This window comes from Eumetopias jubatus, unplaced genomic scaffold (genome assembly GCF_037043125.1).
Source record: "Eumetopias jubatus isolate StellerSeaLion01/CBP00866 unplaced genomic scaffold, mEumJub1_p1.0 scaffold_2, whole genome shotgun sequence".
NCBI classification, from domain to species: Eukaryota; Metazoa; Chordata; class Mammalia; order Carnivora; family Otariidae; genus Eumetopias; species Eumetopias jubatus.
The window spans coordinates 199,349,798-199,419,937 of NW_028274808.1; the positions used below are offsets into that span (position 1 = coordinate 199,349,798).

The window sequence follows — 70,140 nt, forward strand, 5'->3', positions numbered from 1 at the left end:
CACACCCACACAGCGCAACACTCACACGATGCGCGCACACATACACAGGTGCACACATGAACGCACGCACACTCATGCCTATGTGGACGCGCATACACACGCACACACGAGCGCACGCACGTGCACATTGCTCTAAAATAACTATGAGCATCTCTACCCTCCATATGTATCTATGCAGAGAAAGGCAACCAGTAAAGAAAAAAATCACCCAGTGTCCCACCAGCCAGGCACACCTCTTGGAGAATTTCCTTCCAGAACTTGATAGAAGGGACAGGCAGGCATCTATCCTTTCTAATTTTTACAGCCATCCTACAGCCCTCCGGGTGGTAACCTCTCCACCCCAGGAGGCCCTGGGACACCTTTCGTGTAGACTGCGGAGGAGGCTCCGCGCCCCGAGGGACGCTGCTTCCTCAGACAACTACCCCGGGCGGCATGCAAAGCATCCGGATTGCTCCACATCCTGAAAGCACCGTGGGAAGTGTCCATGGCTAAACATTTGTGTGAAACCTTGACTCTTTCCTCAGGATAAGCTCCTGGGAGCTGTGGGGCCACTGGTGAGCTGCCTGTCTTTGCAGGAGAATCTGTCCCTGTCTGTCTGTCTGTCCTGCTCTCCCTGCCGCTGCCCCGAAAGGTGCCCAGCACAGGGGCACACCCCAGAGCCGGCCATGGCCAGGGGTGAGCAGGCAGGGACCTTCCCTGAAGCCTCATGTGGTTTGGTTCAAGAGATCACATGGCTCTCCTTGCACGGTGCCCACACTGAGCCACTGCACATGACTCTCCTCGCATGGTGCCCACCCTGAACCACCACCACTTGTGTTTGAGGCAGGTGCAGGGCCCCAGGGTGTGAAGGGTGCTCTGCTGGGGAGCAGCCCCTGAGGGCTGTGTTCATGGAAACATGGGCTTACAGCTTCTTCCATCCAGTGGACTCTGGCTGCAGATGAACACAGAACATAGAACACAGCTCTGGGTGCCTGACAAAGTTGAGACCCTCCTGGTGTCACCCCTCCCAAGGAACACGTGAGGACATGGGGAGAACATGGTTGTCTACACACGAAGGAGGGAGGTCTCAGGAGAACCAACCTGCCCGCACCTGGATCCCAGACTTGCAGCCTCCAGAATGTGGGAGAAGAAATGTCTGACATTGAAGACTTGCCTGTGATCGCAGAGTCTGAGGCCCCTCTGCGGTCCGTGGGCTTCCTGTCTTCCCCGTCTACACTGCCTCCCTGGGCAGCTTCTGCCAGTCCCATGGATTCAAACACCACCACTGCGCCCGGGATTCCTCGTGGCATGCCCTGCTCCAAAATGTCCCCAACCCCAGACCCACCTGCCGCCTGGGTGACTCGGCTCCTCCACCTGGATGCGCACAGGCTTCTGGAGCCGGACTCCTGAGCTTCGCACCTGAGCCCCAACGCGGCCCCTGCAGTCTCTCTCAGGAACGGCTGCTCGAGGCTTCCGGCGTTTGGGCACAGAATCTCGTGGTCAGCCTGGGCCCCGTGCATTCTCTGTCACCCCATGGCTTCAGAGCAGACCCAGAGCCCTACCACCTGTCAGACCCCGGGCCACTTCCACCTGCCCAAGCCCTGCCCCCTCTCTCCTGTGTTAGTGCGACCACCCTTACCTGGCCTCCTGGCCTCTGCCTCGACCTCCCTCCTACATAAAATGTCAGTCCCCTGCTCAGATCCCTCGGGGGCCCCCTGCTCCCACATGGCCCTGAGGCCCCTCTGACCCCACCACCTTCCTTCTCCCATCTCATTCCAATAGCTGTCCCCTCGATTGCTGGGTTCCAGAGCACCCCAAACAACCCCCTGCCTCAGGGCCTTTGCACATGTTCTTCCTGCTGCCTGGCACCCTTCTCTTCACAAACCCACAGGACCCCCCTCCTTCACTTCCTTCAATTAGGGCTGAATGTCCCCATCCCAGCGAGGCCTTCCTGGCTGCCTCAACATCCCGCTCAGCTGGCTCATGCCCCCCAGCGCCGTCAGAGCGCCAGACACCTGTTATGCTAACTCCTTCGTTCTTGGCCTCTTCCATTTGATGCCAACCCCACAGAGCAGGGACCTCGCTCTGCCCACTGCAGGTCTGCGATGTTTATTATTTATTGAACAAATAAATTGTATACCTTTGCCCTTAGAAATAATGTTGACACTCGTGATTTTGTAAGCAATGCATAATTACTTAGCCCGACTCTGTGATTGACCACCTTCACATCTGCCTGTCCTCCATACCACAACCTCCTGATGGTTCAACAGATGATGTGAATCCCCTTTGTTCATCTCTAAGGGGTCTTTCTCAGGGAGAGTAGAGGGGAACACATTTTCTGAGCTCCCGACGATCTAAAAACACCTGCACACTTCTTTCACAAACCAAGAGAAGCTTGATTGGAATGAAATTCTTGGGGGAGGCGATGCTTTTCCTTCAAAATTCTACACGTTGTCCTGTTGCCTGCCAAGATTTGGAACCACAGAGTCCCGGCCTACAGAGCCCTGGCCAAGCCTCACAGAGCAGGTCAGAGAAGATGACTGCAGAACCCTGGTGTGCAGAACCCCAGTGTGCAGAGCCCTGTGTGCAGAGCTTCCAACTGCGAAGTCCTGGCCCAGCCTCACAGAGCAGGTTAGGGAAGGTGACTGCAGAACCCTGGTGTGCAGAACCCCAGTGTACAGAGCCCTGTGTGCAGAGCCTCCAACTGTGAAGTCCTGGCCCAGCCTCATGGAGCAGGTTAGGGAAGGTGACTGCAGAAGCCCGGTGTGCAGAACCCCAGTGTGCAGAGCCCTGTGTGCAGAGCCTCCGACTGCGAAGTCCTGGCCCAGCCCCACAGAGGAGGTCAGAGAAAGTGACTGCAAAACTCCTGTGTGCAGAGCCCCAGTGTGTAGTGACCCACCTGCAAAGCCCTGGCCCAGCCTCACAGAGCAGGTCAGAGAAGGTGTGTGCACAGCAGAGAATTATTTACCAAGCAGCATATGCCACGCTTTTGGCTGCTGGGCATCTGTGCACATTCGAGCTTCCTATGAAAACAAACCCCTGTGTTTCCACCTGACAAGATGACATGAAGAGGAAAATGTGAAAGCCGTCCCCAAAATGAAAGGTAGCCTACGGAGTGGAAGAAGATATTTTCCAACCACTTATCTGGTAAGACTTTATATCCAACAAAGAAAAGGAACTCATACAACTTCCAAAGAAGACATAAAAATGACCAAATGGGCACGTGAAAAGATGCTCAACATCATTCTTCATCAGGAAGTACAAGTCAGAACCACACTGAGCTCTGACCTCACACCTGTCAGAATGGCTCCTATCAAAGACAAGAAGCAGCAGGTGCTGGGAGGATGCGGAGGGAAGCGCCCCTCGAGCCCCGTGGGCGGGAATGCAAGCTGGCGCGGCCACTCTGGAGAACAGGATGGGGGCTCCTCAGAAAACGAAAACTAGAGCTGCTCTACGATCCCAGTCCTGGGTATAGATGCAAAGGGCGGGCAAACAGGATCCGGAGGAATCGCGTGTGCCCCTTATGTTCACGGCAGCGTCTTCTCAACAGCCGACACATGGACACACCCCAAGTGCCCACCAAGGGAGGGGTGGCCGAAGAAGATGAGGTGCGTGCAGACAGCGGGTATTCTTCAGCCGTGAGAAAGAACAAAATCCTGCCACTCGCAACAACACGGATGGGCCTGGGGGGCGTCAGGCAGACTGAAGTGAGTCAGACACTGACGAAAACTGCGTGCTCTCACTCCCATGCGGGATCTGAAACAGCCGAGCTCCCAGAAACAGACACCAGAGCAGAGGTGGCCGGGGCTGGAGGGGGGGGGTGTGGAGATGCTGGTTGGAGGACAGGGACCTTGGCTAGGAGATGAATGGTGGCTAAGGGTGACAGCACAGTCCCACACATGTGCAAGCTCCAGAGGGCAGATCGGAAACGTCCTCACCACAAAAACATGAAAGGAGCAGTGACTCTGCGGCATGAGGGAGGCGGGAGTCCCCACCCGCTCCTCCTGCACGTCCTCACCTCTGGGACAGCCACCCACTCCCCCAGGAGCGAGGAGACACAGACCCTGCGCCCTGGGCTTCGGTCTCGGCTTGGTCCTGTGGCCTCAGGGGAGATAGGTGGCAGGGCGTGAGTCCCCAGGCCTCCAGACACATCCTCCGAGTTAGCTTCAGCAAAATACGGATTCGGGTTCACTGACCGTGGGCCAGTTTTTGGGCCCTGCTGCGGCAGCCGGGAAAATGCAGGTGATGTTGCCACCCTTCTGCAAAGAAGAGCGGAAAGTGCGTCCTAGGGGGACAGTTGCAAGAGCGAGGCCTGGAGACAGGAGGAGACGGAAATGTCTGTGCAGGGAGCCCGTTGAGGCTGGGAATAGAGACGGGGGTGGTGGGGGGAGCCTCGCACAGGCCCACCGGCAGGGGTGCATCAGGGGTGCGTCAGGGGACGTGTCCCAGGGGTGAGGTCACCGAGGCTGGCTGTCGGGGGGGAGGGCAGGGGTGGAAGTGCCGCATCTGCACAAAGCCACAGCTGGGCTGGGGGGGGCACACGGCCGGGCGACCTGGGGCAGGGAACCGAGGCAGCCGGCGGCTGAACCCTCCTGCCCTCAGTGCAGGATAATTACAGGGCCGCTGCCGCACGCTGGCTGAGAACATGCCACGGGCTCCTTCCTTCACGGGCCGCCTCCTGTGACATGCCTGGAGGGGTTTTCAAGGAGCACATCCACGTGGGAGGAGTGGAGGCTGAAGGGGCATCGTGCCGGCAACCCCAAGGGCCACAGAGGCTCTGCGCCCACGGTGGACACTGTCCTCTCCCGGTTCCGGCCTCCCCATCCCTTACCCACAGCCAGTGCCAAGCTTATGGACACACAGCTCGCTCGCCAGCCCCACGGTGGCCCCATCACACTTAGAATCAAATCCAAGCCCCCCACCAGGGCCTGGCATCCTTGGTCTGAGCCCACCCACTTTTCCCTGCGTGTCTCCCGCCTACACTCCAGCCACAGAGTCACCCTCGGCTGCTCCCTCCTGGCCAGTCCCTAAGTCCCCATTCCCAGGGGTGGGACATTCCAGATACTCTGAGGGCTGGCAGCTGGAGCAGTGCACTCTGGCTGGGCCTGGGAAGAGAACCCCACTCTGTACCTACATCCCGTCCAGGGCAGCACCTCTCTCCGTCTCTGTAAGCCTCGAATGCAGAGCGGATGGTGAGCCAGCCTCCTCTGTGGTGGCCACAGCCGCAGAAAGGCCGGACGTTTCCTGGTCTCCTAGCTCCTTCCTGGGCTGGGTTCCAGCCTGACCTCAGGCTCTCAGGCCAGGCACTCAATTTGTCTCACCCCATCTTGCTTGGGTTCCCCTGAAGCAGAGCTGAGTCTGACTTTGGTCATTGTGCTGTGAATCTGTAAGGGGACATGCCTGCCAAGGAATTTAGGAGTAAAGGCACAATGTGTCTACAACTCACCCTCAAACAGTTCAGAAGAAAATGTGCGTGAGGGAGAGAGGCAGAAACACTGGGGGAATCTGGGGCAGGTGTATGGTATTCTTGGGATTATTCTTACAACTTTTCTTCAAGTCTATAATAATCTCCAAATAAGAACCTCATACACGTGGAAGAAGGTGGCATCACCGGGGAGAAATGCAGTGGGAAAAGGGTCTTGGCTCGGAGCTGGGGACCCCTGCTTGGTGGTTGGGGTGAGGGGGGGACGTCCCCAGGCAGGTGAGTACAGCAAGACCCCTACCTCACGCCACACACAGAAATGACCCAGAAGGGGTCACAGACCCAAAAGGAAGAGCTAAAGCCAAAAGCTCTCAGGGGAAAATGCAGGAGTAAGTCTTTATGACCTTGGGTTAGACGAGGCCTTCTCAAATATGACACCAAAAAGCACAGGCAACAAACACAGAAACAGACACATTGGACTTCATCAAAATTAGACTCTTGTGCTTCAAAGGACACCAGTTAACAGACTGCCCTAAGAATGGGAGAAAAATATTTGCAAATCATATATTTGCTGAAGGGGCTTTTATCCAGAATATACCAGTAACTCTTGCAACTCAATATTTTTAAAAAGACAACCCAACTGAAGGATGGGCAAAGGATTGGAACAGATGTTTCTCCAAGGAAGACATGCAAATGGCCAAAGAGCACATGGAAACATGTTCCATGTCATTGGTCATCAGGGAAATGCAAATCGAAGCCACAAAGAGTTGCCACTTCATATGTATTAGAACGACTGTATTAACTTTTTTAAGGGTGGAAATAACAAGAGTTGGCAAGGATGCAGAGAAACGGGAGTCTCATACGTCCGCTGCTGGTGGGAAGGTAAGACTCTGCAGTCACCTCGGCTGACAGTATATCGGTTCCTCCGACGGTTGAACTCAGAGGCACCACGTGGCCCAGCAATTCCGCTCCTAGGTCTGTGCTCCGGAGAACTGTGAGCCTACATCCACATACAGCTTGTACATACGTGTTCCTAGCATTTTTCATAATAGCTGAAAAATGGAAACCACCCAAACGTTCACCAATGGACGGTTGGGTAAACGGCGTGGTGCGTCTGTGCAGTGGGATGTTACTCAGCTGTAGAAAGAGACAAAGCACTGACAGGTGCCACCGTGTGGATGAGCCTTGAAAACATCACACTGAGTGGAAGAACCAGTCACAGAAGGCCACCTCTGTAGGATTCCATTTGCACGAAATGTCTGGATTGGGCAGATGTATACAGACAGAAAGCACATTATTGGTTTCTGGGGCTGGGAGAAGGGGGAAAGGAGGGTGACTGCTAACGGGTATAGGGTTTGCTTGGGGGCGACACAAAACGTTCTAAAATGAATTGTGGTGATGGTCGCACATCTCTGTGAATTTACTAAAAACCACGGAATCATATGCTTTGTCGGGTGGATTGTATGGCATGTGAATTATATGTCAGTGAAGCTGTTAATCGTTTTCAGAACTGAGTGGGGGGTCAGTTGTTGCAGACTGAGATTTTGGAAGTGCAGTCCTTTCTGGGGATGCCAGCACCGGACGTGGAGCCAGAACCAAGGAGGGATGGAGAAGGAAGTCCCTGCAGTGAGGGTCCTGAGGACAGGGACCCCGGATGTGCGGGCCAGGACTTGCGCGGGCAGGGACGTGGGTCAGGGATGGATGAGAGCCAAAGGGCGAGCGGATGGGGGAAGGGCAGAGACCATCTTCCAGGAAGGTGGGCGGAGTGGGGTGCATCTGCCCTCAGGAGGGCAGCACTCAGGCTGAGAGCGGTAGGGGGCCTCGGTTCTCTACCGCCTGGTCAGCTGGTCCCCTGTCAGCTGCCGGGAGAGGAGCAGGGCACAAGAGGGTGGGAGCCAAGTGTGTCCCCCTTAAGGAGGAGAGACTGGGCTCTGATAGTCACACGGCAAGATGTGGCAGAGCCTGAGCACTCGGGGTCACGGAGCTGGCTCATGGTGATGTCGTGTGCTCCCCCCGAGCACCAGGCATCAGCCATGCCCAGGCTTCCCACCTGCAGCCAGATGCTCCCCGGTTCCAGATGTCCAGGGAGGCCAGGCTCTGGGCTCCAGGCACAGGTGCAGCGCCGGGGAGGGGCTGCCTGGAGAAAGGAACCCCACAGGCTCTGTGTGAAACACACCGGCGTTCAAATCCCAGCCCTGGGAGAGCCACTTCACTGCTCTTAGCCTCAGGTCCTCACCTGTAAAGTGGGGACCTTGTGTGGGCATAAAGGACACAGTGCCCAGCACGTTACGGGCGCTCTATAAACAGTAGGTGCATAATCCCCACCCCTAGGCTGAGCGCTCCTCATCTATGTTTACTGTCGGGGTCTGGCTGAGCATGGCCTCTGTACAACAATCTAAGCTGCAGGTAACCACAGGAAACCCAACCCTGCTGCTCTCAACATCATAGGAGTTTACTGGCTTAATCCACTAAGAACAGAGTACAGCTTCAGGCATGGCATGATCCAGGCTCCAGACCTGCTTGTTTTCTCTCCTTCTCTCAGTTCCACTTTTCGTGTGGCTTCATTGCAAGGCAGACACACCCCTCAAGGTCATCAGACGCTCCTGATTCTTGCACCCAAGGAAAGAAAAAGACTGGGCTGGAGGAAAAAAATGTCTCTTCCCCATAGCGCCAGCAAACGAGTCCTTACATGGAATTGACTCTCATTGGTTATAGGACCCACCCCTGAACCAATCACCGTGGAAGGGGGCGGGACATGCCGATGGGCTGGGCCTATCAGAGCGTACCCTCAAATGTTGCTCGGTTCAGTTCCACCTGAGCTTCAAGATGAAGGCCGTGAAACTTGGTGCCTGTTGATTGGAAAAATGGGGGTCAGTTCCAGGAAGACAGCGGGATCTGTGTCCAGAGCCTGACACCGATGCAGGGTGGGCACTGGGAGGTCTGCCCAGGGTCCAGCCTGAGAGGCCCGGGGTCGCTGTGGGAGCCGAGCCTGGCAGGGGCCGCGTGGGGTATGGGGTGCTGCCGACAGAGGGGATGCTGGAGGAACGAAGCAGGTGGGCTGTGCTGGTGGGTGTGGGAGAGGGGCTCCCCTCCCCGAAGGTGTGCAAGCCCATTGGGACCACACCTGGTGGGCTTCTAGCTCTGGCTTCTTGTGACCGTGTGACCCCAGCCTCCAACTGGACACCATCACGTTCCCAGCCCACACCACCCCCAAACCAAGGCCCGCTGTGTGACATTGGGCGAGTCACTTCACCTCTCTGAACCTCAGTGTTCCTCCCTGTGATGTGGGGGTGGTAAGAGATCCTCCATAGGGACACATGAGGACTAAAACTACAGGGCACACGCTAGGTGCCCAGACAGGGCTTGGCGCTGGGACCGTTGGGGGAGGGCAGGCCTGGGGACACCTGTGTCGCGTCACAGCGTGAAGGCTTTGAGGGGCGCCCCCGATGGCCGTCAGCGCCCTCCTCACCCTCAGATCTGAGGCACAGCAGGTCCCTGGGACCCTGAGGACACAGCTCAGGGGACCCGAAGAGCAGCTTGGCCCAGGGGCAAGGAGAAAGGGGCTCCAGACCCCTGCCCACCATTCCTGACAAGCTGGCCCATGCTTAACACCTCTGGATGGCCAGAGCGATGTTTTGGGGGCATCGACCAGCCCCCCAGCTCCTATGAGGATGAGGCCTCAGGGACTGAAGGACCGGCCTCTCCTCTGAGCTGTGCCACCAGCTGAGTGGGTGGGGCTGGCCATCCCGAGACGGAGCAGACAGCACATGCCCTCCCAGGAGAGGGGTGAGGTCCAACTCCTCCCATCGGGGATAGGGTGGGGTGTGGCGATTTCCAAGAAGAGCCCAGGCTGCAAACAGTCAAAGCTGAGAATTGTTGTCTTAAAAAAGAGACCAAGCCCCTGCTGTCCAGGCAGTCCTGAGCTCAAAATTTCAATCAGCCAGACCCCTCCGCTGCCCGCCTTGTGTCTGCTCTCCTGACTGAGCCTCCCCATCAGCTAGTCCCAAACCAGCTTTTGCATAGGAGGCACAAGTCCCGCTGCCTGGGTTCTAATCCTGATTCTGTGGCTCGCTTGCTGTGTGACCTTGGGCAAGTCACTGACCCTCTCTGTGCCCTGCTTTCTAAATGTGTGAAATGGGCATGTCAGTAATAGCAGCTTCTTTGGAGGATCCGGTCAGGGTTTGTGCTGTCACGTGGTAGAGGCTCAGTCAAGGTGACCTTTTGTCCATGAGCCTGGTTGTCTTAGCAACCCATCTGCCCTTCCTGGGTCTCGGTTATGTAGTGCTGAGAACAGAACATGGACTTTGGGGTCAGATCCAACTGTTTTCTAGTCCTGAGTCCATCCAGTGGCTTAGGGGCCTTGGGAAAGCCACTCAAACTTTCCTAGCTCAGTTCCCTGCATCCACGAAATGGGTATAACCAGCACCCCTTCTGGCGTTGTTCCCAGAATTTAAGGAAACGCCCCGAGAGAGGGCAGAGCTGGGTGAGCCACTCAACCACCCCGGCTGCAGTGGGGCCCCTCCCCTTCTCCAGGCCTCATCCCCACCCTTGCTGGGCCATGGCCCTACCTCCCCCGACTCACTCCCCGTGCCCTTAGGTTACCCCACGCTCCCTCAGCCCTCATCCCGTGTTGATTTTCTGTGCCGTGTCACAAATGGTCACAAACCCAGTGGCTTAAAACAACACCCATTTAGTGTCTCACTGTCTCCTTGGGTCAAGGGGTAGCACATTTTGGCCAGTCCTCATGCAGAGTGTCACAGGGGGCCAGCCAGTGGCACCCCTGACTGGAGGTTCAGTGAAGGAGTTGTCTTCAGGTCCTTTGGGGTGTTGGCAGAATTCACTTCCTTGTGGGTGTAGGACTGAGGTTCCTATTTCCTTGCTGACTGTCAGCTGGGGGCTGCTCAGCTCTGAGACGTCGCCCTGGATGCTTGTATCACAGCCCCCTTCATGCGCCCCTCACACTTCCATGCTCTGTACACTTCAAGTCTCTGACTTCAGGAAGGGACTAGTCTTTTTTAAGGGCTCACCTGATTAAGTCAGGCCCACCCACACTCAAGGGGAAAGGAATTATGTGTGGTGTGCATACCGGGGGGGGCAGGAATCTTGGGGGACATCCTAGCACCCTGCCTGCCTCCTCCTTTGGCCCTTGGGAGCCCCAGGAGGAAGGCTCCTCCTTCTCACCCTCCAGTAGATAGGAAACTGGGGCCCCAGGTCACACAGCAAATGCCTAGAGAAGAAACAACTGGGGGCCGGCCTCAGATGTGTACAGCCTTCTTCTGTAGATGAGGGGACTGATGTATTCTCTATAGCCTTCTGGGGTCTAGCAGAGTCCAAACGTGAGAGTTACAGAAGCAGAATTTAACTCAAAGGAAGAACATTCTAGCAACTGAAGGGATTAAGTTGATGGGCAGTGAGCTCCCTGTCATCAGAGGTCTATGAGCAGAGGCCGGCTAGCCCGTCAGGAAGCCTGTGAAGAGGATGCCCAGGTCTGCTGGTGCCATTCACTGTGTGGCTTCTTCCAGCTCAGTCTCTGAGACACACCTTCCTGCCATATCGTCCTGCTGGAAAATGCGGAGCCCAGTAGGTGATCAGTGCTAGCCAGGAGGCAGCTCCCGACTCCGTTGGCTCCGTGACTGGGTCTGGGATGGACGTGAGAGCCACCAGGGCCAATAAGATGTGCTGAGACTTTTGCCAGACTGCTGGAGAAAGCCGCCCTAAAGGGGGGCGCCTGGTTCTGCTCTGTCCAAGGTCACACTGGGAGCACAGTCCACACAGGCCGGAGGACGTCGGGAGTCCCTGGATCAGGCCACACCTGATGCTAGCTCACTGTGCACCAGTCAGGAAGGTAAGCTCCCTGTTGCTGAGGCCGGTTTGAGCTGGGCTTTCTGTCACTTGCCCCGAAGGACCTGGCCCTGAGGCACCGTCTTGCATCTGGATACCTACAGCAGCCCCTAGGGGTCCCCCGCCTTCTGTGCACCCCCTTCCAGCCAGCCCAAGCCTTCGTGTAGTCAGCACGAGCTGTCTTCAGAACAGTTGACCACGTCTGCTGGAGAGAAGTCTGCCCTCCTTCACCTGGCTGGGCCCGTTTGCACCCCCGCACCATGTCCCTGGGCTCTCTCACTTCTGCTCTGCCCGGCAAACCCTTCTCTAGCTGTCAGAGCACCTCTAGAACGCCACCCACGCGGGAAGGCGCTCTGTTCCCCTGAGCCCTGGAGCGGCCCCTGCCGGGAGCCTGGGCTCCCTTCTGTCCCAGCATCATACAGGTGTTGTGGTGTGGCCCCAGGCATGTGCTCTGGAGCCAGCCTGGGTCCAAATCTTGGCTCTTCCTCAGGCAGGCTGTGTGACCTTGACCACGGTACCCCACCTCTCTGTGCCCTGGCTGCTGCACCTGCCAAAGGGGATCCTAATGGCGCCAATGTCACAGGGTCCCCAGGGGCAGTAATGAGTGCCGGCCGCTGCTGCCCTTGCCCCCTCCCCCATCGAGGCCAGGGGGCCCCGCGTGGCACAGGAAGAGGAAGGAAGCTGGGCAAGGGTGAGGAGGGAAGTCTCCCCCTCAGAGGGACTCATGGCCTCCAAGTGTGGTGAATGCCAAGGGGAGGGGCCTGCAGACAGATATGGCCCGCGTCACTGCCCCTCACACCCCACCCTCTGAGTCACCCACTGATGTGGGCTGATGAGTCTTATCGCAGGCCAAGGTGTGGCCAGGGATGGTCTTTGAGGTCCCCAAGTGACATCAGCCATGACCTCATCCGATGGGAAGCCCAGGGCCTGGACAAGGGTCAGGTGACAAGGTAGAGGCTGCCAGGAGTTCGGACAGCTCGGCCTGAGGACCAGGGCCCAGCGCCGCCATCCGGCTCCCTGCAGAGGTGGAGGTGCGGGATGGCGGTGCCCAGGGAGAGGCAGCCCAAGTCCGGCCCGGGTGCACTCAATTCCATTCTGATCAGTGTAGGTAACATTGTCCGACGCCCAGCGTGCACCAGCCCTGGGGAAATGAGACCCTGTCCCCTCTCGGCAAGGGGCTGCCATCTGGAGCTGGATCAGACATGACCTAGATGGTGGTCGGATAATAACCCGGAGCAAGGGCACCGTTCACAGCCAGAGACCCCACCCACAGGCACAGGACCTGGAGCCCCACAGAAAGTATCCCTTTGCCCCAGAGTGTCAGGGTGTCCCCCAGCAGGCGCTCCTCATGAGCGCACAGATGAGGCAGGGTATGGGATAGGATGCCCTCTGCTGTGGCCGTGCCGGGTCCCCTCCCTCACCCATGCTGACATGGGCTACGTTTTGTTAGAGGCTGCCACGGCAGTTACACGGTTCTGAGGGCCTTCAGTCCCCACAGATCCTCTCCCCTCTTCTAGAACCTTCTGGCCCTGCTGTGTTGTATGCCCCATGTCACGTGGGCTGAGCCCAGCCCATTCACCGAACAAAGGTTCATGGAGCTCTTCCCCTGTGATTGTGTTTTCTGGGGAGGCCCAGCGTGAGGCAGGCGTGCTCATGAGTGAGCGGCTGAGGCGGCTCTCACCCACTCCAGCATCTCAGCCCCTGCTCCCGAATTAGCTTCCGGGACTTTCTGCCAAGCTCGGGCACTACAGCCGAAGCAGTCGCCTCCCCACCCACAACCCCACCGGGAAATCCAGTTCACAGCTGCTGACTGATGGAACTTCTTGTGGAAGCCCCAGGCCATCTTGTCCCTGGTCCCACCAAGGAGTATTTTATGGGGAATCCCATAGGGCTCACTGCCAGGACACTGGCCACATCTTCTTTCTGAGGCTCTCTGGGGAACCCTTCTCCCCTCCCGATGGTGAGAAAAGAGAGGCTGCTTGTTCTCATCACACGGACATCATGTTTCCCTCTTTGCCCTGGTGACTAGGAAGCTCAGAGCCACGTTTATGGGCACGGGCTAAAAAATATCATCTCATGGTAAGAGTTTGTATATCAACTTCACCTCTGGCTTTCCATTACTTTTCCACCCCTCTTTTTTGTTTTGTTTTGTTTTGCTCTGTTCTCCTTTTTATCTGTTCTTGTTTGTAAAGAGCCTTAAACATGGGGGTGGGGGTAAGGGGGAGTAAATATACATGACTGAATGATAAATTTATGAAGACAAAATAGCCTCCCAGCACTCGGGGGAGATGTCGGAGGCGGGGGCGGCCAGAGCATAGCAGAGAGGGCCCGGTGGGGTGCCCCGGGGCGCCAGCCCAGAAGCCTGGACTGAGGACAAGGTGCCTCCCATCCCGCGTAGGTCCTGATGGCAGCAGAGCCTCCGCCCCTCGCCAAAGCGCCCCCCTTCAAGGAACGCACACCCACAGGTGAGCAGGGCTCCGGGAGAGATTCAGATCCCGGGAAGGGGTTCCAACGCCGTCGGATGCTCGTGGGGGTGTCCCCGTCTGCGGAGCGGGAGGCAGGAAGGAGCAGGAGCGGCAGGGGGCGCTGCTCCCACGGTCTCCCCAGCAGCTGCCCCTGACGTCAGGAAATGGACATCCCTGTGAGCCCGCAGAGCACTCTGCCCGCCCCCCCCGCCCCGGCCCTGCTCACTGCAGCCTCCCGGAGCCCAGCCACGTCAGGGGAGAACAGAGACGACCCCAGGGGCCACACCCCGGCTTCCAAGCACGGGAGGGAAGCTTGTATGCGTCCTTTCGCTCTGGGCCTCAGTTTCCCCATCCGTACAAGGAATGGATATCCCCTTAGCCAGGCGGTTGTAGAGGTCATAGGTGGCCATTGGGGGCAGTGTGGTCTCGAGGGAAGAGCTTGGACCTGACTGGCAGAAAGGCCCAGAGCTGAGTCCCAGCCTGCCTGCCACACGCTGTGACCTTCCCCTTCTGCAGCCTCCCCATAAGGATCCTAATAGCCGCGTCCTCGGCGCCATGAATATTGAGTCAAATGATGTATGCAGGGCCCCCCGGGGCCCAGAAGCAACAGTCGCTGTCACTCATAAGTGACAGAGGAGTGACAGAGGCTCGTATGGCTCCCGTCTGCAGCAGCTGCCAGCCCTGGAGCCTCTCTGGAGACTCAGTTTCCCCATCTGTAGACAAAGGGGTGAGAAGAAATGAGCTCCTGGCCCTGCCTGTGGTCTCTGTTCTTCTGGGCACCATAGCATCCAGGCACGCAGAAGCACTGCCCTGAGGGGTGACAGCACATTTCCAGGCCACCCTAGCCGCTGCGGGCCCCCCAAGTATCCCTTCTGCTCAGCACCGCCTGGAAGTCTTGGCTGGTGCCCCTGCCACTGGCCAGATGTTACTTAACATGCTCACCAAGAAGCCCGTGTGTATCATGGACTGATTTGTTGTTCTATACCTTTAATGCCCGTATTCCAGTAGCCCTTCTAACGCTGTGCAACAGACTTGTTTTATGCATTTAAAAAAAGCATCATGAAGCGAGCCAGCCTTCCCAGACTTCACAGGGTGAGGATCCGCAGGGCCAGCGTTTGCACACGTGCGTTTTCTCCTGTCCAGTGAGTCGCCACTCTGATTTGCTTCTGCTTCCGCAGCCTCTGACCAGGCGGTGACCAGCTCCTGGTGTGTCCTCTGCCAGACCCCAGTCCCATTGCTGCATAGCCCACCCCTTCCCTGGGGTCCTCCCACCAATCCTGGGAGGGAGCAAAGTGCTCTTCATTGCCCTTCTGGGCAGGGGGAAACTGAGGCACAGAGCCGTAGCCAACTCCCAGGGTCACAGAGCAGGGAGAGCTGGGACTGGAAGCCCAGACAGAACTGTCAGACACGGCAGACAGACTGTCACATCCTCCAAGCTGTAAAGAGTGAGAAGTCAGGCACAAGGCGGGCGCTTCCTGAAGGTCTGTCCCAGGTGGAGGTGGGGAGCCAGGAGGGGTGACATCTGCCCTTCCAGCGCTGGAGCTGGGGGAGGGGGCGTGCTGGGGAGGAGGAGCCGGGAGATCTGACCTGTCCATGTCCCCGGGGACAGGAGGAGCTCAGGTCCTTGGAACCCGGGGCACGGACAGGACTGGCACAGGGGCTCTGGGAGGGCCCGAGGCCTGTGCCTAGCGGACCCCTCCGCCCCGCGGACCCCTCGGCCCCGCCCCTCGGGCCCCACCAGCTGACCCATACCCCGCCTTTCCCAGACCAGGCAGGCCGGGGGCCTGGTGGGTCCAGGCCCGGAAGGCCGGGCGGGGGCCGGCGGGGGCCGGCGGGGGCCGGGGCGGGGCTGGCCCAGGGGCCGGACCGCCCCTTCCAGCGAGGGCGGGCCGCGCGCGCGCGCGCCTTTAAATGCGGCGGGGCTCCCAGGCGCGCCGAGTGTCGGCCCAGAAGGAGCTGGCTCCTCTCCGGTCCGCGCGCCCCGCCCGGCGTGCCCCTGTGGCCCCGCGGCCCGCCCGCCTGAGCCGCCGGCGCATGTGGCCGCGCGCCCGTCCCCGTCCCCTCCGCAGGCGGCCGCCGCCCGGCCCCGGCACGGCCTCGGCGTCCCCGCTGGTCCCCGGCCGGTCCCCCGCGCTGCCGCCCGGCCCCGGCCCCGCCGCTATGCCGGCGCGCGCTCTGCTCCTGGCCGCGCTGGCCGCGCTGACGCTGGCCCGAGAGCCCCCGGCGGCGCCGTGTCCCGCGCGCTGCGACGTGTCGCGGTGCCCGAGCCCCCGCTGCCCCGGCGGCTACGTGCCCGACCTCTGCAACTGCTGCCTGGTGTGCGCCGCCAGCGAGGGCGAGCCGTGCGGCCGCCCCCTCGACTCGCCGTGCGGGGAGAGCCTGGAGTGCGCGCGCGGCGTGTGCCGCTGCCGCTGGGAGCACGCTGTGTGCGGCACCGACGGGCACACCTACGCCAACGTGTGCGCGCTGCAGGCGGCCAGCCGGCGCGCGCTGGAGCTCTCGGGGACACCCGTGCGCCAGCTGCAGAAGGGCGCCTGCCCATCGGGTAAGCGCTCGGCCCGGGCGACGGGCGCGGGGTGTGAGGGAAGGCGCCTCCGGGGGAAACTGAGGCGCAGAGCTGGGGAGGAGCCTCGAGGTCCGCACTGGTTGGGCACAATGGGCAGAAACCATCTAATCCGACCCCTGGCCTTCCGGGTGGGGAAATCGAGGCCCAAAGTCACAGAAGTAGTTAAGAGTGAAACCCTGTGCCCTCCTGACCACCCTAGGGGTTTGGTCTGGCTCTCTGCTTCCCTGTCTCTCTCTGACCTCATCAGAACGTACCTTTCCTGTGTATCATTTCTGCTGGTCCCATATTCTTGCTCTGTGCGGGTGCTGGGTGGAGAGCGGTCTTTCCTGGCCTTAAATCTAACCCAGAGCGGATGTTCTCTTGAGCGACATCCAGTGTTTCCTTTCTTTTTAGCTGCACTTAGAGTTCACGTCTCTAGAGGGCTGTTTGGGAATGGTGAGCCAGCATGTGGGGTCTCTGAGTGGCTTGGGGCCTCCTGGGACAGGCTGCTGAATCAGGGACCTCCTTTGTCCCTTCCAACCCTAGGACAGCCTCCCCCCACCCGGAGCTGGCCCAGAACTGCTTCTTGCCACACAGCTTGACCCTGTGCATGGAAGAAAATGCTAGAAAACCCTGCCGCCCCTTTATCTGTTTAGGGCACCTCTTAGGAAGTTGGTTCAGTAGGTACTTGTGGTTGCCATGTGCTTGGGGCTGAGCCCCAAGTTCGCAGAGATGAGTCGAGCCCTGTGTATGCCCTCAGTTTCCAGCTGCTGGGGGGAGACGCTGACCACCGGGCCCGGCTTTGCGGGCCCTGGGAGCACCGTGGGGCGTCCAGCTGCCTGGGGTGCCAAGAAGCCTTCAGGAATAAGGAGGGTCTCAACTGAATCCCTCGGATGAGGGGGGACAGGTTCTCCAGGTAGTGGTAGGGAGCGGTTCTTTGGGAAGAGGGGAGAGCATGAGCCATCACGTGGAGGGCACGGAGCCAGGAGCAGCTGGTGGGGAGTGGGATGCATGGGGTGGGGGGTGCAGCACCCGCGGCTGGGCAGGCTGGTGGGGATGGGGGACGAGTGGCCATAAGCGTCCTGCCATTGGCTTAGATTTCATCCTGCAGGCCAGACTTCCCCCAGTTGTGTCTGGTATTCTGAAAATAAGTGTCTCATGGCCCAAAAAGTTTGGGAACATAAACACTGTCCGTGCAGTGGTGATTCACACTACCTTGGAGTCTATCAGAAGTTCTGAGAGAACCTACAGTGAGAAAAAAAACAAACAAACACACACACACAAAATCATAAAACCCAGGGTTTTCCAAGAGAATTTCAGCAGAGAGCTCTTCTTTCCTGGCAGAACACGTATGCGCTCCTCCTGGCACCCTGGGGTTCTGGGGAGCCCAGTCTGGGAAGATTGTGTAGGATTAAATATTATTTGGGGGGGGCAGTGAAGGGCTCTAAGGGAGGCGAGGGCCAGAGTGTCAGACTTGTGTTTAGATCATGCCCAGGAGAGTGAGGGATGAGGGCGCTGGGCCCTGCGGAGCGTCTGAGATGGGCGTTGGCATTGAATGAGCCACCACGGCTACACCTCCCAGGTGGCCCTCTGCCCCAGGGCTCGGCCCTGGGGGGCCACCTCGGGCCGTGTCGGTGGCTCCAAGAGACCGCGGGCTCAGGGCGAGGCGCGCCTGCCCACTACAGCTTGGTTGTGTCCATGGGGCCCTCCAACCCTGACTCCCCCATGTGGGGGATCCTATTAGAATAAGTTTCCAGGACCGGGGGGGGGGGGTCCTAAGCATTTCGAAACCCTCATTTCTTGAGGACGGAGTCCACATTTGTAAAGTACCTTGTCTGTGTGTCCAGCTGGCCCAGGGCTGGCGACAAGGGAACCATGATGGTCATTCCCCGTCTGTGCCCTGGAGAAACTCGACAGCTGGGGAGACACGTGGGAGGGTGAGAAGACAGGAGGAGCCTGACCCCAGACAGGTGCAGAGGTCACTCCGCAGGCAGGAAGGGCATGATGGGAGGAGGGGCTGCCAGTGTGGAGGTCACGGGCTGGGGCTCTAAGGCTACTGACCCTCATTTCCTCTTCTGTAACGTGGGTAGGGCTGGCAGGGACCGATGAGCCAGGGTGTGTGGGCACGTGCCCCCTACTGAGCCCTCGGTAGACCACTTATTAGTTCACAGGTGACTGTCCCTGTTAGGACCACCACCGTGTCTGGTTTATGTGGCCAGGTCAGCTTCTGTGCTGAGCTGTGGAAGGTGAGTTGGAGCTCTCCCTGCAAGAGATGGGCCGAACAGGAGGGACCGGAGCAAAGCAGAGGCAGAAGGAGCGACCTCACAGGCCCAGAAGGCCACGGGCCTGACCCAGCCAGAGCCGCAGGGGCAAGGAACCCGTGAGGGAGCCGGGGCTTTAAACAGGGGGGTGGGGAGGCCTCAGTGCTGCTGGGAGGGCGCTCGGGGCTGGGGTCGGTGCCCACTGTGCACGTTATGGTCTGTGTGGCCCCGCCCTCGCTCCTGGGCCCTGTGCCATCAGCGTCGCCCCATGCACAGGGACCGTGGACATCCAGGTTTCTGCCAGTTACACTTGCTAAACCCAGTCCTTACAGAATACTTGCTGCGCTGGGTGGGGTCTCTTGCTCGCGCTGTTTATCTGCCTCTGCCAATCTGGCCCTTTGTACAGCCCAGATGCGCTCAGGGAGGCAGGGGGCAGTCAAGTGATTGGTCTGAGGTCACTTGGCCAGGAAGTGACCGAGCCAGGCCAGGACCCCCGCTCTGGCTGGCTTTAAAAGCGGCACTGTCATGGGGCGCAGACTTTCTTCTGCCGGTGGGGGACAGCAGGGTCCCCGAGGTCTGGAGTCCGGGTCCGGCTGGGGTGTCCGGCTCCACGGGGCTCAGCCTTCATTGAGTGTCACTGACAGCGTCCACTCCACCCCCGCCCTCCCGAGGGCCCGTCCCGAGGTCACTGGGTGATGTCCACTTGTAGCGGCCGGCAAGGTGCCGCCCATCCTGGGCTTCTCCGCACAGAATTCCCGCCGGCTCCACCCTCAACTGGGCCTGCCTTCAGATGTCCAGGCGCTGATGACTCGGGTCCAGTCCCCAGTGCCCGGTTTGTCCTCTGCTGGCCTGGTCCTCAGCCACACATGTTTGTCATGTCACCTTCCCCTGGCTCCTTACTGCCACCCACAGGCAAGTGTCCTCAGCTCCACCTGGGACCCGCCCCCGAGCCTCCCTTGATCCTCCTTGCCCCAGCACCGCTGGCCTGCACGGCCCCACCTCCCTCATCTCCCTCCCGTCACTTCTCCACGCAGCGACCACGAGAACCTGGATGAACCCATTCTGCCCATCCCCAGCAGGAACCCCTGAGCAGCTCCCCAGCACTGATTGACCCACGAGGCCATGTGCCGTCTGGCCCCGCCCGCCCCGCAGTGCCACCTCATCCTCTGTGCTCCTGCCTGCCCTTCTGCTCCCCACCTCAGGGCCCTTGCACATGCTGGGCCTGCAGCCCCAGGTGCCCGTTCCCTCACCTTCACGGAGCCACGTCCTCCTCTGTCTGGGCCTAGATGTCCCACCACCCCTGAGCCACCTTCCCTGACCACCACACCCAGACAACCCCTTCTTCAGCCTCATGAGCACACCGCGGGGTCCCTGCAGACCCTCCCTTCACCGGTGTGACCAGGCTTCTCTGCAGTATCTCCATCTCACCGGCTCTGAGCCCTTGATTCCCTGCCAGGCCCACTGCAGCACCCGGTGCACAGTAGGAACTGTGGAATGAACGGATCATCTGTTCAATAGGTGAATCCCCTATGACCCTCCGATCCTCCTTGCATACCCCCAGTGAAGGGGGCTCACTACCTTCCGGGAGCCTTGCATATCCCCATCTCCCCTGGCAGCAGGGGGACTGCATGGTGTGGAGAAGTGTCTGTCAGTGGGATAGTGAACACGGAGATGAACGTGCTCAGCATGTCTATAGGGAGAGGAGGCTTCCTTGTTCACCTAAGCAGAGCCCCGTGACCCTCAAAGCCTCCCTGCCCACGACTCAGACAGATAGGTCTATGCGCACACAATTAATTCAAAACTTAGAGCCTGAGGGCAATTTACACCGTGGCATTTGATAATCTGCGTGGATTGTGCAAGCCCAGCACAGGTTCTGACGGCGTCTCTCCCGGTTTTATCTGTTTAAGAGCTTTGCCCGGTGTTTGAGTTCTAATTGCCTTCGTGGCTTCCTGCGTCCGTCTTGGATGGAATTCAGCCCCGGGGACCAGGCAGGATGACGCCTCCCGCCCTTCTGCCCCCACCCCTTGCCCTCACGCTGGACAGCGGAGCCCAGCTGCAGCCTCTGGCGCTTCTGAGCCAGGAGCCCCGTCAGAGGGGAGCAGAGACCTGGGTACTGAGCAGCTGTGCTTTGTGACCAGGGGCCCAGGGAGCACCCCACCCTCTGTGCTCCTGCTGTCGGCCTGGAGGTGTGGCAGGGGTCCCACAGCAAGCCCTGGGGTCTGCCTGCTCAGGCTTCTCCCCTTGCCCTGCACCTCCACACAGCGGCCCGAGAGGGTGTCGTAAGACTTGGATCTCCCTGCCCGAAGCCCAGCCGTCAAGACCAAGCAAGCACAGGCTTCTGATGCCGCCTGGCCTCGCCTTCCTGCCCGGCTTCATCACCGTCAGCAGATCCCTACGAAACCCCTGCTCCTGTCTCGTGAGGGACAGAAGACTCCGCGTGGAACCCAGCTGAGGGAGACACCACCGCCAGAATGGGGAAAGGGGTAGATCAGGAAGGGCGTCCTGCAGGAGGTAGCATACAGACAGCCATTGAGGGGTGGGCACAAAGAGCACCTGTGCAGAGAAGGATGGCGGGAAATGCTGTGAGGGTGACCCATCGTCAGGAGGCAAAGAGCCACCGAAGGTTTCTGGGTAACAGGTGTGCAAAATGGCAGAGGGGGCCCAGCTAGCGGGAGGCCAGTGCCCTGGGCGGAGAGAGCTGATGAGGCCTGACGATGTCTGACAGAGGTTGGGCAGGGGGCTGTCGGGGCAGATGGATGGCGGGGCCTTTCCTGGAGGCAGGGCGCCTGGAGGAACAGGTTTGAAAAGGCGAGGTGATGAGTGCAGATTAGGTATGAGGGGCACCCTGGTGCGGAGGGTTTCCAGTGGGGCCAGGGTTCCCTGGCAAGAGACTGGCTGATGAGCGACTGCGTCCGCATGTCTGTGGCGGGCACCTGGCTGAGTGAGTGGCATGTCCTCCCTAGGGTCTGAGTATTGCCTCCTCCCGGGCCTTGCTTTGAGGGAGAAAAGCCACCGGGTTTACCAAGGTCAAGGGTGAGACGCCAGGCTTGTGCTTCAGGCTGCCAAAGCCTTAAACACACGTTATTTAGGTCTTGTTGTCATGGCCCTTTGTAAGAAAAAGCTCAGCAGGGGCAGGGACCTACCCCAGGTGGGGGACGGACAGCTCTGCCCAAGCCTAGGCCCCCTGATTCTCCATCTGCTGTGCTGCATGCTGGGCAGATCTCCAGCGCCTTGAGGAAGTGGCTTTCCTGTTTGATTTTGATAAGGGTGTTAAATAAGCAGGTAAGAAAGAGAATAAAGTCACAGACTCCTTGTCGTCAGCACAGAGAAGATGTGGCCGGGACGTATATGTGTGTGCCCTAAACGGAACACCAGGTCTCGTGTAGGGAGGAATCGGTGAACCCTTGGAGTTATGCAGTGCACAACCTGCCCAATTGTATGCTTTAGCCCCTATAGTGCATGATAGGCAGAGCCAGAACTGGGACTCAGGTCTGTTCTCCACGTCCAGCTGCTCAGGGGTGAGTCCCAGCCACCCCACCAGCAAGTCTCCTAAGCTCTCTGCACCTCGGATTTATCTGTGAAATGGGACCTTTCTGGCTGGGTCCCTGGATAATCAGTGAGGTGAGGAATTTAAAGTGCTTTGTACAGCGTCAAGGCTAACAGACTTTAGTGTGAACAGACCTCAATGCCAACAAGTGGGTGTTTCTGACACAAATGGAATTTGTGAGAGAGAAGGAGAGGTAGTGGAGGAAGGGAGATGCTGGAAGGCCGTGTTTGTGGAAGGGAGTTCTACTGACCTTGTGCAGCGCACGACCCAGCCAGGGAGCCTGAGCCCAGAGCAGTCAGCCGCTGGACCAGTCAGGCCAGAGAGTGCTTCCTGTTGGAGGACGGCCTGGGGCTGACCCCACCTTGGCTTCCCTGGTGACCCAGAGTCCTGCCTGGCCTGTGGTACCCTTTTGGTAAAGGACAGACAAGCTAATGAGGTTAGCACATTACAGGAGTCAGACTGACCCCAAGCCGAAGACTCGCCAAGCTGGGTGCCCCTGGGCAGGACAGCCCATCACTGGCTGAGGACCAGCCCGGAGCAGAGGAGGTACCTGGGGTCAGCGTCAAGGGACCTGGCTCTGGGCCTTGGGTGGGGGGTTCTCCTGGCCTGGGAAATGAGCAAAGATCCTGCCTCACAGAACGGCTTCGAGGGTTCACTGGTCTCATAAACGTCCGGGGCCCAGCGTATGGCAGCTGCCGGGCAGGACCCATGCAGCGGGGGGGCCCTGCATCCAGGGACAGGAGCCTGGGGCCTGAGGGCCACAGACCGCAGCACTGTGCCCCTGGAAGTCACAGCAGGATCTGGAGCCCCTGTTCCTGGCTCAGGGGTAGGCAGTCACTTGGGGACAGGCAAGTTTTCAAGAGCAAGAAAAACACAGGGAACTGTTCTAGGAACTAATTAGACCTGGGAGGCGGCTCCTGGGGCTTCAAAGCCTGCCCCTGGTGGGTGAGTGGGGCCTGCGGGTGGGGGCTGGGGCCGTGGAGGGGCCCCTGAGATGGTGCATTTGTCCCCACAGAGCGTTCACGCACCCCCTTGCTCATTCGCTCATTCTCTCACTGCTCCCTGCTCAGTGCTGTGGATTGGGGGCACCCAGGCCATGAGAACAGTCCGAGGGACACGCCTTGGGAGGGGTTACGAGGGGCTGTGGGACCCAGAGGGGTGGTTGTGGTCACTGAGCCTGCTTGAAGGATGAGAGAAGGGCAATTCCTGACAGAGGGAACCAGAGCTGGGGGAACAGGGGGAGAGTGGCAGTAGGCGAGCCTGCAGATACAGATGGAACCCGGACACCCAGCTCCTTGAATGCACTGATAAGGTGTCATCTAGTCTGCAGCCTGTGTTTAGCATTATGGACAGATGGGCACAGCCGGGGCTTTGTGGTCATCTGCTGATGGCCCTTCCATCCCAGCTCATAGCTAACCACTGGGTGACAGGTCAGGGCTTCTTCTGATAGACTAAGGGCAATGACCTCAGAGTTAGTGGAACAGAACTGGGTCTCAGTCCCGGCTGCCCATTATGTGCTGGAGGGGTAGTGCCCACAGATGGGCAGGCTATGCAAGGGAAGCCAGGCACACTGTGATCTTTGTTAATAATGGACTTGTGCAGTCCCCAGCCTGCATAGCAGCAGTAAGGTGGCCCTGAGGGATGTCTGAGCTAGTCAGTTTCCCACTCCGGGCTTCAGTCTCCCCATCTGCTTCATGGCATTACGACTATCCGGAGCTGGCACATGGTGAGTCCTCTTTCAGGGTTTGCCACTGTCCCTGAGCTCTGCCACGCAAGAATGTTGGGGCGGAGCCCGGCAGCCCAGCTCCTCTCCCCTCCGCCCCTGGTCCCAGGCGCTCGCTCGCATCCTGGTTGAGCCCCTTCCCCTCCCCGGAGACGCCACAAGACACCTGGCCCTGATTGCTTTGCTCTGTGTCAAATTCCTCCCAACTAGAACTTCCAAGTCCTGGGGATTACAGTTTATTTTTGAAAACAAAACAAAACAAAACAAAATGCTAACAGCTGAATCTGGTCGGGACTGACTGTTGACTTCAGAACTTTGGCTGGAGGACGGGGTGGGGGTGGGGGTTGTCAAAACCCCAAATAAACAGAGTCTGCTTTCCAGCCGTGGGGCCCAAGGTTTTCATGTGGGAAGAAGCGGTGGGAACCGAGTCCTCCCTTCCCACTGATTCATGGGGTGATTCATCTGTGTGTGGGGAGGAGGACCAGGAAGCTGGCCCTGCCCCGCCCCACCACCCCCTCCCCACCACCCACCACGGTCGGTCTGCTTAAAGGTACAGGGCCTGGCAGGGCCCAGGTCGCCAGCTGGCTGACCCTGGAGCCCCACGGGGGTGCCCCAGGCCCTGGGTCAGGGAGGGCTCGGGCTCTGAAGTCCTTGGGACCTGGATCGAGGCATCCCTGGGCTTCCCTCTGCCCCATCCCCTGCCACCCCGTGCTGTGCCTGGCTGGTCACTCGCCTGTACTTGGTGCAGAGGGCACACAGAGACACTCAGCATGCGTGGATTGAATATGCCCCATGTGAGAGGGAGTGCCAAGGGCGGGGCATTATTCTGGGAACCCCCAGGAGGGAGAGACTCATTCTGCTGGGAGAAGCCTGCCAGGGGCCTGCCTGGAGGAGGTGGGATTTGAGTTGTGCCCAGGACAAGCTGGAGCATCTTGCTAGGGAGCAGTGGGGAATGGTCTGTGTAGGTGAGGCACAGAACGGCGGGTGATGGAGCAGAGACTTGGGGTAAATGGCCCAACAGGTTTCACGGGGGGGGGGTGACACCTGACGTGGCCCTCGGGGACCGCCCACGCCAGCACGGCACGGCGGGCACGCACCTCGGCTGGGGTGAACCCAGCACACGAGGGAGACCCGCAGACCCTGCCAAGCCCTGACCCGTGGAAGGGAGAAGGGCCTGGGGTGGAGGTCCTCTGAGGTCCCAGGGCCACGGGAATTACCTGGTGAGGAGTGTCCCGTCAGAGACCAGAACCCGACAGGACAGCGATTTCTGTGACTGGTTTCCTTCCTCTGCCTGGAGGCAAGAGCATGGTTTGGGGTCCCAGGGGCCTCAGGGTGGGGGAGACCGAGCTGGCCTTAGCCCCCACAGCTGACTAGTGAAACTAGAGTTTCAGCGACGATTCGCAATCCTGCGTGGAAATAAATGTGTGGAACCAGAGTGGGACCAGCCCCTGGGACCCTTGTTATTGTGAGCTCTGAACCCTAAACCCCACCCCTCCGAGGGTTTTGCCACCCGGGGGAGGGCTCCCAGGCAGGTAGCCCCTGGCCGCCTGCAGTTGGATGGGCGAGGGGCCTCAACTGTGGCCGGCTACAGGCCACGTCTCCCAGCTGGGCTCCAGCCACCCCCGGACAGGCCGCCTTTGATTCAGGCTGACCACAATGGCCTGGGCCCCCGTGTCCCACGCCCGCTGCCTGGCTGAGAGGCAGACATCACAGAATTGGTGGGTGGGGCTTCCTCTCCACCCCTGACCTTGGAGCCTGAGGCAAGCCCTCTCTGGACCCGGAGTCCCAGTGCAGGCATAATGGACAGTCGGGGCATGAGGGAGCCACTGGGGATGGGCGAGGGGCCCCTAAGGAAGAGAGCCCCCAGCCTGAGCTCAGAACATGCCTTCTCCAACTCAATATGCATCTTCAGGCAGGAGGATTTATCACTCAGCCCCACAGTCACCCTACCTTTGAGAGGGAGGCAGTGACCCCCACCCTGGCTGCCCCCTGGACGTGGGGAGAGTAGTCGGGATGTGGGTGGGGCCTGCATGTGCCCACAAATGTTTATGGGGCACGCCGGGTGGCCGCACTCACCATGACACCTCCTGTCCCTCTGGACAAAACAGAAAACCAGATTCTCACTCGATCCTCATACCTCCCAGAACAACCTCAGCTGCAAAACTAGCCTTCACAGGCTGAGCCCTGTTTGCTCACTGACCCAGGTGCCAGGGGGCATGGTGGGCTCCCCTGGGCAGGGAGCTTCACACCTGCAAGTCACATTCCTACCCAGTTCCCACAGGGCAGGAGGGGTCATCTTCAGTCTCAGTTTCAGACTAGGAGTCAAGGCCCAGAGAAGGCAAGTGATTTGCCTAAGCCACACAGCTGGAGGTGGGGTGCCCAGCCAAGCCCGGCATGCGCCCAACTCCAGGCATAAGCTCATTCGGGGACCGCGGGTTCCAGGTAGCACCAGTCTCCGGGGGGAACCTGAGGGGCCTCAGCACATGCCCAAGCAAGGGAGACCAAAGGGGTATGGGCCCCGTGCCACCCACATCCCTCAGGCCTGTGGTCCTGGCAGGCGGCAGCCCCTGCTGCTGACAACAGCAGAAATCTGAGCCGGCAAAGGTTCCAGGGGGGGTTCGTGAACTGCCCAGCAAGTTGGACTGGGGCATGGCCAAGTTGGATAGGGGGCTCTGGCGACTCAGACATCGGAGTCCCGCAGGGCCCAGGAGGGGGTCACACCATGGCCAGACTGGGGCAGCTCAGAAGGGTGAGTCAGGGGCCCCTGCTGGACCCTTGCCCAATCACTGCTCTGGCCCCAGGGCTGGAGCAACAGGCCAGAGCCACAGGGGAGGGGACGGTTGCCTCAAGCCGGGGCACTGCTGTCTATCAGAGAAAGGGTCAGGGCCCCCGGGGGCTGGCCCAGATCTAGCTCCAATGTCACGTCACTGCTCACAGCCGAGGGCAAGTGTCCTCACTGCTCTGAGCCTCCTGGCACGCTTGGTGGTGTCCAGTGAGGTAATGTGAGGAAGCTCAGCATTAGCCATTCTTGGGGCAAAGAAACCCCCTCCCAAACGTCTGGGTGTCACTGTGCTGCTGAGTGTGGGGCATTGCTGAGGGGCTCTGAACCCGGTGGGGTCCCTGGGGGAGCTTCCTCCTGGGTGGGGGTTCAGGCACCTCACTAATGCGCCTGGTTCTTCCTGCCAGTGCAGGTCTCCACCAGCTGACCAGCCCGCGGTACAAGTTCAACTTCATCGCGGACGTGGTGGAGAAGATCGCGCCGGCCGTGGTCCACATAGAGCTCTTCCTGAGGTGCGTGAGCCCTTCCCAGGCGTCCCCCCATTCTAGCACCAGGGGCAGGCGAAGCCAGGTGCACGTGGGGTCAGGTGGGTCTCCCTGACACCTCCGTTGCGTGTACCCTTGGGGAGGGACGCCCACTCTCTGCCCCTGGTGTCCTCGCTGAGGGGAATGGATATGCACCTGCACCCTCCGGGCTGTAGGTTTGCTAAGCGGGTGTGTCCCAGGGCAGGGGGCGCCCCGGTGTCACAGAGGCTGCCTGAGCTGGTTCTGGGAAGCACTGCTGCCCCGAAGGCTGATTGCCCGTGGAATCCTGGGGTCTCCTCCCAGAGAGACCTCTACTTCCCAAAAAGAAGACATTGGCAGCAGGTCGTCTCAAGTTAAAAGTGTTTCTTCCTTCTGTCTGACTTCACCTCTTGGCCCTTGTGTGTGGAGGGGGCCACCAGTCCGCCCAGATGAGGCTCGTAGGGTCCAAACCCTTCCACGCTGATGGGGGACAGAGGGAGCCAGGCCTCTGTGCACCGGAGTGGACAGTCATCCCGAGGCCTCGGGCCAGGGCACTGGGGCCTTGTGCGTTTGCCTGGCACTTTCCCCGGGGGCTTGGAGGCAGGCCGGTGCCGTGATGCCGACACTGAGGCCCATGGGGGGGTCCCTGGGGGGTGGGCAGAATCACTCACTCTTGTTCTCCAGCCCCAGTATGGGGCTCCCAGCTCACTGGGCATGGTGCTTGCCCAGTGGGAGCCCTTGTCACGGGGTGTCACTGCCCCACATCTCTGGAGGGCAGGGACTGTCTTCACCCCTGATGGTGCTTCACGAGGTGAACAACCAATAGCACGAGCCCCCCATCAGAACAGCAGTGCCCTTGGACCAACTGTGTGCTCCGAGCCCTGGTGGCCGCTTTGCCAACATGTGTCTCAATAGCCCTGGTGAGTGCCCACCTCTTAGAGGAGGGAGCTGGGCACAGGCACGACTCACCCTGAGTCAGGACCGGGGGCCCAGCCCTCCGTGCTGACTGACGCTCTGCACCCCGAGGCCCTTTCTGCTCTCACGCACGGCTAAACCTCAGATGCTAGGCTTTGCTGTTCCCATTCCCTGGGTGTGGAGTGAGGCAGGGGACCTTCTCCAGGCCCACAGAGCTGCCGAGTGCCGAGTTGGGCTTTGACCCCAGGTCCCTCAGGCCCCAGAGCTGACCCCTTACCTGGCCTTTCTGCGGGCTCCAGACCCGGAGACATGTCGTTGAGGAAATTACAACTGGACACGCTAAGTGGCACATCCCTGGCCTTGCCAGTGGCTCAGATGGGGCCAGTGTCTTTCTAGAAGGCTCCGGGCACCAGCCTCCGAGCCAGCTAATTGCTGACTGCAGCCCAGCCTGGGCAGGTGGCATTGCCTTTGCCACTTCAGCCTTGGAGGCCCATGTCCCAGTGGGCGGGTGGGCAAGACCAAGCAGGCCAGATCCCAGACACAGATGAGATGCTCATCGAGCCTGGGAGCCTCGGCTGTAACCCCTGACCTGGGGGAGGAGGCTGCCGGCAGCCTTGGGCCCCTCCTACAGCCAGCTCCTACCGTGGGTCCAGGAGGCGGTCAGGTGCAGCCCCCACCCCAGGCCACACTCAGAGCTGGGCGGTGGTGGAAGGTGACCGTGAGAGTGGACAGAGGCTAGGGTCCCCCCGGGGCCGAGTGGCCAGGCTGCCTGACCCAGACGAGTCCCTCGTGTCCTGGGCCACAGCGTCTGTGCCTGTAAACTCGAGGCCTGCTACCATGTAGGGTGATTGTGGGCATTAAATCACTTTGTGTCTGGCTTGGAGGGCTCGGTGACGTGAGCCCCTGACACTGGTCCTGCCCGCGAGGCAGCCTTCTGCACTCCCTCACGTCCCTGAGTCGTTGCCCCTCGTGTTCTTTCCCTCCTGCATGGTCCCAGACCCCTGGGGTGCCCTTTCTCCCTCACCTCTGCTAAGCGGCCTCAGACACTGAGTACCTGCTCCGTCCGGGCCCCTCTGGGGTGGCAGAGAGGGTCCGGAGCTGCATCCGGACTCCCTCCTCCCTGGCATCCTGGCCATGGGCCGGGGTTCCTCTCGGCTCTGGTGAGGCTTGGGCATTGTCACGCGTCCGTGAATTCTGATCTCCGACCATTGGACCCCATGTACGGAGGCAGAAGCCGTGTGTGTGTCTGAGCGCGCGCCCCGCCCGGCTCCGTCCAGTGTCCCCTGCCCCGAGTCTCTGGGAGGACGGCGCCTGGTGCAGAATTCACGGAGCAGAGCCTGCCATCGAGCTGGGGGAGCACACCACCCCCCAGTGCTGCCCTCTCCATGCATAGGCAGATATGCCACCCCCTCCCCCCGGGAAGCTATCCCCCTGGGACCTGCCGTGGGACAACCCCAGCAGAGGCTACGTGCCCATTAGTGCCAATAGCAGCCCTATTTGCTGAGTGACTTCCTGCCTCCAGGCATCACACTCGGCAGGGTACGTACCCCATTTCCTCGCTGGGGAGATTGAGGCCTGCCCACGGCCAGGCAGATAATAAGTGGGACGGGCTGAGATTAGAGTCCCGGCCTGTCTGGCTCCAGTGCTGAGTTGTCACGGCTGTGAACGCCTGCCTGTCCCAACAGGCCCGATGCACAGGGGCCTCCCGTCTCTTCCCAGAAAGTTGCAAGTCACAGATGGTTGTCCCCTCCGTCTGGCTGTGAAATGGGCCCAGGCGTCAGGGACCTGGGCCAAGGCCACAGCTGGAGGAAGCAGAGCTGGGGTCGGCCCCGGGCCCGGGGATTCCAAACCCATCATCTTTCACCCCACGTTGGGCTCTGCTTCTCACCAGCTGGTGCATGGCTGCGGCCGGCCCCACATTCAGGCCCTGTGTCCAGGCCCCCGCGACCAGGTCCCCACGTCCAGGCCCCGCATGTCCAGGCCCCCATGTCTCACATCCAGGCCCCCACGACCAGGTCCCTGCATCCAGACTCCGCATGTCTAGGCCCCCCACGTCTCACATCCAGGCCCCCACATCAAGCCCCCGTGTCCAGGTCCCGCATGTCCAGGCCCCCCACGTCTCACGACCAGGTCCCCACGTCCAGGCCCGACATGTCCAGGCCCCCCACGTCTCACATCCAGGCCCCCACGACCAGGTCCCCATGTCCAGGCCCCGCATGTTCAGGCCCCCCATGTCTCACGTCCAGGCCCTGCATGTTCAGGCCCCCCATGTCTCACGTCCAGGCCCCGCATGTCCAGGCCCCCCACATCTCATGTCCAGGCCCCCGTGACCAGGTCCCCACATCCAGGCCCCGCATGTCCAGCCCCCCCCCAGAGTCTAGGCCCCCTGCATCCAGCCCCCACATCAGGCCGCCACGTCCAGGCCCCCGTGACCAGGTCCCCACGTCCAGGCCCCGCATGTCCAGGCCCCCCGCGTCTCACATCCAGGCCCCCACTACCAGGTCCCCACGTCCAGACCCCATATGTCCAGGCCCCCCACATCTCACGTCCAGGCCCCCATGACCAGGTCCTCACATCCAGGCACCACATGTCCAGGCCCCCCACGTCTCACGTCCAGGCCCCCACGTCCAGGCCCCACATGTCCAGGCCCCGCATGTCCAGGCCCCCCGCATCTCACATCCAGGCCCCCACTACCAGGTCCCCGCGTCCAGGCCCCATATGTCCAGGCCCCCCACATCTCACGTCCAGGCCCCCATGACCAGGTCCTCACATCCAGGCACCACATGTCCAGGCCCCCCACGTCTCACGTCCAGGCCCCCCACATCTCACGTCCAGGCCCCCACGACCAGGTCCTCATGTCCAGGCCCCGCATGTCCAGGCCCCCCATGTCTCACGTCCAGGTCCCCACATTAGGCCCCTGTGTCCACACCCCGCGTGTCCAGGCCCCCCCCGTCTCATGTCCAGGTCCCCCATCCAGGCCCCCCGTCCAGGCCCTGCATGTCCAGGCCCCCCACGTCTCACGCCCAGGCCCCCACATCAGGCCCCCGCATCCAGGCCCCGCGTGTCCAGGCCCTCCATGTCTCACATCCAGGTCCCCCATCCAGGCCCCCGGTCCAGGCCCCCACCTGCCCTGACGGCCCGCCTGTGCCTGCCTCCCCGCAGACACCCTCTGTTTGGTCGCAACGTGCCCCTGTCCAGCGGCTCAGGCTTCATCATGTCGGAGGCCGGCTTGATCATCACCAACGCCCACGTGGTGTCCAGCACCAACACCGTCTCCGGCCGGCAACAGCTCAAGGTGCAGCTGCAGAACGGTGACAGCCACGAGGCCACCATCAAGGACATTGACAAGAAGTCGGACATCGCCACCATCAAGATCCACCCCAAAGTGAGTGGGCGGGGCAGGGCAGCACCTTCCCAGACCCCAGAGCTCGGAGCGGCGCTGGCCTGACCTTCCCGCGGGGCGCTTGGGGGAACCGAGGCCCAGGGAGCACCCGGCAATTTGCTCCCAGTCACGGGTCAAGTCAGACTAGAACCGGGGTCTGCAGACCCCCACACCATTCTTCCCCGAGCTGCCAGGCGCAGAGCTGGGCTGCCGTCCCCCCGCCATTCCCGCAGGGAGGCCCTGCAAGGCCCAGGGACGGTCCCGGTGTCCCTCCTGGGCTGACTCCGGATGTGGCTGTCCCTGTGTAGCCGACAGAAGCCGTGGGGAGCCCAGGGACATATGCCCCGGTCCCTCCATACGCGGTCCCCTCAGCTGGCCGGACAGCCCACAGCGGGGCCACCCTCCCCCCCCGTCATTGCCAGCAGCTGTGTCCGGAGGCCCCCCACAGCCCTTGGCAGAAGGGGGTCAGTGTCCTGCTATTTCAGAGGGGAAACTGAGGCTCAGAGAGGTTAGGCCATTGCCCAAGATCGTGCTGACCTGGGGTAGGGCTGGCCCAGGGTCGTGGTTAGGACTGTCAGTGAGGGCCGCCGTGGGCCACCCGCGCCGTGAGGTCGGCGACCCGTGGGGCCGCCTGTGCCGGTGAGTCTGGCTTGGCTGACCTTGAATCTGGTTTCTGCTCTCTCTGAATAAAAGTGTACAGTTTGGGTGATAATGAGTCTCTTGTGAGGAGGTTCCTTCCTGCCCCATCAAGGGAGAAGAGATTGACCCTAACGTGGGCCCTTCCCCACGTTTGACCCTTTGATGGCAGTTACGGAGCCTGGGGACGCCGTGTCCATTCCAAAGATGAGGACACTCAGGCTGGGGGGGGGGCAGGGCAGGGGGCGTGCTCAAGGGCAGGGGTTGGCAGCGTTTGCGGTGAGGCTCCAGGTAGTAAATACTCCCGGGCTTTGTGGGGCCTGCGCTCTCTGTGGACACCTCCCAACTCTGCAGCAGCCGCAGGTGATACAAACACGTGGCTGGGTTCCAATAAAACTTTATTTACAAAAGCAGCCCGAGGGCCACAGTGCGCAGCCCCTGCCAAGGACCCCCACAGGATGATGCAGAGCCAGCCTGGACCCCGGGTCTGGCTGCCGCTGGGTCTCTCCCGTTCCCAGGGCTGCGGCCGAATCCTGGGGCGGGGCACACCCCGGTGGCCCTCGGTGGCCACAGATGCTGGTGGAATCCGTAAGGCCCATGTGCCCTGGTGCCTGCAGGCACGATCAGCACCCACCGCTTCTCCTCGACAGCAGGAACTGCCCCTCAGCTCCTGAGTCCTGTGCGTGGGCGCTCCCCCAGCTTTGGGGAGAGCTGCTGCCCTCAGCCGCTCAGGTGCAGTGAGGAAGAGCATCCCCAAGGCCTGGGCGTTGTCATCCCTCCCTCTGTGGCCGGCCGGTGATGGAAGTGTCGTCCCTGTGGGTCCTCACCTTCCGCCTGGGACTCTCTGTGCCAGGCCCCCCGCCCTCCCACCAGATGGAATCGGGCAGTCAGAGGGTCGGAGGTGTGCGGCCCTTGTCCAGAGCCAGCGTGAGGCCCCTGTGATCGGGGCACGATGGTCACCAGGAGCTTCTTATAAAGCTTTGTGTCTGCAATCATTCCAGACCCCCAGAAGCCTGCAGACGTAGTGCCCCGCACCTGGCCACCCCAGTGGTGGCATCGGACGTAAGTGGTACGACACCAAATCCCCAGATTGACGGGGGTGCTGGTGAGAGTGCCCTGGCTCCCGTCGATGTCATGGACACTGGTGCGTCCACTCAGCACCTTAACCAGGGCTCGGGAGTGCCTGCTCTGAGCATGCTGTCTGCAGCATCCAGACCATGGAGGCAAACCCAACACGGCCAGCTCCCAGAGCTCCCAGTCTAGCTGCAGAGTGGACAGACAGACTGGCTCCACTGGCTCCACGTGGAAATGGAGCGAGCAGGTGTCTCGGTGTGCAGGGGTGATGGCAGAGCTTGGCCAAGTCACTTTATGGCTCTGGGCCTCAGTTTCCCTGTGTGTCTATACTGGGAGATCAGGTTGAGCTGGATCAAGGATTCCAACAGTAGGGTTCTGGGTCCTCACCTGGACTCCAGGCTTCCCACAAGACTCTGGTCGTATGCATCATCAGTTTGCGTGTGATGCATTTTGGATGGTATTCATAGCTCCTATCAGATTTCAGAGGGACCTGTGACCATCGAACTTCTGGACTCCAGGACCAGAGAGGCCATGCCTGGCTGTGCCTTCTGTGCATCCTCCCTGTCTGCGACCCCTGCAGCTGCCTGGGGAAACCCGTGGTTGGTCACAGAGCGGCTGAGCCTCTGTTGCAAGAACTCCAGCCTGAGTCTCTCCTACTACGGGTCAGCTGGAGGCCAGCCTGGCCTCCGTCTGAGTTGGCGACTTGCCTTGGCCTTCGCCCCTGACAGCTCTATCCAGCTGCTCCTGCCTTCCTGGGACCACCCCGCTGGGGGCCTGGCCTTGATCTGGCTCCGGTCCCACCAAAGGCAGTCGGCTGAGCCTCCCTCCCCGTGTCCCCCCTCCAGAAAAAGCTGCCGGCCCTGCTACTGGGCCGCTCGGCAGACCTGCGGCCCGGCGAGTTCGTGGTGGCCATCGGCAGCCCCTTTGCCCTGCAGAACACCGTGACCACGGGCATCGTCAGCACGGCCCAGCGGGACGGCAAGGAGCTGGGCCTCCGGGACTCAGACATGGACTACATCCAGACGGATGCCATCATCAACGTGAGTCCCTGTCCCCAGAGCCCGCCCCATCACTGAGCACATCTAGAAAGTTCCTTCTTTACGTTCAACTGAGCTTGGACTCCCTGTGACTTCTGCACCTGGGTGCCGGGTCTGCCCTGGGGGTTAGAAGCTGCTGCCCTTGAGCTGGGAGAGCCCTTCAGGGACGCAGAGAGTCTCTGCCCAAGTCACCCCCCCACCAGCATTCCTTTTGTCGCAGTTAGTATTGTTACTGTGGCTGAGGGCACCTTTCACGCTCACAGAGCGCCCACCCTTCTGGGTTTGCCGTGGTTCGGGCTCTTCTGGAAATGTGAGCCTTTGTAGAGACCCTCGCGGCCGGTGGGATGTAACCGAGCCATGGAGCGAGCCTGGAGGCAGCCTATGAGTCTGTGTGGGGCGCACGGGTCATCTGACAGCCGTCCGTGTGGCCTCTGGGGCCCAGGCTCCCTTACCTGTGAAATGGGGGTGCAGTGAGGCCTTTCGATGCCGTTGGGGGTGAAATTCGATGACCCATCTCTGGGCTGGTTGGAACGAGGGTCGGAAGACAGAGCTTCGGGGACCCTCGGGTGGGCTCAGGGCTGGGCTCACGTCGCGTTTCCTCCCCCTGCAGTACGGGAACTCCGGGGGACCACTGGTGAACCTGGTAAGTGTCCCCAAGAGCAGAGGCCTCTAGTTTTCCGGGACTCTGCTCACATGGCAGTACAGCCTCGAGGCGGGGTTAGAATCCCAAAGATGGGCCTTGAATCTTCAAAGCCGACAGCGAGGCCGGAGGTCTGGGAGGGGGACATGACCCCAAGCACATGCCGCCCTGGGCCCCCCATACCCCGTACACCCCGGAGATGCTGGGCTGTCTGAGGAATGAGGCTGACCCGGAACAATGGCCAGGCAGGGCCACGTGCCCAGCGAGGACCTGGGGCAGGGGAGACACTGGTCAGGGCTGCTCACTGCTCTGGGCCCCCCATCTTTGTGTTTACGTGTGAGGTGAGGGGGCATCCCTGTCCGTGTTCCCAATCCTCTTGGGTCCCCCGCCCCCCACATCTGTCCTGGGCCCCAGAGTCAGGCTCATTCTCATCCCAGGTGAGATTTCCAGAATAAACCAGGAGTTCAGGTCAGAAATCAGTTCAGCTCCTGGGCCCCAAAGTATCGGATGCCGTCCCCACCCCGGGAGCGCCCATCCGTGCTGGAGCGTGTCGGACATGAGCACGCCCGGGTGACGTGAGCAACAGTGAGGGGCCTCTGGAGGAATCGCAGGCAGGGAGGGCTTCCTGGAGGCGGGAGCATCTCATCTGGGCCGTGGAGACTGTGGGTTTGGGGTTGAGGGGACATGCAGGAGAAAGCTAGGCCGGGGAGAAGGCACAGCATGAGCGGGAGGGCTCAGAGGGAGCTTCACCCTGCCCCCGAGCAGCCCCGGAGGAGTGCACCAGGACCAGAGCCCCAGCATGGGCGTTCACAAAAGCTCATGCCCGTGGGCTTTATGCTGGAGGCCGGAAATCAGGGGTACGTGCCAGGCTGGGAGGAGGAGCACCTTCCTGGGAGGGTGTCAAGAACGAGGTGTCTGGTGACCCAGGCCGTGGCCTTGAGGGGGTGCAGGGCAGGGGTGGGGTGGGAGGCCAGCTCCTGGGGGACAGACAGGGTGGGTGGGTGCTGGAGAGCTGCCCTGGCCACGTGCTCCCAGCTCCACTTCTGGAAGCACTGGGGAGAGAAGCTCCGGTCCCAGAGGCCTTGTGACGCCCTCTCCGGGCTCCAGCCCCTCTGGATGCTGCCAGGGTAGGGGGTGTCCTCCTCGGTGGGCACTGCCTAAGGGGCAGATCTGAGCAGGGGAGAGGAGGGGCAGGTTTGGAAGGAGAGGTAAGGAGGTCCCTGACCCAGAGGTGAACCCCAGAGGGCCTTTCCAGGACAGCTCGGGACTGCCCTGGGAGCCTCGGGGCAGACGCGGGACTTGGTACTCGGGCTCCCGGGTGATCGCCCCTCTGACCGCCCCGCCCAGGACGGCGAGGTCATTGGCATCAACACGCTCAAGGTGGCGGCCGGCATCTCCTTCGCCATCCCCTCGGACCGCATCACACGCTTCCTCACGGAGTTCCAGGACAAGCACGTCAAAGGTACAGCGCCGCCCCGGGGGCTGCTGAGGCAGGGGACCCCGTGCTTCCCTGCTCACCTCGTGCCCGTCCTGAAGTCCCCAGAACCCCACACCCCTCAGCCGTGGCCTCCTCCTCCCCTTACCTCATGGCCTCGTGAACCCCCACCCCTCCCGATGCTCCCCTTCTGGCGGGGGGAGGGGGTCCCCTGCCCACCTCCCACCTCCCGTCTCCCACCTCCAGCGGCCTGGGCCACCAGGCTCCACTTCTCTGGGCTGCTGCAGACAGAACGGGTCTGTCCTTTCTTCCTCCCTCTCTCCTTCCTTCCATCCATCCACCCATCCACCCATCCACCCATCCACCCATCCATCCATCCATCCATCCATCCGCCCATCCGCCCATCCACCCATCCATCCATCCATCCATCCATCCATCCATCCATCCATCCACCCATCCACCCATCCATCCATCCATCCATCCACCCACCCATCTATTCATCCATCCATCCATCCACCCATCCACCCATCCACCCATCCATCCATCCGCCCATCCATCCATCCACCCATCCACCCATCCATCCATCCATCCATCCACCCACCCATCTATTCATCCATCCATCCATCCACCCATCCACCCATCCACCCATCCATCCATCCATCCATCCGCCCATCCGCCCATCCACCCATCCATCCATCCATCCATCCACCCATCCACCCATCCACCCATCCACCCATCCATCCATCCATCCATCCACCCATCCATCCATCCATCCATCCATCCATCCATCCATCCACCCATCCGCCCATCCACCCATCCATCCATCCATCCACCCAGCCACCCACCTAGCCAGCCATCCATCCATCCATCCATCCACCCACCCATCCACCCAGCCACCCACCCAGCCATCCATCCATCCATCCATCCATCCACCCACCCATCCACCCAGCCACCCACCCAGCCACCCAGCCACCCATCCATCCATCCATCCATCCATCCATCCATCCATCCACCCATCCATCCATCCATCCATCCATCCACCCATCCATCCATCCATCCATCCACCCATCCATCCACCCACCCAGCCACCCATCCACCCATCCGCCCATCCACCCTCCCTCCCTCCCATCTGCTCATCCCTAAGGACTCCCTCTTTTAGCCTGTTGGTCATGTAGCCTGTCCAGGAGGGTATTCTCTACTCCCGGGGAGCAGAGCCCAAGCCCCTGATCCTTGGAAGGCATCTTCATCTCAGCCCCATCTCCCCATTCGCACAAGGGTGTCCAGCTCTCCCTGCCCACGCCTGGATGGCCGTGAGCACCCACCTGGGGGAGGCCTTAGCTAGGCACAGGTTACTCTCCCCAGTGAGGGCCTGCCCATCACCTTCTTAAAGTTGGTGGTCACAGCTGCCTTCCAAAGGAGGGTCCTACGTCTCCTGATCTCAGGAGGTTTCCTGGTGCCCTCCACTTTCCCGCCTTTCATTTTAGCCCAAGTGAACGTCTCCCGCCATTTTGTCTTCCATGCCCACCTGGCCAATGCCCAGACTTGCCTCGACCCCACTACTCACACCTTCAAATTGCTTCCATGTCTCCTCCCAGCCCCCTCACCAGCAGTTCATTGAGAGCAGGGGGCTTCCTCATGCTTGCCTGATCCTCCACGATCCCACCAGCCAAGCACACAGAGCCCAGTGCAGCCAAGACCAGTGCCATGAGGACTGGTCACGCGAAGAACCGCTGTTGAGGACTCCGTTGGGTTCATCGGGGTCCCTCATGTGAAGATGGCCTGGAGCCAGGGTAGAGCCCATCTTCCCTGAAGAAGCTCAACGCTTCTTCTATTGGATGGGGGGGCGGTATCTAACCCCACATCTTTTCTCCTTGGCTGCTAGGAAGCTCAGAACTTAACGCAGGGTTGCACCTTCACACCTGGCATAGCCTTGGTGCTTTCTCTAATAACTGAGCTTTTCTAGTGTGATTATCCTCTGCTCCAAGGGTGCCTTTCACTTTGGCTCCCTTCCTGGAAATCGGTGGAGCTGCATTTTGCAGACTGAGCTGTCAGGTGACTGTTAGAAATCGGATGATAGCAGCCTCTTGCTTCTTGCCTCGCTTCCTCTCCTCTCTCAGAACCCACCAGGGGCCAGCAGGGTCCGTTCCTTTGTGGTGCAGAGACTATCCCTGTCAGTGCTGACCTCACCCCAGATACCCTGGGAAACTCTCAGGCCCTGTCCCCAGAGCTGTCACCTCCCCCAGGACATGTGGACTCATCAGAAAGCCCAACAAATCTTAGCTGGATGACTGAATCTATAATTTAAAGCCCTTCTGAAGCTGACTGGTGTTTACTCCTGCTTTTTTGTCTTAATAAAATTATCAAAATACTTAAACCCAGTTAATCTAAAGTTCTTTAAAACAAGGCATCCTTAAATTAAACCAAGGAGACATTACAGTGCATTTCTTGTTCCTGTCTAGGTATGGGGTACAGAGGCCTCTGGATGGCTCTCAAGGGAAGAGGGGCCACCATGCTGGTCCAAGGGAACCTCAGCTTCAGGCCACAGGAGAGTTTGGGGGCTCAGCCAGGTTTAGGACTAGAGTGTGCCCCCAGGGGTGTTTGGGTCAGTGGGGCTGGGTGGCTATGGATATCTGGCCCTCTGTGAACTGTGGGGTCCCATCCAGCCTGGGGAGTGGAAACGTCACTCGTCTCCTGCCCCAGGGGTCTCTGTGGCCTATGCGCCCAGGGAGAGCTGCAGGGAGGCGCTGGGGTTCCGGCAAGAAGAGACTGGAATGCACATTACCTGGCCTCCAGGTCACAGGCAGACTAGGGACACCTGTGGGCTAGAGTGTTCCCCCCAGGCCTGGAGGCAGCAGCCGGAGGCAAGGGTGTGGCGGGGCAGCACCTGTGCTCTGCAGCCCACTGTCCCTTCTCCAAGGTCCACCTAGGCTTTAGTGTCCCCGAAACCTGAGCTCGGCTCTCCGCAGCCCGGGGCTAGGACCGGTGCTCAGCGCTCGGGGCTGCAGCGCGGGGCTGGGGCCAGAGGGGCCCACAGCGGATGTGCGCCTGCGCGGAGCCTGGACTCCCGCGGGCAGAGAGCCCAGCTCACGGCAGCCGGGAGCTTTTACTCTAGACGGGGCGGCGGGCTGCAGGAGCCCCCTTGTATCCCGTGAGGGGGGCAGGAGAGGGGTGCAGGGGTCCGGGGGCACGGGGGGGGCAGCGGGCTGCGGGAGCCCCCATATGTCCTGTGAGGGGGGCAGAGAGAGGGATGCGGGGTGGGGGCAGCAGGCATGGGCTGGCGGGGAGCCACGGGTGCTGGGGGGGATTCTGCTGAGGGAAACCAGCGGGGCCGAGGCAGGGGAGACGGCGGCTGCAGGGTGAGGCGTGGTTGGGTCCCGGTCAGTGTTGAACTGGGAGCCAACAGGGCTTGCTGGAAGGCGAGATGCAGAGTGTGAGCGAGGTGGAGGGGCAGCTCCTGGGATGGGGGTTCAGGGGGCAAATCAGGGGTCAGCCCTGATGCCCGCAAAGCACCAGGCGTGAGCTTCTCTCTGGCTTGGTTTGGGGTTTTGTTGAGGTGAAACTCACGTTCCGTACAGCGAACCCCTTTCAGTGCCCTGTCCAGCTGCGTTAGTGCCCTCGCGGTGTGGGGGGCTGCCGGTCTCTGAAGGGAGCGATCGGTACCCAAAGCCGGCTCTCTTCCCCCTTCCCCTCCCTCTCCTCGGTCCCCCAACACCCTCCCCTTCCCTCCTCCCCCTGCCTATCATTTCATTTCCTTCACTGGCTTTCTTGCCTCACGTGGGTCCAGAGTGTTTCCGTGGCCTGTGTAGCAGGAAACAAAGTCGGGACCTTCAGCCCACCTCCATGTTCCCAGCACAGCACGCGGGACCCTCTGCATTTCGGTGATCTTCCGTGAAGGAGGAGACACAGGGTTGTCTGCTGACCCGGAAACTCAATCAGGCCACCCCGCACCAGCCCCACCCACCCGGGTTTCTGGAGAAGCCACATCTGGCTGAGCCTGCTGGCTCTGGGGTGGGCCGTGGGCTTCCAACCAAGGTCTCTAATGGGATGGCCTCTGCCTCTGGGGGGACAGGGCTGCCCCTCTGCCTAGCCAGGGCGCTGCTCACACACAAGCACGGGAAGCTCAGCCTCCTTCCTGTTTTGAAGCATGACCTTAGGGTTCTGAGCGATGCTGACGAGGGGCCAGCACCCATGTCAGGAGCAGGATGGTGGGCCTTTCTCCGAGCTCTGAGAACCTCACCCCGCCTATGGACGGAAATGCCGTCTAGGGAGTGACTCCCAGATTTCCATCACCAGCCTGGCCCCGTCGTGGAGCGCTGCACTGGGATGAGCAGCTGCCCTTGCCCTACAGATGCTTCCCAGCCGAGGGGTCCTTTCAAAACGTAGGGCGGACCACGTAGGGCAGACCGCACTCTGCTCCAAAGCGTCCGGGGCTGCACTTGCTGGGGGTAAACACGAAAGCCACCAACCCAGCGGAGCCATAGGCCAGCCCCTCGCCCCCGTCCTGCAAAAATGTTAGTTGAGATATTTTGCCCACTTTAAAAACTTGGGTTTTTTGTGTTTTTACAAGGTTTTGAGAGGGGTCTGGGTGCATTCTGGATGGGGGCCTTTGTCAGAGAGACGAGCTGCAAATGTCTCCTCCCGCCGCTTAACTTCATTCCCCTGACGGGTGCCTTCAAAGAGCGGGTGTTTTGTCAATTTTTATGAAGTCTCATTTGCCAATTATTTTTTTAATGGATCGTTGCATGTGGAATTGTATCTAAGAAATCTTTGCTAACCAAAGGTCAGGGATATCTTCTCCTACCTTTTCTTCTAGCAGTTTACTTTCTGAGGTCTTCGAGTTAGGATGACAATGCAATTTGAATTAATTTTTTAAAAGGGTGCAACGTATGAATCAAAGTTCTTTTTTTTTTCCCCCGCTTTGGAGAGTCAGTTGTCCCGACATCATGTGTTTTTCTCCACTGAATGGCCTTTACTCCTTTGTCGAAAATAAAATGAGCCCATTCTGTCCCACTTGTCTGTCTGTCCTGATTACTGCAGTTCTGCTGAGTCTTCAAGTCAGGCGACATCAGCCCTCCGGCTTTGTCCCGCCTCCAACGTCATTCTGGTTTTGGGGGATCCTTTGCATTTCCACATGGATTTTAGAATCAGCTTGTCAATTCCTGATTTCAATTTCAGTTGTTTCAGTTGTTTCTATGTTGAAGTTCAATTTCCGATTGTTCGTCACCAGAATATACAAGTAACGTTGATTTTCGTATGTCGACTAATCATGAGAGATCCCGTGACCTTCGCAGCTTATGCTGGTAGGACTTTCTGTGGGTTCCATCAGCTTTTCCACACAGATGATTCTGCAGTCTGTGCACAGAGTCAGTTTGGCTTCTTTCCAGTCTGGATGCCTTTTCTCTTGTTCTCGCCGGGATGGAGCCTCCGTAAGATATTAAATAAGTGGTGAGAGTGGATGGGCTGGCGTCTTTCCTGCCCTTGGGGAGAAGTCTCTGTCTCTCACCAGCAAGGAGGATGCTCGCTCAATGTCTCTTGCAGGCGTCCTTCATTAGGTGGAAAAAGTTCCCTTGCATTCGTAGGTTTTTCAGGAACAGATGTTAGAAGATTTTGTCAGACTCCTTTTCTGCACCTTTTGAGATGGCAACTTTCCTTTGTAGTCTGTTCATGTGGTAAATTGCTTTGGCTGATTTTTGAATGGTAAACCATCCTTGCATTCCTGGGATAAAGCTCCCTCAGTCGTGATGCATTATCCTTGGGATATGTTGTTGGATTTGATTCACGGAACATGTCTAAGGGTTTTCTGCAGCCGTCTTCGTGAGGGGTGTTGGTCTAGTTTTCTCTCCTGGTTTTGGCATCAGGATGATGGTTGGGAAATTTTTAGGAAGAACACTCCTCCTGTGCCTCTTGTCTATCCTCAGTTCTCTGCTATGACACCGTTTCACTTCTGACACCCTAGTGACCAAATGCAAGGAGCTTCCCCACACCAGCTGGCTGTCCTACTGTTTCACCCAAGTCTAACACTGTCTACATGGAGGTACTGTCAGAACTCACAGTTAAGGTCGCACAAGACCGCCCCCCACTCCAGATGCCAATCACAAGTTCAGCCTGTGCTTCTGACCCACCGGCTAGAGATTGGGGGTTGCCACGGCCACTTCCTTGGGTTTGATCATTTGCTGGAGCAGCTCACAGAGCTCAGGAAAACAGTTTACTAGCTAGATGACCAGTTTGTATATAAAGAGGTATAATTCAAGAACAACAATCGGAGAGAAGCACAGGGTAGGTCTGGGAAAAGACACAGAGCACCTCCACGTCCACCAACCTGGAAGCTCTCTGATCCCTGCTCTTGGGGTTGTATGGAGGCTTCTTCATGTAGGCACAATTAGTTCAAATCACTGCCATTGGTGATTATTTGCACGTCCAGCCCCTCACCTTTCCCCAGAAGGGGTGTGGAGGTTAGGGCTGAAGTTCAACCCCGTAATCACATTGTAGGTTTCCTGGCAACCAGACCCATCCTTAGGGGCTTCTCAAAACCACCGCAGTTACATACACTCGGGAGTGGTTGAAAGGGGCTTCTTGTAAGAGTAACAGAAGACGTCCTTCACACATGTATCACCATGAGGCTATTTCAGGGGCTGGCAGCAAAAAGATGTCCCCAGAGTGCTTGTCACAGGGAATTACAGAAGTTTTAGGGGCCGTGTGCTGGAAACCATAAACGAAAACCAAAACACATATTTCTTATAAATCACAACATCCCAGAGGTGTTCACTCATTTTCAGTTTTCTAGAAGAGTTTCTGCAGAGTTGATACTATTTCTTTCCTAAACATTAGGTAGAATTCTCCTGTGGGACCATCTGGCCCTGATGTTTTCCTTGTAGGAAGATTTTTAACTACAAAATAAAGGCAGGGCTACTGTGGTTATGTGCTTCTTCTTGAGTGAGATCTGGCAGTTTGGAAACTTCAAGAAATGTATGCATTGTATCTGAGTTGTCAAATGTGTTGGCATCCAGTTGTTCATAATTACATCTTACTACTCTTTCAGTACTGTAGGGTCTGTGGTGATGTCCCTTCTCCCATGCCTGATCCTGATGTGGATAATTGTCTTGTCTTTTTCTTTTTTATTCTTTTGGCTGATAAGTCTGGCTGAAAGCTTATTGATTTTATTGATCTCCAAGAGTAAGCTTTTGCTCTTCATTTATTTTCTGTATTGAATTTCTGTTTTCTCATCTCACTGATTTCTAGTCTTTATTATTCCCTTTCTTCCTCTTACATTGGGTTTCATTTGGTCTTCTCTTTCTAGTTCTCAAGGTGAAAGCTAAAATCAGTGATGTGAGACCTTTCTTCTCCGATATTAGCACTCTGGTACTATTAATTTCCCCCATGTACTGCTTCACCTGTACCTCACAACTGTTGATATGTCATTTTCCCATTTTTATTGGTTTTAAATACTTTCTAATTTCCTTTTTTCTTTCTTCTTTGAAGATGAAGAATTCAGAAGTGTGTTATTTGGTTTCTAAGTTGTTGGAAATCTTCTAGATACCCTTCTATTACCGATTTCTACTTTAATTCCATTGTGGTCAGAGAGCATGTTTTTGTAAGACATTTTAATTGTACTGAGACTTGTTTTATGGTACCAAATAGGTAAATGCTATTTCTGGGGTTAAAACACTTTTTAAGTCACAGGCTGGCGCAGCCTTGGAAAGTTGTGTGTTTAAGTCTCCAACTGGAGGGCCTGGCACATGGCTAGTACTCACTGGGCATTATAGGCTAATGTTATAATTTATGGGGAAGGCAGGAGAAGGTAACAAGTTCAGATCTGAGCAGATGAGTTTGGGGAGCCTGTGAGATGGAGGCTGGAGAGGAGAGCCCCACTGGCCATTGGGGTTTGAGTGTGGGGCTCAGCGGCCAAGCAGCTGTGGGAGCTGATGTGGTTGCATGGGGCCTGAGAGCAAGGGTGAGCATGAAGTTACCAGACTAGGCAGGACATCTCCCAGCTCCTCAACAACAGCCTGGAAGATAGAGGCAGCTCTAGCCTGTGACCATATAGGATGGATCCTGCTGCTTTTTGCTCCTGGGGGGAATTTCGGCCCCCCACATGGCTCTTCAAGGAGGGCAGAGGCTTTCACAGTGGCTCTAACGGAGTCCTGCCCTGTTTTGTTCCCAGACTGGAAGAAGCGATTCATTGGCATACGGATGCGGACCATCACACTGAGGTGAGTGTCTGAGGATGCAACCCTGCTGCCCCTCCATCCTCATCCCTCTCCTCAGCTCTCCTCCCAGACCCTGCCCAGCTCTGTCTGGCCACCTGCAGGTGTTCCCGAGGGCCAGACACTCAGACTCCCAAGCCTCTGCTCAGGCAAGCCCTCTGCCTGCAATGCCTTTCCCCACTTTGTCTGATAGGTTCCTTCAGCTCCCTCAGGACTCCAGGTGCCCCCTCCTCCAGGAAGAAAGCTTCTATGGCTGCCATACGAATTACCACAAACTGGGTGGCTTAAGACGATAGGAATTCATTATCTTGCCGTTCTGGATGCTAATAGTCCAAAATCAGAGCATCAGCAGGTCTGTGCTCCCGCTGGAGGCTCTGTGGGGAGTTCTTCTTTGCTCTCCCTGCTTCTGGGGGGCTCCAGGTGTTTCTTGGCTTGTAGCCACATCACCCCAATCTCTGCCTCCATCTGCAGATTGTGGCCTCCTCTGTCTGTGTTCAAATCTCCCTCTTCTTTCTCTTATGAAAACACCAGTCCTTGGATTTAGGTCCCACCCTAAGTCAGGATGACACTACCTAGAGATCCTTAATGAGTTAGATCTTTAAAGACCCTATTTGTACCAAAGGTCACATTCTGAGGTTCTGGGTGGACACGAATTTTGGGGATACACTGTTCTCCTCACCATGCCGCTCAAGTGCGGGGAGTTCCACCTTTTCCCCCTGCATAGCTGTGCTTCTTTTCCAAGCATTGCCCTGGCCCCACGGGTTGGAATTGCCTGTTTGTACCCTACACTCCTCAACTTTGAACCTGAGCTCCTTGGGAGTGAGGACTCTGTCCTGCTCATCAGTATCATGTCTGTAGCAGAGTGGGTGGCTGGAAACACTGATAGTGAAATAAAGGGTGGGGTGTGTAAGGAAAAGGAGAAAGAGGGGGAAGGAAGGGAATCAGGGAGAGAAAAATATGCAAAGCCAAGTCCAAGGATTTGGAGAAGGAGGAGCATTGGGTGCTCTGGGGAAAACTAAGGCATGCTCAATTGATTATACCCTCAAAACTATACAGTCCCTAAAATGATCATTCTTCCCATTTGATCAACTGCTAATCTAGGGATTAAATCTAATAGTCATTTGTAATCAAGACCAATATACCAACTTTTATCTATTAAATGTGTTCTTTCTTTCTGACTGTCATCCATTCATCATCACACCATCTGTCCATCCATCTATCACACCACCCTTCCATCAGTCTATCACACCATCCGTCTGTCCATCCATCACACCATCCATCCATCCATCCATCTATCCATCCATCATGCCACCTGTCCAGCCTCTGTCTATCCAGTCCATGACTCACTCATTGCTCATCTTTCATCTGTCCATTTATCCATCCTTCCTTCCATCCATCCATCTGTCCATTTGTTCATCCATCCTTCTACCTTTCCTTCCTTTCTCTCATCCCTCCTCCCACCCACCCTCCCGTCTATCCATCACCCTCCCCTATCCACACTTCTAATCACCTACCTTCAGTAAACTTTCTCTTGAGGATCCCATGTCAAGTGGGGGACACTGAGAAGAATCAGTGACAACCCAGAGTGGTCAGTGGTAGGACAGAGCAGTGGCGGGGTCCAAAGATGCCTCTTCTGGCGTGGGTGGTGGGGGGAGGGAGGGCAGCTTTGTGCCACAGAGGCTCAGAAGAAGTGTGTTCATTGTGGAACTTCCTTTTCAGTTTGGTAGAAGAACTAAAGGCCAGCAACCCAGACTTCCCATCGGTCAGCAGTGGGATTTATGTGCAAGAGGTTGTTCCAAACTCACCTTCTCAGAGGTAGGCTGCACTATGGGAAGCAGGGACACTGGACAGGAGGCAATCAGACATCCTGGCAGGTGGAGTTGGGTGGGCATGAGGCCTAGGGTGGGCCCGCTTCAGTGACCTTACTTGACCTTGAGCCACCATTCCCCCCCCCAGCACATGACATGGCACGGAAGTGGCAGGTGGGATTCCGGCCTATCGCCTAAACCGGGGGCAGGCTGAAGAGATGAGGTACCCCTTAGAGCATTGGCAGTGCCCTTCCTCAGCCCAGTGCATCCTCTCCTTTGGGTCTAGAGACAGAGTAGTGGAGACCCCACCAGAGCTCAGTCCCCAATCCAGCCCAACTCCCACCAGCTCGGTGGGCACACTGGGGTCGTCCTGGGCCTGTTTCCTCATCTGAAAAATGGGCACAACTCGGCCTCCCCTTTCTCCCCTCAGGAGGCTTTGTCAAGATCAAATGAGACAAAGCACCTTTTTCTTTGAAACTGCCGAGTATCGGAGAACAGTTGACTGTTTGCAGCACCGTGAGCTGAGCCAGCCCGTGTAGTGTAGGTGCTGCATGCTTGCACGGCTGATTCAGGCCCCAGAGGGGCTCTGAGCAAGCCCTTCCCTCTTCTGCCCCAGGTGTGTGTCTGTACGGTATGTGAGCTCATTCGGTCAGTGGTCTACACAGTAATCCCTGGAGCTGGAGGTCATGCACAGGGGGTCTATGAGGGGCGAGGGCAGGATGTGGAGTGGAGAAGAGCCAGGCAGGCAGGCCTCCAGCCCCGCAGGGCCCCCGCCACCGAACAGGACCCCTCTTCCTGTTTTCTGTCATGCTGCTTCAGAGGCTGTGCGGGAAGATGCGGTCCCCGTAGTGCAAGTGCTCGGTCCACAGCTGGCCTGCGGTAGAACTTGTTGGAACATAGGTCTGTGAAGCCAATGAATAGCCACCAAACTCAGGCCCCTTATTCAGGGTTTCAGCAGTTACTGGGAGGGACCCCAGGCAAGCCGCCTCAAGAACTAGAGCGGTGGGCTCAGTGGCAAGGGTGTCTGCTGCCTCATTAGTCAACCCTCACCGCAGCCTGGACCTCGTAATCCGCAAGCCTGTTCCCACATGGGACCGCAGATATGGAAACTGAGGCTCAAAGGGGCCAAGTGCCTGGCCTGCGGCAGCCCAGCCAAAAATGCTACAGCCAGAACTTGAACCCAGCCCTTGTAATGTAGAGAAGAAGCAGGCTCACAAAGCACTAGCCCATTGGAGGACATCGGTTTCCATCTGGTGTAAGAACCTTGCGGTCAGGATGCTGTTCTTACCTGTTGAAATGACTTTTCTTAACTGCTGCTGTTTAACCGGATCGTCCCCTGAGCGGGGTCCCAGCCTCTCAGGGATGTGCGGTGACTGGGTGTCTCTCCATTGGCAGAGGGGGCATTCAAGATGGCGACATCATCGTCAAGGTCAACGGGCGCCCTCTGGTGGACTCGAGCGAGCTGCAGGAGGCCATCCTGACGGAGTCCCCTCTGCTGCTGGAGGTGCGGCGGGGGAATGATGACCTCCTGTTCAGCATCGCGCCCGAGGTGGTCCTGTGAGCATGGGGCCCCTCCCCACGTCGCCGCGTGCCAGAGCCTGCAGCCCGGGACAGGTGCCGGCCGAGAGGTCCCGTCCAGAGCTGTTGCCGCGCACAGGGTCAGGACGAAGGACCATGAACGGTCCTCAGCAGGGCTGGTGGCCTCCTCCTGGCCATCCAGGGGCAGAGACACAGGCAGGGCTTGGCCAGGGACCCACTTCAGCCTTCGGGAAGGTTGACACTCCAACATCACTGTGCCACAGGGGCAGCCGTGTCCCCCTCGTACAGATGCTCCTGACGGCCACCTTCCAAGTGCCCGGGATATCCAGAACACTCCTCCGGAGTTCCCCACAGGTCCCACCCTCCCTTCTGCTCCCCTGCCTTTATACCTGTCCAACCTCTGTCGAAATGCCCAACCTGCACCTACCCCACCCTCTGCTCCCACTCACCTGCTCAGGTCAGTTCCCCAGCCCGTCCTCCCCGACGAAGGCCTCCCAGCCCCTGCCCCAGACGCTACAGTGCCCACCACAGTGAATGACCAAGGCTGTCGCTCCGCCAGCCTGGAGGACCTGGACGGCGGCCGTGTCTGACCCCCTTGAGGCATCAAGTGTGGGGACCTGGCCCAGAGCAGGCCCCGGGGGGAGGTCCCCTGGCTTCCCAGCCCAACCCTGTGGCTGGTGATGAGGTTCCCCTTCCTGGGCGGGAGAGAGACTGGCCAGGAGCAGAGTGTCTGGGAGGCCGCTTGTCCCCCTGGAGGTGACCATGGGCCAGCGGGCAGAGGAAGCGTCCTGATGGGGGGAGGGCTTGCGAGGACTGAGCCGGCTTCGCCTCCCCTGTGCCGTTCTGCACGGGGCCACCGGCTCACAGAATCGGCCCCTAGAGCAGCTGGGGAGCACGTGTGTGTTGAGGTGTATTTGTGAGCTTCGCTGTACAGTGGACCCCCATTTGCTTGTACCATATGTTTCTCTACTGTGTGGAAATTAAAGTTTACGAGCACATGGTCCTTAGCCAGGAGGGGCCTCCGGGTAGCCCACCCCCCGGCCACAGCCTCTCTTGGATCCACAGCTGACACGCCAGCCAGCCGAGGGCCGGGGACACCACCCTGAGCTCAGGGGCATTGGGCTGGCTCCCCGACTTACTCCTGGCCTGTGGTCTCAGGCAAGATGCTTCCCTGCCCCTGCCCTGTCCTCTCCCCGTGGGAGGAGGGACATGGATGCCACCGCCTCGGAGGCGAGGGGGCCGAGCACTTGGAAAGGTGCCCGGCTTACAGGAGCCTCAGCTAAGCCGTGCTACATGTCCCCTAAAGCTTCTCTGTATCTGCTCCAGGTCACCTGGACCACAGACCACCCAGCGGTGGGGAAACGAGGCAGGAAGAGACCAAGCAGATTGCCAGGGGCGGGGGGCTGCAAACAGGGCGTCGAGAGCTATGATGTGCCCGGGGCAAGTCCCCCAGGTAGCAAGTGGGGCCACCAGGGTGAGGGTGAGGGGCGCCAGCAGATCTGAGAGCAAGGGGCCCGGGCCTGGGTTCTGGACCACCAAGCCCAGAGGGGGATAGAGACCCCCCTGGTCCAAGCCTCGCAGGGCGGCAGGGTCTGCCCCCAGCTGGCCTCTGGGCAGCCGTGTGACCCCTGGCCACCTTCCCCTTAGGGAGGGGTGAAAACCGCAGGACTTCAAGCCCCTCCAAGCTCCGAGAGCCTGAGGCTTGACAGGTCCAGGTATAAATGAGCCCGCCACAGGGCAGTTTTCAGGTGGCCTCAGCCGGCGTGGCAGCGGTGGGAATTCTGTGTGGTACCTGGAGGGACTCACGGGACATCCCTGGAGACAGGCATGCCCGGCATCGGTGATTCTGGATCCCGCCGGCTGTGTGCCCTGTGGCTGGCCAGCAAGATGGGGAGAATCGGAGCCTAGAGCCCCTGGCACCCACACCCGGAGAAAGACCAGAAACTCTCGCAAGCAGCTTTTAATGCGGATGCTGTGCTCTGGTTCAGCACCCCAGTTGTGCAGTCCGTGGGCTCCGATTACCACGTGCACTGAGCAGTCGTCCCCATGCCCAGGCCGCACCGAGGCCGCGGGTCTGTCCTGGGGGGGGGGGTGAGGTCCTGGCACCCGGCTGGCTTGCACGAGCCTGAGCTACTGGGTTCAGCGCGGGAGAAAACCCCCAGGCTGAGGAGCGGCATGAGGGCCGCAGGTCCCTGAGCTACCACTGACGGCTGACAGCCCAGAACTGTCCCTTGCAGCGGCAGGAGACCTCAAAGGTGGCGGGGGTGGGGGGGGGGTCGCGGGCAGGGCACCAACGGGTCCTGCTGTCTGGGATCTCAGGCATTTCAGGGCCTTCGCCCCCAAGTCTGGAACTGGGATAAACCGGGCTCCCCGAACATGGCCTCCGAGGGCATCGGTGGGAGCCGAATTGTCAGCTTCACTCCTTCCCCGCTGCTGCCACCCCAAAACCCTTGAGTTTGGAGGGGAGGGCCAGAAAGGGGGTGGTTGTTGCCCTGGTAGGAGCAGGGCTCGGCCGGAAGGCACCGGCTTTGCTGTAGTCAACATTGAATTAAATGCCATATAGAGGCTCCTGACTCAGGGTCTGGCCCCCAAAGTGCCCCCAAATGTCACTTCACATCCCCTCACTCCCTGCCAGCAGCCTCCTGGATGACCAGGGCCATCCCCTCCAGCTTCAGGTTGTCCATCTGGGAGGTGGGATGTGGGAGGTTGGGGTCTCTGAGCTCAGGGGTCAGCCCAGCCTGGACTGTGGTCTTGGCTTTGCCCCTTTCTGGCTGACCCATGCTGGGGACTTCAGCTCTGGGTTTCTGCACCCAGGAAGGCACCCTCGCCCGGTGCTGGGGGCTGCAGCGGTGGGAGTGGGCTCTGCAGCAGGCAGGCCCTCCGTCCTCCACCAGCCACCCAGCCCTGCCCCCCACACCCCTAGCTGGGAGGAGCTGACTTCCCCGATGTTCCTCTAGCTGCACCCCGTGAAAAACAACTTTTCCAGAGCCTGCCAGGAGCCGAGCGCTGTTGTGCAACCTCCATGCTCCTGACGCAAGCCCCGGTGGCTGGGTTTGCAGCCCACCCCTCCACTATCTGTCCTGGGAGCTATAAACGGGGGTGCTGACAAGGGCAGCGCCCTCAGGGAGGAGCACCGTGTTCCAGCCTTGGGGGCCCTTGCAAACACCTGGAACCCAGGAAGGACAGGGCCAGAAGGGGCATCACAGGTCTCTGGCTCCAAATGCCCCATTGGACAGGGGGCGGGAACTGAGGCCCAGAAAGTAGGACTTGGGGTCCCATGTGATCTCCTGGCTGGCCTCCAGGGGACCAGGGCTGGGCTGGAGCAGACAGCTGTGGTCACAGCTGCAGCAGGACGAACATCCGCCACCTGAGCACATGGGGCCGGGCCAGGTTCTCCGGGAGGGGCAGATCCTGAGGGTCATGGCCTTGTCCTCCTTCCAGGGCCCCTTTCCACCCCCAAGGGGATTAGTGGATCCAGAACACGGGTGACCAAAGATGGAAGCTCTGGAATGGGCCGGACGCCAGGAAAACCACAGGGCACCTGCCACTGTTACCCTGGCTTGAGCAGTGCCTGGGGACACCTGCCCCAGCCCTGTGTCTATGTGGACACGCCTGTTCCCCTGCTCTTGGTCCACACCGTTCAGGTCTTTTGGGGTCCGACTCTGCACTCTCTCCCTCCAGTCCACCTGCTTCCTCCAGCCTTCACTGGATGCTGCCCACGCTCCCTCGTGCCTGCTCTGTTCCCTCTGACCATCTGCATCCTAACCCCGGAACCGCACACACAGCCAAGGAGACCTCACAGCCACGGTCAAGTGAAGGCTCCTGACACGGGAGGTTATCCTGGATGATCCGGGCAGGCCCTGGGGTCACAGGGTCCTGATCGGAGGGAGGCAGGAGGGTCAGAGTGGAGGATGGAGGGTCGGAAGCAGAGGCTGGGGAATGTGAGGAAGGGGCTGGGGTACACAGGGAGCCCCTAGAAGCTGGAGGACAGGGTTCTCCCCTGGGGCCTCCAGGAGGACCCAGACCTGCCAACACTCTGACTTTAGCAGAGCACATAGAGGCGTATACACGACACACATCCGTGAAACCGTTCAGCCCTCAGTTGCACCAATTTTTGGCAGGATGCATACCTCTGGACATTTTTTTTCACTCCACACATCAGGGTTACACCTACTTTTCCTGATTCAATTTCTTCCCTTTTTATACATTTCTTTTCCATTTTGGTTGAACCGTTTCCACCAGGAAATGGTTTCACAAAGAAGTACAGGGGCGGGGCGGTGAGTGAAGAGATGACATGCTTGAAACGTTTTCATTTTTTTCAAATCATTTTTATCATGAAGTGTGACTCACATACAGAAAAGTGCCCAAACCTAACACTTGAATATACAGCTGACCCTTGGACACTGTGGGCGTTAGAGACGCTGACCCTCCATGCGCTCAAAATCCACATATAACATTTGGCTCCCCCCAGAATGTAACTACTAATAATCTGCTGTTGACCAGAAGCCCTACCAATAACAAAAAACACTGATGAACACATATTTTGTATGTTAAATGTATCATGTACTGTATAAGAAAGTAAGCTAGAGAAAAATATGTCACTGAGACAATTATAAGGAAGAGAAAATGCGATTACAGTGTTGTTCCGTGTCTATCGAGGAAAATCCGCGTCTAGGCAGACCCTCAGAGTTCAAACCCGTGTCACTCAAGGGTCATTTGTATTCTCAGAAAGCAAACGCACATCACCACTCCCAAGTCGAGAGCCAGAGCCCTGACAGCCGCCCACACTGCCACATCCCCCCCAGAGGATCCCAACAACCCCGCTCGGTGGTAACCATCCCTCCGGCTCCTTCCTGTCCCGGGTGCCTACCTTCCTGTTAGCTTCCTGACACTTGATTATTTCACGTTTTACACTAGATGACTCGTGTGTGGAGCATAGGAGAGGTCAAATTTCACTTGTTCCATGTGGATATATGGATATCTAATTGTCCCATAAACAATTTATTTGAAAGGCACGTCTTTCTTCCTTTGCCATAAACCAAGCTCCCATATGCCTGTAGATCTGTCTCTAGGCAGATCTAGGGACTCCTTGTGCCCTATTGATCTTTCTCTGTGTCCTTGCCCCAACACCACCCCAACCTAGTTATTTCAGCTTTAAGATAGAATTTGTTATCCAGTGCAGTAAAGCCACCACGCTGGGCTTTTCCTTCAAGAGTGCTTCACTATCTTGATTCTTTGCTTTTCTGCATATATTTTGGAATAAATTACCAAGTTCCACCCCTTGTGAATTTGGTTAGAAAGGCACTGAATCTATAGGTCAGTTCTGAGAGAGGTGACACTTATGATATTCAGGCTTCTAATACATGAACTTGGGTGTTCCCCTATTTATTTACATTTTCATTAATTTCTGCAAATGATGTATAGTTTTCTGTGTAAATAGCTTCCATCTAATATCATAAATGGTATTCTTTAATTTTTGTTTTAATTTCCCACTTTGCTGGTATATCAATTTGTTTTTAAGATTTCTTATTTTTCATCATGTTTTATACTGGCCTTATAGACAACGATCTTGCCAAAATCGCTTGTTAATTCTCACAATTGATTATTTTGGATTTTCTACATACTCAATCACATCACATACAAATAATGAGTTTTATTTCTTCCTTTTCAATCCTAATACCTTCTACTTCTTCTTACCTCACTGCGCTGGCTAAACCTCTAGTTCAAGGTCATGCAGAAATAATGAGAATGGACATTTTAATCTTGTTCTTGATCTCAAAGGGAAATCTTTCAACATTTCACCATTGAAAACAACGTTTGCTGTAGGTTTGTTGTAGTTACCCTTTGTCAGCTTAAGAAAGTTCCCTTTTATTCCTAGTTTGCTAAGAGCTTTTATTATGCATGAATACTGATGTTAACAAAGCCTTTTCTGCTTCTACTAATATGATCAAATGATCTCCTCCTTGTTCTGTTAATGTAGGAAAAGGCATTGATTTTGAAATATTTTACCAACCTTGAATGACTGGACAAAACCAGATTTTATTATGATATCTTATCCTTTTTTATATTCTTGCTAATATTTTGCTTGAGATTTTTGTGTTCATAAGTGCACTAGGTCTGCAATCTCCCTTTTTCCCAAGGTTCACATAGGAGTTTGCTCCTAAAATAGCCTTCTAACATGACTTAGGCAGTTTCTACTCCCTTTCTCCTCTCTGAGAAAGTTGGTATAAGATTGGCACTTCTCTCCTAAATGGTGATAGAATTTTAGAATAGGTATCTATTCCTGGAGTTATGTTTGTGGGAAGGCCTAAATAGTGGATTCATTTTCTTTAATAGCTACAGGACTATTTTGATTTTCTATTTCTTCTTGTGTCAGCTTATGTAAGTTGTATTTCTCTGGAAATGTGTTCATTTCATCTAAATTTCAAAGTATTGGCATAAAATTATTCATAATTTCCTCTTTTTATTTTTTTAGTTTTGTTTATTTTTGTAGTAATCTCTGTACCCAACATGGGGCTCAAACTCATGACCTTGAGATCAAGAGTCGCATGCTCCACCAACTGAGCCAGCCAGGCACCCCTCCTCTTTTTATTTCTTGAATGTCTTCAGTTTCTACAGTTATGTCCCTGTTTTTATTCTTGACATCACTATTTGTGTCTTCTCTCTTTTTTTCTTGCTTAGTCTTGCCAGGAGGTTATAAATTTTACTACTCTTAAAAAAAACAAACAAACAAGATTTGGATTTGTTGATCCTTTCCATCATGTATTTGTTTTGTTTCCTATTTCATTCATTTCTGCTCTTACCTTATTATTTCTTCTACTTTCTTTTTTGGGTTTAATCTACCTCACCCCTTCTTCAATATATGCACCAGAAGATAGAACTTCTCCCCAATGCCACTTCAGCCTGCATCACCCAAGTTGTTTTTTCTGGAACTCCTTTTAGGTGATGCTGCACATTGTGTTTGGAGCACAGTCTGGGACCAGACAACCTGCATCTGAACTTCCGCTTTACGACTTTCTAGCTGGTGGCCATGGCCAGGTGACTTCTCATTCCTCAGTTTTCTCATCTGTAAAATGGGGATAATCATAATTCTCACCTGGGGATTAAATCATTAAAACACTTTACATAGTGCCTGGCACAGGGTATTCACTCAAAATATGTCATTAGCTGTCACCCCTCTATTACCCCCTGCTCTCCATTTCTTTGTCTTTGGCTATCTAAACTCAAGAAGATCTCTTTGACTTTTCCTTCTATTTATTCTCTGGAACTCTTCCATAAATTCTTTCTTGTTCTCCGACTGGCTCTTTTTTTTTTTTTCTGTAGTAACCAATTCTTGCTTTATGGATGCCACATCCCTCCAGGATAGTAATTACGATGTTTTTAGGTCAACCTGTCTGAAAACAGCGTGAACTCCATTCTCTTTGGATTCAGCTCCGTTTCTCCACCTCGATCCTTCTGGCTACTCCTGCTTCTCCTCTAATATCAGCTGGTCCTTGTTGGTCTGCTGGAACATGTGACTTAGGGACTTGGCTAATTAATGGAAGTGCATTGTAGCTGTGCAGGTTTCTCTGCCGAGAGAGAAGTGGGCCATGATCTGTGGGTCCCTGGCTCTGTGCCTCCTGGCAGGCTTCACAGAGGGTGTGCAGAATGGGGCAGCCGGGATCCTCACCCCACTGACAATACGAAGAGGCCTTCCTCTGGAGTGCCACACTGCCCTTGGAGACCTCACATCTGCAGAGGAGCTGGACGGTTTCCTCTGCCACCAGCTCGGTTCACCAGCAAGCAGGCCTCCATCCCTTCACTTCCTCTCTCTCTTCTCTGCAAACCCAGGTGGCTCTCCTGGCACCTCGGGTCTCCCTTGGCCTGTTCCCTCAGCTGTGACCCCTCTGCTCCCAGCAGAGATTAGTCTCCCAGAAACTTGTTAGAATCTCCTGTCAGTTTGTGGCCACTGCTCAGGCCCAAACAGCTTTTTAAATTGCTTCACTCTGTACCTCCCTCCTGTCATTTCCCTGGGACTAGGAGACAGGAGGGGAGTAAATGCACACCTGGGTCCAAACTAAAGATAAAAATGTCTTTAGTTTAATTTCTAGATTTCTTTACTGAGGTCCCCTCCCCAGGACCCAACATGAGACTGTGGGGGTTGGCACAGCGCAGGGAAGGAGCAGACTCCTGCTCAGACCTGGCTGCAAATCCTGGTTCTGTCATGCGTGGTAAACTCTCTGAGCCTCAGCACCTTGAAGCCGTTAATATGCATGTCCCAGAGTTGTCAGAACACCACCTGACCATTCCCTCCAGCCCAAGTGTGTCCTGGTGGAATTAGGAAAAGCCTCCTGATCCTCCAGAAGCTTTACTGCTGCTTCCCAGGAAGTACAGCCGTAGGCAGACAAGTCTGCTCTGACCTGGGATTTGAGTGGCACTGTTTAGAAATGGGTTAACCACGGGGTGATGCAGCACACAGACGGGTCCCAGGGTCCAGCCCACAGTGGACACCCAGAGCCACCAGTCCCAGTTCTGGTTCTGAAAACAAACCTTCCAAATGGACTCAGTTCTGCTCCTCTCTCCTGCTTCAGCCGACAGGGTTCCCAGGAGCTCCTGGCCCCCACACAGGCACGGGGACAGTGTTCCTTCAGGTGGCAAGGGGATGGCTGAATCTCAGTGGCAGAACTTTGGCGAGGCAGGTTCCCCACCCTATACCAGTAAACTCGCACACATGGAGAATGGCCCCACATGGCTTCCTTCCCACCTGCAAGGGCTAAGCTCTGTGCAAACCTCCTGACAAAACAGGAGCTTAGTAAACTACAGGCCAGTCCAGGCAACGGGGGCAAACAGGGCCCTTTGTGTGTTTTTGCATTCACTGGAAAAAAAAAACAAACCAGCAAGGACCGCCTTTTAGATAAACAGAATGTCCATGACCCAAATCACTGTGTTACTGAGAAACACAGAGTCTTTACAAAGCCTGCCCTTTGTGTCTGCCTTCCCCCCCAGCTCACCTGCTCTGCAGCTGGTCACACAGAGACCAGGCCTTCCTCTATGTTACTCCTCTGCCACCGTCTGATACAGCCCTCCTCAGCCTTGCTTCAGGCCCACCTGGGGCCTTGAGGCAATGCACGACTCCAGTGCTTGGGGCACTGTGGGCAAATTTATCCCACAGTTGGGCAACCCCCACCAGAGCTGGGCCCTCCTCCTGCAGAGGCGTCTGCCCGGTTCCCCTCGGGGCACCTGGAGGACCCTGCAGCTCCAGGACCTGGCTCACCTGCGTGCTTCTCAGCCTCCTTGAGCTCTCCCACAGCTTCCCTGCAAACCCTCTCTACTGCTGCCCTGTCGTAGGCTTTACCTCCGAGTTCTATCCCCACCCGGGACCCCCTTTTTCTACTCGTTCTCAATGGTAATGACAGACTTGTCAGATGCCAGAATTGAAATTATTGTCACCGAGGAACATGTGTGCAGAAATAAATGGGTATCATGGGATGGTGACCAGAGGAGCTTGCAGGAGGTGAGCGTTGGAGGGACACCGACAGGCAAGCAAGAGAACGCGGGCGTGAGTGCTCTATTTGAGAGGTGACCCCCAGAAGCTCTGTGACGAGTGAAGAGTTTAGACAGGGAAGAAAAGGAAGCTAAGGGGCGGTGAGCAGGTCACTGCCGTGGCACCTCTGGGAAACAGTGTGAGCCACGCAGCACTGTTCACCTGAGGGGACAGGAAGCTGGGTGACTATGGCCCAGCCCCCACTGTCACAGGCGAAGGGCAGCTCTGCAGGTGTGCCCTGGGTGAGCGCAGAGGGAAGCACTTGAGCAAAGCGGCAGTAAGATGCTGTCCGAGAGCCCGGGGATGGTCATGGGGAGGGCATGTGAATGGCTACCCAGAGCATCTGCGGCTATGGACACGGCCCCGGGGCAGGAAGATGCATGAGATGCTGCAGGAGGTTAGAAATTTGGCACCCCTTAAAACATGTTTGAAATCCCTTATGCTTTGTTGATATTTTTAATATGAAAAAGAATTCAATTATGAAATATTTCAAGTGCACAGCAAAGAATAGAAAATATAACTAAACTGTGAACCTTCTGCCCAGCCCTGGTACACTGTAGCATCCGAATACATGTGTCTCCAGTGCTCTTCTTTGAACACATGCAATGCCCCCACGCACCATAGGCAGCTACTGTCCTGATTTCTAGCTGCACACGGTCGTCACCTGGCCAGCAGTTTCCACTGTTGCTGTGATGGACGCGGGGGTCAGCATAGTCGCCTCTCCTCTGTGGATAAATGCTCTTTTCTCTCTAGAGGCTTTGCGGTCCTTTGGTAGTTGGGAGGAGAAAGACGACATGGGCTATAAATGGTGAGCGGAGTGTGGAAGGCTTTTTGGCTGGCCCTCTGCGGAGGGGTGTGCAGACCCTCACCCTAGGGCTCCGCAGACCCTGCAGTGGCACCCCGCTTGCACACACAGCTGTTTTCCTGTGAAGAGCTCTGGAAAATACCATTTTCTTGTTGTTGTTTCCTTTCCAGTGGGGCTTGAACACCTCTCGGGCTTGGTGCCCCCAGCAGCTGTCAGCTCGTCCAGCCTTCTGTCCAGGTCTGTGCGTCCCCCCGCCATAGACACCCGTACCCACTGCACACACATGTGTGGGCGTGGGCGTGAATCTGTGTGCACACAGTTGCCGACGCCGGGCCTCCCCATGCTCAGTGCGTGCAGGTCCGGGGGTGCACGTGCTCACGGGGCAGGTGCTCAGGAAGTTTGCTGAGTCACGGGAGTCGTGTATCATGACCTTTTCATGGATTCTTCCCCAAGTCAGAGGACAGAGGCCCAAACCCAGATTCTGGAAACCCCCCCAAATATCCATCAATGGAGGAATGGTTAAATCCAATATGGTCCATCCATACAGGGGGGATGTTTTTCAGTCTTAACAAAGAAGGACGTTCTGACACCTGCTTACTCCATGGATGAGCCTGGGGGACATTATGCTCAGTGAGATGAGCCTGTCACCGAAGGACAAATCCAGGGTCATTCTACTTAGAGGAGGCCCCTAGCAGAGTCGAATCCACAGAGGTAGAAAGTAGATGGTGTGGGGAGCGAGGGTGCCAGGGTCTGGCAGGGGGAGGAATGGGGAGTCAGAATTTCATGGGGACCCACTTCCAGCCGGGGAAGATGGAAAGTGCTCTGGGGATGAGGGTGGGTTGACTGCACAACGCTGTGAATGTATTTAACGCCACTGACCCAGACGCTTAAAAACATAGTTGAGATGGGCAATCTTATGTTATGTGTGTTTTACCACAATAAAATATTTTTAAGGGTTAAGTTGTCAAATTTTATATTATATATATTTTATCCCAATTTTTTAAAAGTGAAAAATGAACCCCACCCCAGCACTTTGGTACTTTGTGTAAATAAAACAAGACAGTCTGCTTCCCCTGGCTTATGTAGAATTGGGGTCTGGTTTTTCACACCAGTGAACACAATCATCCGTGGAGCCTGGCCACGCACCAGCCGTATGCCAGGCGTGGGATGCCTCATCCTCAGTTTGACGCACACACCAAGCCCCGATGGGAACACCGCCATCACCCGCAAACACACGCGAGGAACCAAGGCTCCACATCAAATGTTTAAAAAGTGGCAGCCCGTAAATTAAATCCAGGTCCCTCTGACCAACACTGTCCTGCCCACTGGGCCTCAGCTTCCCACTCTGTGGAAAAGAAAAGCTTCATTCCTTCATACATTCTCAAATCTCTCTTGAGTGAGTTGTCTGGGCTGGCCTCAAGAGTTAATGGGGATGATCACAAAGTCCGTGCCCCCCAGGGACTCCCAGTCTGGCAGGAATGGTGTCTCAGTATGATCCTTGCAGAGCAAGCGCCCAACCTGGCCTGGTGAGCAAGGCATGCTTCCTTGAGGAGGTGACATTTGAGCTAGCCTTTGGAGATGAATAGGAGGAGGAAGTTCTGCAAGACAGAGAAACAATGTCATGGAGAAATTAAACCTGAGATCTTTGCGGTTCAACAGACTTAAATTCAAATCCGAAGCCTCCCACTTACTAGCTAGAAAAGCAAATAACTTACCCTCCCTGAGCCTCAATTTTCTCATCTATGAAATGGGATAATAGTGCATTCATCATGGGTTGGTGATGTAGATTGAGATCAGATGCAGGTGAAGTATCTAGCATAGTTCCTGCCTATAGTGGGCATGCAGTAAGCAAGCTGGAGCTGACACAGTCTCTGTATTACTAAGATGGTCCAAAAGGTCCTCCCAGCTCCCATCCAATGGCTTTCTAACTTAGAAAAGTAATGATAACAACAACTAACTCTCTCAAGCACACTCACTTCCATCAAGTAGGATTTGTACTCCCTCTCCCTGAAGTCTGCTCGCACCCTGGTCTGCCCGAGTAGAAAGCTGCCTTCTTACGAGATTAACATGCTTCTGCATGCATTTTTATACTGTATTTGGGTAGGAAGCATTGATGTGTCAGGTCATCCAAGGGCTGGGCTGTAATCTGGCCTCCATCCCCAGGGAGTCAGCACCTCTGCCAACAGTCCATGTCATCCACAAATAGAGCCATTTTCTATTTTGGTATCTCAGAGAGGGCCTGTTCATGGATGGGACCCAAGTTGGCCACTATCTTGACAATGTGTTTGCGCTTAGAGCAGAATTGCATCTAAAAATATGTTTTGGAAAGGTGGCTGCTGAGGCCAGCATTCTGCACAGCCAGCAGCAGGTTTGGGGCTCAGGACAGAGCCTCAGCTGAGAATGTGGGGAGAGCAGGTACAACCTTGCCTGCTGCCTCCATGGGCTTGCTGTCTGAGCATGCTTCTGTCTCCAAATGCTGCCTCTTCTGGGAAGCCCTCCAGACCACCTGGCTGGGGGGGTGCTCCTTCCTCCTTCCCTGCTGGCAGCTTACTGGCCTGTCTCTCCCAGAAGACTGAGCTCCTTGAGGACAAGGCCCGTCTGATTCATCTTTGCTTTCCCAGCACTGACCTAGGTGCTTCGTGAAAGCTTTGAGTTTGAACTGACCTCAGTCCTCACCTTGTCTCTGTCATTCCCAGCTCTGTGACCTTAAGCAAGTCACTCTCCCTCTCTGGGACTCAGTTTTTGCACCTGGGAAGCAGAACAGCAGTCCATCCTCACAAGAGTGATTGTGAGGCTCAGCATATCCAGGTGCCCCCTCTCTTGCTGCCCTTAGACTCCTGTACCTACAAGAGCAGATCTTTCACCTGGAGCTACCTGGGCATGGACTCACACTGGGAATAAGAAAGGTACACTTCAGAGAAGATTCATTAGGATTAATGGGATAATTCAGGTCAAAGAAAATTAAACTTCTGTCTGGCACTTAGTAAGTGTCCCCAGAATATTAACAGCCATCACCATCATCACCATTATCACCATCACCATCACCACCATCACCATCAGCACCATCACCACCATCACCATCATCACCATCACCATCATCACCATCACCATCATTACCACCATCATCACCATCACCAGCATCACCATCACCAGCATCACCATCAACATCATCACCATCATCACCATCATCACCATCATCACCATCATCACCATCACCATCATCATCACCATCATCACCATCATCACCATCATCACCATCACCATCATCATCATCATCATCACCATCACCATCACCATCATCACCATCATCACCATCATCACCATCATCACCATCATCACCATCACCATCATCATCACCATCATCACCATCACCATCACCATCATCACCATCATCACCATCATCACCATCATTACCATCATCATCTTTATCTTCATCAGTGTTTCTCAAGAAGAATCTATTTACCTAATGGTATAAAAGGAAAATGTTGAATTGCCAAAGATTTTGTTGGGAGCAGAGAAGGGAAAACACATCACAGCCTTACAGTCCCACAGGAGGGTAGGTTCCTCCTGGAGCCCCAGCCTTCCCTGGAGGCCACCTTCCCTTCTGACCCCACTCCACCTGCTCTGTGCATGTTACTCCTTTCTCCTCCCAGGTGTCCCCAAGGAGCAGCAAGTCCCTTGCCCTGTTTAGCCGAGTCTCCCCCTGTGGCACTGGGCCCAGCAGAGACCCTGGGCATGAAGGCCTTTCCTGACTCAAGCGTGTCGAGGTGTCTTCCCCACAAAGCAATCCCAGAACGGTCAATGGCTTCCATGTGTTTGTTCTGCGGTGTTACATGGAATACACATCCAGCCCTCTGCTAGCAACTCGTCAGATGTTTCCAGAAAAAACACCGAACTTGGAGAAGTTCAAGAACTCATTCTGGTTGCAGAGGCCAGAGATGGTGGTTCGTTCCCAGAGGGAGGCATGTGCAGGGCGTGAGCCCACCGTGGATGGCCAGCTCTTACGTTGTCAGTGCTCTGCCTCAGTGGAGTCAGCATGGAAACGTGCTTTGTGGCCTTGGGTGAGGGACGTCCTCTGAGCCTGTTTCAAAATACCTGTAAAATGGAGATCTCTGTCCCTGATGTTTTGGAAGGAAGTATAGCAGGCTGGCTGGAGACCGTGTCTACGAAGCTCCTCTGAGGAATGTGGTCCCAGCCCGGATTTTCTGGAGCTGGGATAAGTTGAGTGACAGCAACCACGAGGAGCCATCCTACCATCCAGGGGCAGAGGAGAGGGCTGTAGGGTTACTGCAGGCCGGGCGTGGGGACACAGGCCACTCTCACGCCGTGGGTGGGTGACCTTGCAGTGCAGTTTGGCTCCGTCTATTAGAGGTTGAAATGCTCGTTCCCTTTGGCCAGCAATGCCACTCCTCGAAACCCATCCTAGAGAAATACACATTTGTGCAAAGACACGTGCGCTCATTGAAGCGTCCATTTGGTCCATGGCTCACAAGCCCCCTGCTGGGCTGGGGTCAGGCTGGGGGTGGTGGTGAAGGGGTGACCTTGGGAAAACTTGTCACTTCCCCTGCCTCTGGCAGATCACCCCACTCAGATGCTCTCCCTGGGGACACTTGCCTGGCAGGAAGCCTCCTGGAGGCCCACGTGGCATCCACTCTGGAACGTGGGCACTTCATCCACCACACTCCCCATGGACCAGGGCTCCCGACCCGGCTCCCTGCGCCAGGGCTGAGCTGTGTGCTCCGCCTCTCTGCAAGCAAGCTAAGAGGGTCTGTCCAGCCTCTCACCTGGCTTGGGGGCTGCACACACCCGTCCCCACTGGAGGTAGAGACCACAGGCCTGGCCAGCCCGCTCCTGGGCAACCACCTGCCACTCTCCATCACATTCTCCCCCACAGAAGCAGGGGACGGCTAAGGTTGGTAAATCCAGCACCCCAGGCACCCCTTCAGAGAGGGTTTTTTAGAAGGGGTGAGGATGCAGCACCCTTTGCTCTTAGACAGACATCCTGGGCAGGGACAGCCCCATCCAGCTGCCTGTTACCGCAGCAACGCTGTTGACCGCACCCCACGAGGAAGGCATCTGAGCACCCGAGGTACAGGATGTCATCTCATGACTTTGTAAACGAGTTTTTCCCAAATTTGTGCCGACAAGGAGACGTGCTCAGAGAGGATAAGAGGCGTGCCCAGCCCACACAGCACAAAGGTGGCCGTGCTGAATGTGGGCCTGGATCTATCTGATTCCAAAGCCAAGCTGTGAGCTCCGTGCATGCTGCTCGCAAAGCCACCACCCGACCCCAGCCTTCGCCTGTTTTTATAGAGACCGAGGGTCCTGCTTTTGAGTCTGGGTCTCTGAGCCACTACCAGCCTCTGTGAGTCACGTTCCGGGCCAGGCACATACAGGGCTGACGACAAATATTTGTGGAATGAATGCTTTGTCGCCTCTCCAGGATTGAGTCAGAGTTGGTACGGGCCCTCCTTGCTCTCTGTTTCCTTCATCAAATCTCTCTGAGTACTTGCTCAAGGCCCAAGGCAAGAGGGGCTCAGGGACTAGGCAGGCGGCATCTCTGGCTCCAGGGCACATGCTGCTCATCGGATGCTGTCTCTGGGCAGACCTGCAGCCTCAGAGGTCCTGGTGGCCATGGGGTCACAGGAGTAGGTGCGGTGGCGCCCGTCCTGGCACCTTGGCCAGCTCACCTGCGGACCATCCCGTCACTCCAGCCGAGGGCCGCCTCTGTCTGCCTCTGCGGATCTCAGGCCAAAGGACCAGCCTGCATGTGCGCCAGCCCCGGCCGGAGAGGCCATCCCACGAGCAGCCCCCAGCCAGACAGGGACAGCTTCGTGGGTAACACCAGCTTCCTCGTGCCTCGGTGGGACCACTCCAGGCGTGCATCCTCCCTTCCCGGCTCCTCTGCCGGGGCTGGCTGGGGTTGTCCGGCTTGGGGACCCAGCACAGGGCAGGTGAAGCACATTAGGACGGCCAGCGAGGGAGTGAGCACTGTGGGCCGAGGAAATTGAGGGGGAGGGCGGTGTGCTTCCTGGAGGAAGCGGCACTGGAGCCAGGTCCTGAAGGCTGAGCAGAGTGTGAGGGGCAAGCCCGTAACTGCCCCTGGGCCTCCTCGGGCCCTTTCCACCGCGGGCTCTGAGGATGGGACTTGACCATGAGGACCTGCCTCATCATCTATTTTAAAGGCCTTTTCAAAGAAAGGGCCTCAGCTGCAGAAATCATCCCCTCTTGGCCCATCCAGACTGTAGGAAACGGGCTGCTTCCCAGCACCCCCCCCCACCCCAGAGCGGTAAGAGGCAGAGGGGTCCACACCCCAGGCCAGCCCGAGTCCGATTTCACTGCGGGCCCATCTCCCGTCAGAGCCCGTGGCCCGGGGCCGCCAGACGCCGGCCGGAGACGTGTAACAGGGGACCCCAGTGGCTCCGCTGGGCCCCGGCCAGCCCGCGCCAGAAGTCTCTGCTGCTAAAGTCATCGGCCCCGGCCCCTGTCTGCTTGTTCCTTCTCGCTGCATTCCTTCCTTCAAAGAAGGAATAAGCTGACGGCCCTTCCCTCACGTTAAGATAACACAGTTCACAGCAGAAAAATCTGAAAAGCACAAAGAAAAAAATGAAAACCCTCCTAACTCCTAACGTCAGCCTGCAGAGACAGTGTGCACAGCCTTCTCGGGTCTTCTCCGGCGTCCACCGAGCAGCCTGCTGGTGTGGGGATGGGCTTGCTCTGAATCCGCAGATCCAGCCGGGGAACCCGCCTCTCGACCATACTGAGGCTCCCGGGCCGCGGACACGGAGGAGTTCCATCCACCGATTAGTCCTTCAGCGGCCGGCCTCCCCCTGCCCGAGGCTCGCCGCCCTGAGGCTGTGCCCCGTGGGACCCGCAGGCCTGCTTCCCCCCCCCCCACGCACGGGTGTTGCTGCCGCCTGGTTCCCGGGCCACCCGCCGCCGCCGCCCCAGGGCTCCTCCTCCAGCACGGCTCTTCACTCCAGCAGCCTTATCTTTTGCCACAGAAGCATGGGAGCCGTTGGCCAAGGCCCGGAAGACGGCTCGCGCACATTCGATCGGCTGTCGGCGTCCCAGTGCCAGGTGCGCCCACTTGGGGGCATCGCTGAGACCCACTGTGTGCCGGGCCCTGGGGACTCCGAGCACAGGGATCTCCTACCAGTGTGGGGTCAGGACGGGAGCCCGGCCACCAGTCCTGGGCCGGCCTGAGTGCACCCTGAGCAGGGATCGGATGACCGTGGACCGTGTGACGCATCTTCACAGCATGAACACACCACACGGAGAACGACACCGGCTCCCCAGGAACGCCAGGGGGGACCGTCCATCTCTGGCTTCACCCAGGGGCTCTCAGCCAGGGGACATGGGCCTTGTCTGCAGGCTTCTGCAGGGTCCCACGGACAGGGTGCTGCTGGCACCAGGCGGCCTGAGGCCAGGGATGCTGCTCAGCCTCCTCCCGGGCACGGGACGCCCCCACCCCACCCCCACACATCCCCCAGCCCCGAATGTCCACAGGGCCCAAATTGGGGACCCTGCTCTAGTCTGTCCTGCCTTGTAGCTGCGTCGACTGGCTCTACCTGTCACTTAGGCCAGCAACCGAACCTGGCTGCATTTGGCCTTTCTAGACTCATTCCACCATCACCCTCTACCCCTCTCCGTGCTGCCCCATCGGTGAGCCCAGTCCTCATTGCACCCTGCTTGAGTTAGGGGGTCAAGCCTAGGGGTCAGGCTGCATGAGCAATGCCACCCCTGGTTCAGAGCCTGCCACACCGGGGTGACACTCCCGGGGGGATGGGACAGGTCACCAGCGCCCGGTCTTTGTATGGGGACTGGGTCCTCTTGGGAAACAGCGGAAGTTTTTCTGCTAGAGGTGCCATGCCAGCCCCCAAGTTGGTTTTCAGAGGAGAAGGAGGACAAAGTGTCCCAGCCGTCTAGGACAGAACAGGGACAACCCCAAGAGAGGAGGGTGGGAGTGCATCCCAGGAAGTATCTCTCCCAGGCCTGGGACGCAGAGATGGACCCAGGATGCCTCCGCTCCCTCAGGGGCCCCTGCGCTGAGACCGACCAGGAAGCAGGACAGATATAAGGCATTGGCACTGACATTTGCGGCCAGGGTTTGGGGAGCAGCTGCAGGGGGATGGAGAGACAGGCAGACGGTCAGCCGGGGGGAGGCCAGTAGACCCGGGGAGGCGAGGAGGAACGGGGAGGCACGCCCCATGCTGGAGCGCTCCAGCTGGGACTGCTCAGGAAAGTAGGACGTTGGACTCGGGCCCTGGGAGGAGGCAATGCACTAGGCCTTGGCAGGAGGGTGTGTGGAACAGGGGCCCCAGAAACCACATGGTATCTGGGTGAGGGGAAAAATCCTGGAAGCTGCCCCGAGTCCAGGTGCCCACTCCTGGCAGACTGGAGGCCTGGCCGAGGAATCAGACCAGAGGATGCCCAGTAGCTGAGGCCACGGGACTCTGCCCTCTCTGGGCCCTGCATCCCCTGGGGGCTCACAGCTGCTGAGACAGTCCCCGGCGGATGGGCATCAGGCTGCACCTGTGACGCCCAAGACACATCCCTGCACTTGCAGACCCCCAAGAGTAGACACCTGGGTAACTCTGTCCCTGGGACCCACCGGGGGTCAGAGTCTGCTCAGAAACCAGAAGGGAGCAGATGACCTGCCAACAGAGGGTCGGGGTGGGAGAGAGGGTGTGGGGTTCTAGTCTACTCGGGGTTTTGCAAAACAGAACAACAGGAACAAGGGCTTCACCAGCAGACATCCATCCCTCACGGTTCCCGGGGCTGGAAGGCTGAAACCAAGGGGCAAGCAGATTGGTTCCTCTGTCCCCGAGGTGTGCAGACGGCCACCTTCTTGCTGTGTCCTCACGTGGCCCAGAGACATCACCTCTCTCCGTCTCTTCCTATAAGGACACTAATCCCGTCATAGAGTCCCGCTCTCATGACCTGATCCTCACCCAAGCGTGATTCCCCCACCTCCTAACACCTCCACTTTGGGGATTAAGGCTTTGACGTATATATTTTAGGGGACACATTCAGTCCATAGCAGCCCCCCCCCCCCACAAAACCACCAAAACAAAAAACCACATTGAATTCTGGAACTCTGAACCTCGGGATCTTGAATGTCAAAGTGCAGAAGAGTAGACGGGCAGTGCCCTCCCCCTGCGGCCCCTTACACAGCTGTGCATGGCTGGGGAGATGCATGGCACGTCCAGAGCCTCATACCTGCTGGTGTCCGAGCAGGGCGTGGGACCGGGTGGCGGCCTCAGCCCCCAGGCTCCTGCTGATCCACTGTGTTGGACAAGAATATGCTACTTTTATAATTGGAAAGAAATACATTATATTTAACCAAAAATAACAGTGTGACAATGTGTCAACTGTGCCCCAGGCTAGGGAGACCCACTCTCAGAACCACAGACCAAGCTCCTCCCGGCGAGGCTGGGTCAGCCCTAGGCTGCCCTCACGTTCTGAGCAGACCCTTACTTCCCGAATCTGGCCCACCACATCTCCCCCAGCTCCCCATGCCCTGTCCCCACTGCCGGAAACAGGTGGCTGATCAGGGCCAGGACAGGCCGGGGAGAGTGGCCCCGGACACAGCAGTTAGGGAGGTCAGTGTGTCTCCCCCCACACCGCACTCTGGTCCCCTCTCTCCTCACCCAGCTCAGTCCTGGGCCTTGACCTTGGACTTGTAGACCACAGGAGACAGCTGACCCGAGGGTCACCTCTAGACCTCGCACCACACGAGGCTCTGCCAGGCTCCACACAGCCTGAGGCTCGTTGGCAGGATTCCAGGAAGTCATCAGGTCATCCAGCCCTTAGGAAGTCGGTGTCACCTGGGGACATTGCTTTGGAGCCACATGGGCGTGGCCTGGCAGCCTGAACGCCCAGAGCTGTGAGACCCTACGTTGGTCAGCTTACCTCTCGGACCTCATCTGTCAAATGGGTCCCTGAGTCTCCACCTCACGGAGGCGGTATGAAGGGCCTCAGAGATGGCCCAGATCACGTGGCCGGGTGCTGCAGAAGCCCCTCCCCCTCTCTGCCCAGCATGAGCGGCAGCTCCCGTCCTAGAATGTCTGAGATGGGAAGGGCACGCACTCACCCATCCCACAGCCGGGTGAGGCAGACTTAGGAAGGCCTGTCCCCTCTCCTGGACTGGCCAGATGGCCGTGGCCATGGTGCCGCCGCTGGCAGAGCCGGGCAGGTGAGGTCTGGGGCTGGGGCAGTGAGGGCACAGAGGTAGGGAACCCCGAGGTGCAGAGCGCAGGCCTACGGGGAGACCCTCTGCACAGGGAGCAGGTGGAGGGCATCGGGCAGCCCCGCCCAGCCCCTTCCCCATCCAGGGCCGCAACCCCCACGTGTGCAGGGGGAAAGAACCCCGGGCCAGCCTCCGGCCCAGGGACTGAGCGAAGCAGGTGGAAGGTCCTCAGGCCCTGAGAGTGCCCCTGGGGTCCTGCCCGCTGGACAGTTTGGGGGAGTCAAGGAAAGGTGAGGTCCCCAGGACAGAGGGCGTCACTTTCTTACTGTCAAATGCCTATAGCCAGAGACACTTCGTGGAGGGTGCCATGCAGCCCCACGGATGGGTCGCCCCTGGGCAGAGGGGGCCTCCCCAGCTCCCCCAGGATGGCCTAAGGCCCGGGTAGTCCGAAAGACCATGGCAAGGAGTCTTTGGTCATAGGCGGGCAAGTTGCAGAAAACTCTAGAAAGCAACGACGTGACGCACTGTCACATGGGAGCAGCCGGGCGCTATTTAGGGTTTCAGCCACGTGGCCCCACGCAAGCTGAGTGCAGGAGTCACTGGGGCTGTGGCCCCCGGGAGGGGGGGGTGACTTGCCCAGAGAGGGGCACAAACAAAGGCCAGCTCGAGCTGCCTCTGAGCCATAGACAGGGAGACCCCAAGGCCACAGAGGGTGGGCGCAGAGTCGTGGACCATGGGCCTCAGTCTCCCCGTAGGCAGCAAGGGGACAAGGTCATAGAGGCATCAACCCTTCCTGTTTTAAAGGTGCCACTAACTCATGTTCAGTGGGAATGAGGAGTGGCCGGCAATGTGTCCTGTGGCCTGGGCTCACCTGCAGCCCCGGGAGAGGGATTGGTGGGGGCAGGGCAGACAGGAGGTCATCTTCGAGTGCGACCTCGCACACACATCAGACCGAATTCATGCTTACACACTGAGGGAAGAGAAAGCCTGTCTCAGAGCCACAGGTGCGGCCTGGGCCCTGACTACACCACCTGAGCCCTGGGTCAAGCTGTACCTGCATCTTGACCACACTTAACCTTATCAGTCACTGAGCCCGTCAACTGCCCTTTTGGATTAAGCTGGTTTGAGTTGTGTTTTGACATCTTGTCACAAGAGGGTCCAGATGAACCCAGTAAGGATCTACTGCATCTGAAAGTCATAATCTGAAGGCCTGCATCCTGAGGATGCCTAGCACAACAAATCTGTCGCTAGCAGGAAACCAGTCACCCCACTGTGACTCAGCCCCGCATATACCCTGCATCCCACTAAACCCGATGCCGATTTTGTCCATGTGACCCCAGACTGCAAGGTGACTTCGGTGGCCTCATTGTATGATGCTTTCGTGGACCACTTCCTCCATTTAACACAAATTCTTTAAAATTACATTTTGCAGCTGTGTTGGTACAAAGATGAATGTGCTCTAGGCCGGATTCATTATCATATATTCATTATTCTCTTTGCTTTTCCTTCTGATTTTATAAAGAACTTAAAGCCAAGCATTTGCAAGGCCCTCTGGGCCTGTGTGTGCCCTTGCCGGCTGGAGACCCGGGCCCAGAGCGGGCCAGCCAGAGCCCGGGTGCTGCCCACCCCACCCACAGCATGCCCAAAATGCTGGGCCAAAGGGTCTCTTGGAAAAGTATTCAGGAAGAGGAAGGAGGTGGCTGGAAACCTACTCGAACCTCCCACAAAGGTGTCAGTACCCAAGGCCCTGGTCTAGTTAGACCCGTGGACTGCCCGGGAAGGGGACCCTGAGGGTGAAGCCCCAAGAGCCGCGACCCCGGAGAGAGTGATCAGAGCATGCCAGCAGGCCTTGGGGACGCAGGGTGCCCCCGCCCCAGCACTTGGC

General features: G+C 57.7%; 1 protein-coding gene across 1 annotated transcript; it reads left to right on the forward strand.

Annotated features, from left to right (window-relative positions):
* The first annotated feature begins 15,867 nt into the window (after positions 1–15,867).
* HTRA3 (HtrA serine peptidase 3) lies at positions 15,868–47,757 on the forward strand. The gene is made up of 9 exons (XM_088021271.1): positions 15,868–16,252; positions 26,975–27,074; positions 31,143–31,365; positions 33,918–34,112; positions 34,720–34,752; positions 36,097–36,211; positions 44,346–44,394; positions 46,108–46,203; positions 47,592–47,757. Exons 1-9 carry the CDS (start codon positions 15,868–15,870, stop codon positions 47,755–47,757), a joined length of 1,362 nt encoding a protein of 453 aa, XP_087877397.1.
* Positions 47,758–70,140: the final 22,383 nt, after the last annotated feature.

Bases quoted from the DNA above. Each gene is read 5' to 3' on its own strand.
- HTRA3 (XM_088021271.1), top strand. From the start codon at position 15,868: ATGCCGGCGCGCGCTCTGCTCCTGGCCGCGCTGGCCGCGCTGACGCTG. The intron at 16,253-26,974 runs GTAAGCGCTCGG...CTGCCAGTGCAG, and splicing joins GAAGGGCGCCTGCCCATCGG to GTCTCCACCAGCTGACCAGC. The intron at 34,113-34,719 runs GTGAGTCCCTGT...CTCCCCCTGCAG, and splicing joins AGACGGATGCCATCATCAAC to TACGGGAACTCCGGGGGACC.